The sequence below is a fragment of the Hoplias malabaricus genome, chromosome 15 (genome assembly GCF_029633855.1).
Source record: "Hoplias malabaricus isolate fHopMal1 chromosome 15, fHopMal1.hap1, whole genome shotgun sequence".
Lineage (NCBI taxonomy): Eukaryota > Metazoa > Chordata > Actinopteri > Characiformes > Erythrinidae > Hoplias > Hoplias malabaricus.
The window spans coordinates 16,197,915-16,268,629 of record NC_089814.1 but is presented as its reverse complement, the minus strand read 5'-3'; the positions used below and the strand labels follow the sequence as shown (position 1 = coordinate 16,268,629).

Genomic DNA, 70,715 nt, shown 5'->3' with positions numbered 1-70,715 from the left:
AATCGTTACTCTTTTCTCGCGAGAGTTCCCCGCCTCATGATTCAGAAGTTGCTTATTGCAGTAAACCAGAAGAGGGCATGACATAGTCGCAACTCAGGCTGTATTCTCCCTATTACAGCTCCGTGGAACATTACAATAATTTAGAAGCTGTCATTTTAAGGTAGAAATACTACATAGTGTTCCTTTAAGTGAGGTGAAAAGTTTTTCAATAAAATTGAGGATGTCAACTTTTATTTTAACCCCAGTTGCGACTGTATAATCTCCAGGCTGGAGTATCGAGTCAAAACAGTGAAAAAGAGCATCTGTCCTAATAAGCGGTGTATTTCTTTGTGATGTTGCTCTTGGTGATCCCTAGTCACATCCTAATGCTCTGACTGTGTTAGCTGCCTCTGTGACAGTTTTGGAATTTGAGGCAGACAGCTCATCTCCTTCTGCTTCTGCAGTCTGCAAATCCTCCTCCATTCCTTGTACCTCATTTTCCTCTCTGAAGAGTGAGTCATGATAAGAAACTAAGGGCTAGAGGGGACTAAGCCATATTGGTTCAAAGGGAAAAAATCCAAATGCAAATCAGTTCTTGGAAAGAAGGAGTCATGATTTAATTTGGAGCAGGAGCTATTTGCCAGTAGGGCTGGTTGGTGAGGGGTTTTTTTACACCCTCTGGAGAAAATGGTTTTAAATGTTCTGACACCTGCATGCAAGGGCACCATAACGCTTTTACAGATGTTACACAGCTCATCTCCATGGGGAGAGCTGCCTGCTTTGCTATTCCAGTCAGATTTACCAGGGAAACACACCGCAGCGCAGGCTCCACTAGGCCCCAGGCCAGATCCTCCTGTACCAGTAGTGCTACTACCCCAATGGACTAGACTGACTTCTCAGACGAAGTTAAAGGGCATATATCAAATAATTCTGACTTTCCCTAAATTCTACTAGATATAACAATCTAGCAAAATTTGTAACATAGAATTCCAGGCATTTTAGCTTGGTCAAGGTGAGGAAACAAGTGCAGTTGTGGTTTTAATGTACAGAACAAACATTAACAAAAATACTAAATAAAGTACAGACCATAAACATGGGCATAAATCCATTGCACATTTTGCACATTAACAAAACAGGAAACACGTGAGCAAGAGAGCCATTCCTGCTCCACCTACAGAAGTTCTGCTTGTCCTGTCATTCTGAAGTTATAGTTTTATAGTTTAAGCTGAATCACTCCTTTATTTAAAACAGCAACCCATCACATAAATGGCAGTTTAGAAATATCAGTAACAGTTACAACAACACCTTGATTAATTGCAAGCAATATTGAGAGACTGGAAAATGCTTCTATGAAAATAAAAAAGGAATGTTTCTTGTGCAAAAAACCCCCACAAAATTGTCATGAATTGCCCCGAGGGTGAGAAAGTAACACAGAATATGGCTCTGTTTGAAAAAATATAAGCGACAGAAAAGCATGAAAAATTCAAACCCGCTCCAGAAGGGAATTGGAGATTGAGGATAGTTGAGCATCTTGTTTATCCTGTCTCCGTACACATTGTCATTATCATTTTACGTGTCTCAGTAGTGCCCCAGTGTTTTTCATTTGTCTTCTGATGGAGAGTGCCAGGCAGACCATCCCACACAGTAGCTTTGAGGTGGCTGCCAAATGGGTTCAGCCACTTTTCTTCACATGATAGAATCTTCCAGTTCTAGTGAAGATTTTAATATAAGCCTTCTCAGCCAAGCCAAGATATACTGACACTGCTAAATGGTGTGATATAACAACAATATCTATCTTGGCTAGTGTGAATATAGAGGAGGAAGTTAGAGAAGCTAAAATCAGAGATTGCCCTAGCAGTGCCCTGATTAAATAACAAATGAGTGCCTTAGTCATAAAATATCCACCGCCATGCAAAACCATGAGCTAACGTTTAAGTTTGTCTTGCATAGGGATTTTACTGTCGTGGCTAAAACAACCCCTGTAAGGACGTTATGTTTCTGAAGGTATTTGTTCTGACATTCCATGGAAATTTTCACTCGTGCCAAAAATATAGCAGTGTATCACAGCCTCATAGCTTTCCCTGTATGTTTTTTCATTTCCTGGCCAGCTCACTATGACTCTACAAACAAAGATAGGGTGTCTGTTGAAAGGTTTTTCATTCTGAGGCAGTGAATGATCTAAAACAAATTGATCTGAATCGATTTTTTATTATTATTATTTTTTTTTTACATAAAATGGCCACATTCGTCTAATACCTATTCAAATATCCTGAACATATACAGGCCCACTTGTAGATGTTAATGATTAGGGGGCTAAGCTTTAACCTGGGGTCTGGGGTAATTGCAAATTTCTTTAAAGTCATAACGTCAGGAAAGAACATAAACATCAATTCAGTCTGCCCTAAATACTGCAGTGTTTCAACATTTTAACTGGCTTTTTCTGTAGGCTTACTTTACATTCATCAATAATCAGGTTCCTCTGCTGCATAATGCTAATTGAACTGGCGCATCAGTGGCTTATCAATGTGATTAATTAAAGAATGTAACAGCCATTCAATGAATCTTTTTCTTTATTTTTGTCGTGAAATGACACTCGCCGACAGAGCACTACACATTCTCCCCGCATACACCGTGTGAGTAGGTTTGCCAGCTTTCTTAATTAGATTGATTTTTATCAATCTAATGAACGCAGACCAGGGACCAGTACGCACTTGTATATCATTTTCAACTGTAGTAAATCAGTTACAGGGGGTCCTCGACTTACGACGTTGATCCGTTCCTACGTCACGTCGTAAACCGATTTTTGGTGTAAGTCGGAACATACGTATATACTGTACGTAAATAACATACTGTAAGCACTTATCCTATCCTAACACCTATCCTCCTCGTTCCCGAGCCGCGTAACCGTGTATTCTTCCGCCGCGAACACCAAACATGAAGTTTACGACGGAAAACCACTTAAGTCGATTTTTCTTTATAAAATAAATGGGAGATATGTCGTAACCATGAAACATTGTAACTCGGGACTGACGTAACCAGAGGACCTCCTGTATAACATTATTATTGTCAGACTTTTATTAAGCTAACTGCCATCAGGACTCAGTGTCTGTCAGTATCCTTTTTGAAGAATGGCAAACAGAATCTCTCATGTATATTGCAAATATTGTATTACCAGTTTATAGTAAATTGTAGTGAAGATGATTGTTTTATTAATTTCTAAAAAGAAATGATACTTTTTGGGACTTAATATGGCAAAAGTCCTCCCTTTACTCTCAGTCACTCTCCTTGAACAGCCCAGATGGGAATTTGAGATAACACAGAGAGAAGAGTCGTAAAACCTCACTCCAGGACGTAATTTACATATGTTTTAAATCCCCTTTTTATATGAAAGTATGTAGGAACCAAGGTAGGCACATACTGTGTGTTATTTGGTTAGGAATGATGTAAAACATGTTTTTTTCTGAATGATATTACTTTGTGTTAACATATAATCTTTTATATTGCAGAAGTTCATTCATTCATTCATTATCTGTAACCGCTTATTCAGTTCAGGGTCACGGTGGGTCCAGAGCCTACCTGGAATCATTGGGCGCAAGGCGGGAATACACCCTGGAGGGGGCGCCAGTCCTTCACAGGGCAACACACACATTCACTCACACAAACACACACACACCTACGGACACTTTTGAGTCGCTAATTCACCTACCAATGTGTGTTTTTGGACCATGGGAGGAAACCCACGCCGACACAGGGAGAACACACCAACTCCTCACAGACAGTCACCCGGAGCAGGAATGGAACCCACAGTCTCCAGGTCCCTGGAGCTGTGTGACTGCAACACTACCTGCTGCGCCACCGTGCCGCCCTATTGCAAAAGTATGATTAAAATTCTGGAATATCCATTCAACAGGGATCGTCTTCAAGTCTTTGGTCTCTCATGTGTCATAAATTTTATGTGATGTCACTACCAAGGTACAGGAAACAGCCAATCAGGAGCAAGAGATGCTCCAATCCTCAATCCCTGAGGGACCAATCAGGTATTCTACAATCAGGCTTAAAAACCAGTGGCACAAAATGACTCTAGCTCTCACTCTAACTCACACTCTCAGAACAGGAGAAGAACAGAAAAGAAAATGTAGGAAGAACATCTCGCTCTTGCTTCCATCGGGCAATGCTTCTCAGCTAGGGTAGTCAATTAAGGGAGAGCCCTGGCTCTCTCTAGAGCTCTCCAGCTCTCTTCAGGCGCCTCTCAGGCGTCACACGCTCTTATGGTCTTGGGCTCCTCAAGCAGGGTCCAGATAGAACAAACCCAGAACTCCCAACCAGAAGTTTTATTTAAATTTTATTTCTAGTAGAAAACTATAGTTAATAGAACTTAGTTTATTCCAGCAAAATTCAATGCCACGTCCAGAGCATGAAGACCTCTGACCCTCAGAGTGGTTACAAGAGCTTCAGGATCGGCGACGGAGAAGGAGGCCACTTGTTCCCTCAGGACGTGTCTCTCACCAGGAGGCAGATCAGCAATGATGAACAGTTCCCACAGAGACCTTCAGGACGCCACCAGCTCCGACGGCATGGTTGCCATGTCTCTGGCCAAGAGGGAGGAGAGTAAAACCAGCGACTGCAGTGCTACGAGGCCTGTGTCTGTAGTGCTCCAGGAAGCCCGCGCCAGAAAGCACCGCACGTCAGTGACATACTCCCAGCTATCTCCAGTCCATCTCCACTGATACGTAAGGTCACATGGTTTCATTTCTTTCATAACTCAAGAGGTTGGTGCTGAATGCTTGCTGGGATAAACTATAGGCTTTCTAGAGTTTAGGGTAATTATCATAAAGAGATTCTCTCATATATTAATCTCCCTGTTCCCTCATGTATCGCTGTAATCCATTTCATTATATGAATGTATTCAATATTCATTATTTGATGTACGGAATTATTACTTTTAGTTCAGATTCAATTTCGGAGCCAAGAACCTACAGCGGGTCAATAAGCATAATTCATTAATAATAATTAATTATAGCTAATTTTGCTATATAATATGTAAAGTCATCCAAACCTGATGACCTACATGTTCAAGCTAAAATTGGACAGGTAAAGGCAATATACATCACTTAATGGTTCCCAAACATGGAGCTTAACAAAATGAATTAAATAATTAATTATTAATCAAATAATAATTAATTATCATTGACTCTGCCATGTAGTATTTATGCTGACACAACGTAAGGCATAATTTGTTTACTACAAAATATTAATTTAAATTGTTCATTAATTATAATAAGATCTGAAGTGAAATAATTAGGGCTGCAACAACTAATCGATTAAAATCGAGTGTTAAAATAGTTGGCAACTAATTTAATAATCGATTAGTTGGGTCTAAGTTATTATACACATAGGTACAGTTGCTACACATGACGAATTCTGGAAGAAGGGTTTGAAAAATGGCGGAGGTGGTCACAGCAGAGGATAATGTTAGCACAAGCAGAGAGAAAAATGTACGACCCAAGTCATCAAAAGTATGGGAACACTTTACATTAACACCTTCAAGGAACAGCGTTAGGTGCAAAATGTGCACAGCTGATCTCGCAGCAGCACATCATCACTGCATGAGGCACCTGAAAAGGAAGCCTGTTGGAGCTGTGTGTGAAAGAGATGAAGTATAGTAAGTTAATTCTACTTTTTCTCTCACCCAATGTTACTAGAGCCTGCTAGAGTGGTTAAACAGCATTTGTTTTCTTAGTACATTGATATTACACTCGCGTTTAGCGAACAAGCCTTAGCCTCCCCCCGAGTTTTCTCTTCCACCTTAAATGTGTCAATGCTCGACCAGCAGTTCCAAAACAAGCCGTAGTTTTAGTCGAGCTAATGTTAGCGACGTTAGTTTTTCTCTCACTCAATGTCACTAGAGCCTGCTAGAGTAGTTAAACAAGATGTCTCACTTTTAGTAAATTTATATCACTCTTGTATTTAGCGAGTTTTCCGTTCCACCTTAAATGTGGCGGCAGTTACATTCAGAGCTAAAAAGAAATTCCAAACATTTTTTAAAATAATATATTTAGAGCCTTTTTCAAGGTCTTTTCTGACTGGCATTGCGTGTTAGTGTTTGAGTATCACAGCCAAGTGTATATTACATTACATACAATTTGTTAAATATTGATAAATATAAAGTTGTAAACGCTAATTTTTAATAATGGTAGGTTGTGGGTGCCTTATATAATTACAACATTAGTTCTCTAAAATTTTAAATATCTTAAAATCTTAGATCAAACCTGGGCATTGTACGGCCCCCGGGCCGCATACGGCCCTTTGATTGACTCTGACCGGCCCGTGTAACGTTAATTTTAAATTACAAAATAAACATATTTTCTTATTTTACCTGATGCATGGACTGAAGCTGAATTGCTTTTATTTTGAAGTTGTTTTTTATTTACGTACATGATGACGCAAAACGTATATTGAGGCATGGGTGTGATTTGATTGTTGTCACTAGCAAGTCACAAGACGACTTTAACCCTCAGAAATGTCTGCTCATGCTAAAAAAAGAAAGGTAGATGCCGAATGCAGGGTTTTCAACAAAAATTTGACTGCTAAGTATTTATTTACTGAAGTGAGAGGTAAAGCCGTGTGTTTAGTTTGCGGGGAGCAGATCGCCGTGTTTAAGGACTACAATTTGAGTCGGCATTACGAGACGAAACACGGGGAGAAATACAAGAACGTGACTGATGCTGAAAGGGCGCGGACATCGGAAGCTTTGCTAGCTAAACTGCAAAAGCAGCAAGACTTTTTTACCAAGCTTCTTTTTTTATTTTTATTGGCATGTTTAGCGTGTTTTTATGATGCCGTTTTAGTGATTAATTACCTTTCCCATTGTTTTGTGAAATTCGCTTGAATAAATTACATTTTTTGGAAGGCAACCTCATGTTTTCATTGCTTAATTATAACATATACTCTTACCAGCTTGTCAAAACAATGCTATTTACTGCTTTTTACAAAGAAGTACAGTTAATATTATGCAGAATTGAGATCAGCCTTTTGGCCGGCCCTCCACAATATTTTCTGTTTCTCATGTGGCCCCATGGAAAAAATAATTGCCCACCCCTGTGTTAGATGAATTTCTCTTTTATTCTCAGCACATGGCAGCATCACCCAATATCCATTTATGTAATTTCAATTTGTCTGCATTTTAGATAAGTTGTTATTAACTTAAAAAAGATGTATGTTCATATCTACACTTTCTCTCTCACCTCAGATAAATACAGCCCAGCATTGCTGACTATGTTTTGAAGATCTACACACCACAGCAAGCAGCTGTTCTCACTGATGGTGTCCTGAATATGCTAGTAACAGACAGGAAACCAAATTTGACTTGTCTTACTTTTTATCCGATTAATAATCGATTAATCGAAAAATAATCGACAGATTAACCGATTATCAAAATAATCATTAGTTGCAGCCCTAGAAATAATCTTATTGGTCTAAGAGTCTAAAAGACACATGTCCAGTCAAAATCTGATAGAATTAATTGCTTATTTAGACTCATTTGTCTTACACTTTAATAATAGTTTGTTCATGTTATTGTTGATCTATATGTAATTATCTAATGTGATTTTTATTTTAAAGAATTATGTTGATTCTAAAATTAATCTGTGATGTGTTGAGGGAGAAGGAAACGTAGTTTCTTCAGGAAACTAATGCTAACATTAGTTCTATCTGAAAGCAGAGCTGTAGTTCCCAATGTTTCAGCACTGACCTGCGCACAGCTGCAGAACAACCCCCTGTGGGAGGGACTGAGACTCCATTGGCTGCAGCACTGAATGATGGACAGATAACTCTGGTTATGATTGGCTAAATAAAAGTGACAACCAATGAAAATCTCGTTCTCTGTTTAGGAGCTGTGGAGAACCTGCCCCTCACTCCGGCATCTCCCTCATACAGAACAATATGGTTCCAAATGGAACACATCTTTTAGTGTCCAAATACGGGACAATTTTGTATTTTACAGAATTTTACAGACATGGTGGTGTGTTAGTGTGTTTTGCTGGTACGAGTGGATCATACACAGCAATGATGCTGGCGTTCTTAAATCCCTTAGTGTTACTGCTGGACTGAGAATAGGACACCAACCAAAAATATCCAGCCAATAGTGTCCTGTGTCCACTGATGAAGGACTGGAGCGTGATCACCACAAACTGTGCAGCAACAGATGAGCGACTGTCTCTGATCTTACATCTACAAGGTGGACCAACTAGGTAGGAGTGTCTGTCTGAGTGGACACTGTCTAAAAACTCTAGCAGCACTGCTGTGTTTGATCCACTTGTACCAGCTCAACACACACTAACACACCACCATCATGTCAGTGTCACTGTAGCATCAAGAATGATCAACCTCCTAAAATTATACCTACTTCGTGGCGGTCCTGTGGGAGGATCAAATCATACACTGACAGGGAGCTCTAAAGCACCACTGGTTAACTTTATCCCCCCAATCTGATTTATCATGATAATGAGTTAATTTTATTTATTTTATGTTGGTAACAGTCTATTTATTTCACTATTGCTACATAAGAAACATTTATCCAGATAACAAAGGTTTTAATTCAGTTTTGTAAAATGAGAAACACAATATATAATTAAAAAAACAAAAAAAACAATTTGGTGTAAGCAATAATTAGCTGCTGGGATGTATACGTCCAAATCTGGGGCAGAGTAGGGGCTCAGCCGAAGATGGCAAATAGGTTCAGAGAGTGTCCTTGGTCTCTAAAGGCAGCTCCATGTGCAGCTTCAGCACAAGGTGTGCACCAAAGTATGGCTCAGAATGTTGGCTTCAGAATGTTTTGGTTCAAAGCTTCGGTCCAGAGCTTCACTTTGTGTTTGGTTTCAAATGTTCAGAGCTCAGTCTTGATCCTGACACGATCAACACAGTTCACCTGAGATTTCTCTCTCAACGTTTCTCTGATTTACTTCAACGATGACCTTCTTCAGACCGACGTTTCTCCAGCCTAGGATTGAGGACCGTCGCTTCATCGAGGGACCGACTGTTTTCTTCAGTCACGGTATGAACAAACTCATTTCTGTTCATGTCGACTGAAATGTTTTGTTAAAACTGAAAAGCTAAAAACATCCTTATTACTAGAAACTTGGAAGTAGTTTAACTGTTACACGACGCAGTTTAAGGCCTTAAGTCAACTGAGAAAGAATTAAAGGGTACAACAGTGGTTTTTAAAAAGATTTTATTAATGCACAGGTTATGAATAAATATTTAAACAATAACAAATTTAAGTATCACTGCTTTGTGGCCATTGAGAGCAGTCTGTACTCAAACCTGCTATAACTGTTCCTAGACCTGCCTTCTGCCTCAGCTGGGGTCCACTTTATGGAAGTCCAGCCAGTTTTCCATCGTTATGGCCCGGAGACACACATCTATCCAGGTTTCCTCCGTCCTGTTGGTGGGTTTCACAGCAGTTTTTCACTTCATTTTAATTATATCTGTTACCTGTCTGATCACTAAAGGTTTTATTGCTTATAGTTTATGTATTGTCTATAAATTGTTTATTTTCGACCCAGCCGTAGCACAGAGTCTCTTTGTGGCACCAGCAGATATTCATTTTAACGCCCCAACGTCTGCAGGTACGGAAACGTGTAACTGAGAGTAACTGTAAGCTTAAACTGTACAAACTGTTTCACACACACCTCTAGCAGACGAACTGAAAGCTGAGTGAAGCATTCACTGGCTACTTTGAAATTTGCAGGTATGCTCTACCCTCCCTGTGCAGCTGGCTGGCTGCCCCTTCAACATCCCTCAGCTGTTAACATCTGGCAGCAGCAGCTCTTCAACCGGTGTCTCCCCCAGCAGCACTGCAGTCAGCTCTTCAGCGTGGAGACAGGGAGGAAGAGGAACAGGGGGCTCTCTGAGGATGAAGAGGTATTCTCTGTGTTTGAACCCCCTTGCAGGAGACCCCGCCTCAGCTCCTCGGAAGACTCCACCACCTCTGACGCAGCTGTGGATGAGGAGGAAGACCTGCTCCTTCCTGACGACGTTGTAGAGCTGTTGGATGAGGAACCAGGAATTTGGGAGCTGGCAGAAGAAATCATCAGTCTTCTGGATGAAGTTCCTGGTATCTGGGACGAGGGCTTCTCTGCAGCTATTTGAATTCTTTCTTCATTTTGTAAATATGTAAATATTGTGTAGATTTCTACATTTAGATTTAGTTAAGTTTCCTTTTAAGTAGGTAAGTATGATTGATGAATGTATTCCATTTTACCATCATTGTAATTTTGACACAATGTAAATGGTTATGTCAGTAATAATTATTTCCTCCTTGTTTCTACACTCACTGTCCATTCTCTCAGCTCCACTGACCACACAGGAGCACTTTGTAGTTCTACAGTTACAGACTGTAGTTCATCTGTTGCTCTGCATACTTTGTATGCCCCTTTCACATGATTCGTCAATGGTCAGGACTCCTGCAGGACAACACCAGGGCATAGAGCACTCCTGCAACACCAGAGCACTCCTGCTGGACACCATACTCCTCGCAGAAAGCAGGAGTCCTTCATCAGTGGACACAGGACACTGCCCAAAGGAAGCTGTCTGGATTTGGTTTGGGGTTTATCTTCAGTCCAGCAGTGACGATGAGGGCTTTAAAAACTCCAGCAGCCCTGCTGTGCCTGATCCACACTAACACCACCGCTATGTCAGTGTCGCTGCAGCACTGAGAATGCTCTGGTGTGGTCCTGCGGGAGCCATGACCGTTGTAGAATCAGGTGAAAGGGGCAAACAAAGTATGCAGAGCAACACATGGACTACAGTCTGTAATTGTAGAACTACAAAGTGCTCCTGTTTGGTCAGTGGAGCTGAGAGAATGGACAGTGAGTGTAGAAAACAATAGGAGGTCATAATGTTCTGATTAGACCTCTGATATGATTATTACTGAAATGAATAAATAAATAGGTTTAATATTTGTCTTCACACAGGTCTTTGTAAGTATTTCATTAGTGTAAATAATCCTCTAAATAATCCGGTGTCGACCCGAGGAGGACGGGTTCCCCCTATGAGTCTTGGTTCCTTCCAAGGTTTCTTCCTCATGAGCTGAGGGAGTTTTTCCTTGCCACTGTCGCCTTTGGCTTGCTCATAGGAGGCTTGGACCCGGACAACTTTCTGTTGGTGAAAAGCACTATAGAAATAACATTTCAGTGATTGATAATTGTAGTATTACATTTATAAGTTTCCTTTCTGAGTTTGTACATTTAGATTTAAATAAGTTTCTTTCAGGTATTTTAATATATAATTAACTCAGTTAAGTTTCCTTTAAAAGTTTTTCATTTAGATTTAGGTTAAGGTTAAGTTCTATTTAATTAAAATTACTTTAGACTTTTATTCTGTCTGGTCTCTCCTTTATTTCTTATGTGTAACACTCTGCCTAATTACCCATGAAATTAAGGCAGAGCCCTGGGTCCCAATGACAAGGGTACTGTACAGTGTATTTTTAAAATTTGTTTTATATAAATGAAGTAGACTTGGGGTGGCACGGTGGCACAGCAGGTAGTGTCGCAGTGTCTGCAGGTTGTGGGTTCGATTCCCGCTCCGGGTGACTGTCTGTGAGAAGTTGGTGTGTTCTCCCCGTGTCCGTGTGGGTTTCCTCCGGGTGCTCCGGTTTCCTCCCACAGTCCAAAAACACACGTTCGTAGGTGGATTGGCGACTCAAAAGTGTCTGTAGGTGTGAGTGTGTGTCTGTGTTGCTCTGTTAAGGACTGGCGCCCCCTCCAGGGTGTATTCCCGCTTTGCGCCCAATGATTCCAGGTGGGCTCTGGACTCACCGCGACTCTGAACTGGATAAGCGGTTACAGATAATGAATGAGTGAATGAATGAAGATTACTGGTTGCTCTTTGTAACATACACTCAATAATCTGCATCATAAACGACTGAGTTGATAGTTGTAACCTAGAAACCCAGCGTTATTTAGCCTCTTATTTCGCTCGTTGGCGTCACTCATTGTTATATCCGTCAATATATCTTAAGTACTACAGGTCCAAAGTCGACAGTCAATGTACCAAATTAAAGCTTAAATCATTTTATATATAATCTCACTCGATAGATAAGTATTTTTGCTGTTATTGGAAATTGTTACGAAAAAATGTTAGTGACAGAACAGATTTTCAGATTTTTCACGGCACCATATTTGAGTAATGTGTACATATCATACACCAATCGAACGGTCAGACTCAGGATCACGAAGATGTACACTAAAATGTAGGACTAAGGAATTAAAGCCAAAAAAACAAGATATTCCAAACTTCCTCATCGATGACAAAACCGCTGCCTCTCGAAGCCTGAAGAGCCCACAAGCGGCTCACACACAAAGTTAGCACAGCAGCGCTTAGCTTAGATAGTCCCCTTCAAAACGAGACTAAATCTGAGTCACAATTCTCCGTCAAACCGTTCGTGAGTAATCCTCATGCTTGTGTCAAGAGTACTGGCCGAAAAAAAAAACTTGAAAACAATAGTACACATTTTCAAAAAATAATTAAAATATGATCCCCGTGGACCCATGTCACTGCAGCGTAGCTTAGGCGCTCAGTTTTCCAACGACATGTCAATCAAATCTGTAGACCAATCAGGGGCAGAGTTATGGCGATGTGCACCCAAGGAGGTGGGACAAACACGCAGCAGGGTTCATGTTTTCAGCGCCTAACAGACCCAGACACCGCGAGAGAGACTCAAACGGTTCTGTTTGACAGCCACAAGCTCCACAAACAATAATCAAGTCAATAAACATGTTTCAAAGCTTAGATGTGTTTTACTAGTTACATTTCCCCCACTGAGGGCATTTAAATGCAGTAGGGGTCTGGGGGAGGTTGCCTTGCTCTACAGCCAATCAGAGTGCAGCTCTCGCCTTTTAACACATCAGTCATTTAAAGGAACACTACCCAGTGAGAAACAAGTGTAAAACATCAGAAATAAACTCAGTACATCAGAATAAAACACACCATAACTAAGGGTTTTTACTGTTTGGTGAGGGGCAAATGGCCACTTGGTGAGGGACAGGAGACGAGTTTCTCATAGAAAGTAAAGAAAAACACTAAGATGTTGACATTAGGTCCAGACAAGATATATACACTGTATTTTTGCAGTAAAAGTAATAATTTTCCTTATGGAGAGCTTGGGGTCTAAAGAGACACTTCGAGAGGCCATCTGTCCACTGTCTGCTCCAGCTGCAATAACTTCAAATCAGTAGGAGGTATCAACACATCTTCCATACCGTGGAAAAACTACACGTTTAGCTTCCTTCCGCGGATATTATCTCTTTATTTTCAGAGTGTCTCAGAAATCTGAAAGACTCACTGAAGATACAATATAACAGACTATTAATATCCTGAAGATGAAGACATTTTACCGTGGAGATTTTTTGTAAAGGCCCTGTGAACAGAGCATGTGATATGACAGAATTTGGAAACATGAACTGTGGGGATACAGTCGTGTGAAAGTTAGGACATCCCATGAAAGCCTTTGTGTTTTTAAACATATTTATATTTGACTTTCATTTGAACAGCACTGAGAGATAGAGCTTATGCAAATAAAATTGAAGAAATTACTTATAAACCTAGGTTGTACAATGTAATTGTCATTGACAGAGAGGATTTGGCAAATTTTTCATGGGCGCAACCCACACACTCAGCTCTACTGCTCCACCCACAAACGCATCATCATCATTTTCTTTTCCACTTCTCCATTTCAGGGTCGCGGTGGCAACAGGGCGAGCAAAGAAGCCCAGACGTCTCTGTCCCTTGCAACATCCACCAATTCCTCCTAGGGGATCCCAAGGCGTTCCCAGGACAGCTGGGAGACATATTATTATCTACCCCGGGGCCTCCTTCCAGTTGGACATGCCTGGTATACCTCCAGTGGGAGGCGTCCAGGAGGCATCCTGATAAAATGCCCAAACCACCTCAAATGACTTCTCTCAATGCGAAGGAGCAGTGACTCTACTCCGAGCTCCTCCCTAGTCACTGAGCTCCTCACCCGATCACGGAGAGTACGCCCAGTGACCCGTCGGAGAAAGCTCATTTCGGCCGCTTGTATCCACTATCTTGTTCTTTCAGTCATTACCCAGAGCTCATGACCATAGGTGAGAGTGGGGATGTAGACTGACCGGTAAATTGAGAGCTTTGTTTTATGGTTCAGCTCTCCTCACCACAACGGTGCGGTACAGTGACTGCATTACTGCAGACACTGCACCTATCCTACGGTCAATCTCACCGTCCCTCTTCCACTCACTTGTGAACAAGAACCCGAGATACTTGAACTCCTTCACTTGGGGCAGGTTCTCACCCCTTACCTGAAGGGAGCATGCCATCTGTTTCCGGGAGATAACCATGGCCTCAGACTTGGAGGTGCTGATCCGCATACCGACCGCTTCACAGTCAGCTGCAAACTGCTCAAGTGAACGCTGGAGGCCTCCGTGCGAAGAAGCCAGAAGAACAACATCGTCAGCAAAAAGCAGAGATGCCGCCTCCTGAGCTCCTCGACGGAAGCCCTCCTGCCCCAGGCTACGCCATGCCACCCTGTCCATGAATATCAGGAACAGGAGTGGAGATAAGGCACAGCCCTGACGGAGTCCAATGCCCACACTGAACAAGCTTGACTTACTACCAAGGATGCAAAAACAACTCACACTCTGAGAGTACAAGGACCGTACGGCTCACCAGAGCGACCCTGGCACCCCATACTCCCGGAGCACCTCCCACAGAATCTCTCGGGGAACATGGTCATATGCCTTCTCCAAATCCACAAAGCATGTGTAGAGTGGAGTAGCAAATTCCCACGCCCTCTCAATCATCTGTGCAAAGGTAAAGAGTAGGTCCATAGTTCCACAGCCAGGACGAAATCCGCATTGTTCCTCCAAAATCCTAGGTTCGACTATCGGACAGATTCTCCTTTCCAGCACCTTGGCATCGACTTTCCCCAGGAGGCTGAGAAGTGTAATGCCACGATAATTGGCACACTTTCTCCGGTCCCCTTTTTTGAAAATAGGAACCACCACCCCGGTTTGCCAATCCAAAGGCACCGTTCCCGAGGTCCATGCAATATTGTATAGGCGTGTCATCCAAGACAGCCCCACAGTATCGAATGCCTTCAGTAACTCTGGGTGAATCTCATCCACGCCTGGAGCTTTGCCACTGCAAAGCTTTTTCACCACCTCAGTGACTTCAGCCAAGGAAATGGAATCTGACCCCCCAGACACTTCTGGCCCTACCTCCTGCACAAGAGGCATATCTCTCGGGTTAAGGAGTTCCTCAAAGTGCTCCTTCCAACGCCCAACAATTCGCTCAGTCGAGTTTAGAGTTTCACCATCCTTACTGAGCACAGCTTGGACAGTGTCCCCCCTCCCTCTCCTGAGCTGACGGAGTGTTTTGCAGAACCTCTTTGAGGCCACCCGGAAGTCATTCTCCATGGCCTCTCCAAACTCCTCCCATGCTCTGGATTTTGTTTCAGAAACTGCCACAGCTGCAGCCTTTTTCGCCTGAATCGGCACCCACTTTTTCACCCATCTGCAGAATCGGAAGTTCCCCGAACTAGCCAATCTCAAAAAGCGTCCTTCTTCCGCTTGACAGCTTCCCTCACCCCCGCTTTCCACCAACGGGTTCTTGGGTTGCCGCCATAACAGGCACCGACAAGCTTTTGACCACAGCTACATGCAGCCGCTTCCACGATGGAGGTCCGGTACAGTGTCCATTCACAGTACAGACTCCATTCCCCCTACCTCCTCCGGAACATGTGAGAAGTTCTCTCGGAGGTGAGAGTTGAAATCCATCCGGACAGAGTCATCTGCCAGCTTTTCCCAGCACACCCTCACTATATGTTTGGGTTTACCAGGTCTGTCCAGCAGCTTTCCCCGCCATCGGATCCAACTCACCACCAGATGGTGATCGGTTGACAGCTCAGCCCCTCCTTACCCGAGTGTCCAAAACATACTGCCTCAGGTCAGAAGACACAACCACAAAGTCAATCATTGAGTGCTCTGGTACCAAGTGCACTTATGAGCAATCTTATGTTCGAACATGGTGTTTGTTATGGACAAACCATGGCTAGCACAGAAGTCCAACAACATCACACCACTCGGGTTTAGATCAGGCAGTCCGTTCCTCCCAATCACTCCTCTCCAGGTTTCCCAGTCATTGCCAACGTGAGCACTGAAGTCCCCCAGTAAAACAATAGAGTCAGTGCATGGAATCCCCTCTAGAACTCCCCTCACTGTCTCCAAGGAGGCCGAATACTCTGAGCTGCTGTTCGGTGCATACGCACACACAACAGTCAAAGTTTTCCTTTCTGCAAGCCGGAGCCGCATTGAGGCGACCCTCTCATTTACTGGGCTAAACTCCAGCTGTACAGGAGCCAGCCGGGGACTTGTGAGTATCCCCACACCCGCCCGGCGCCTCTCACCCTGTGCAACTCCTGAGTAGGAGAGAGACCAACCCCTATCGAGGAGTTTGGTTCCAGAGCCTACACTGTGTGTAGAGGTGAGCCCAACTATATCTAGCTGGTATCTCTCAACCTCACGCACCAGCTCTGGCTCTTTCCCCCCCAGTGAGGTTATGTTCCACGTACCAAGAACCACTGACAAGTTCCACGACGCCAGGGGCCCCTTCGCCCCCGCTCTGTGCCCGATGGGCATAGCACCGCACCCCTACTCTGGATCTTGCGGGTGGTGAGCCCACATGATCCTCCCACGTTTCCGTTTCGGGCTGAGCCTGGCCGGGTTGTGTGGGCTGCCCGGCCACCAGGCGCTCGCCATCGGACAATACCCCCAGGCCTGGCTCCAGGGGTAGGTCCCGGTAACCCTTTCCCGGGCAGGGTACACTGAATTTTAATGGATGTACTCATAGGAATGCTTTTGGATTATGTTTGTCTGGATCTTCACTCCAGACCTGTTCGCCATGGGAGACCCTACTGGGAGCTAACAGCTCCCAACGACATAGCCCTGGAGGTCATGAGACCACACAAGCCCTTCCGCCACGACAAGGCCCTGATCCACAAACACATGTCCCTTACAAATGTGGCACCATTGAAAAGGGAAATTAACAGGTTTTCAATGATATAAGATTTATTGCCAAGAAGCATTGTTACAACAAGTAAATAATCTACAAACACAAATTTCTATATAAATGTTTATAATACTAGAAATAACCAGACATTGTTAATATACACACACAGACATTCAGTGTTTAAACAAACACAACTTTATGAATTAAACTCTGCACTTTGGGATATTATATTTGTACTACACCTTCTGTAAAATCAATTTCAGATTCTTGATAATCTAACATTTAAAAAATAAAAATGCCATAGGACATTTACTTCAAAGTTCATGTTTCCACATATTCTCTCATTATCACATGCTATATTCATAGGACCATGACAAAAATTTCCACAGTAAAATATCTTCATCTTCACGACATTAATAGTCTGTTATATTGTGTCGTCTTTCAGATTTCTGAGACACTTTGAAAATAAAGAGATAATATCCGCGGAAGGAAGCTAAACGTGTATTTTTCCACGGTATGGAGGTTTTGTTTGTATTTTGTAATTTTGTTGTATTTTGTATCTAGCGGCGACAGAATGAAACTAGTGCAGCATTTTAAAGTGAAAGAGAAAATCCAAATGAATCATTTGCTTATCCTTTGTATCCCGGATGTGTATCTGAATTTTTTGTAACTCGTATTTTGGCATCTGAATTTCATCTGTCGAATTTGAGCCACTACGAAATATATTGTTTGATTTTTTTTATCTGAATTTATTAACCTTAAATAATAACAGAGAAAAAAAGAGTCTTGAAAATTCACGGGTTCTATTCAAGAGCAATTATATTCAGATGCATAATTGTGAAGCTAAATATTCAGAGGTGGAAATCTGAAGACTTAAATTCAAAAGCAACAAAATTCAGATGCATAATTTCAGTTAAAAAAAAATAAATACTTCAGTGCTGCAAATTCAAAAGGTGGTAATATTTCAAAGTCTGATGAGACAGATTTGCTTCTATAGTATTCTTTTAAGTGTAAACCTTTAACTTGACTGGGCTTTGGTGGAGCTGCTGTCTTTACAAAAATATTTTTTGTGAACAACTATTTACTGATTATATACAGGTATCTGTAAAATACAAAGTCATAACGTCTGGTAAGAACATAAAACATCAATTCAGTCTGCCATAGATACTGCCGTGTTTAATGCATGAACATTTTAACAGGCTTTTTCAGTAGTCTTACTTTATGTTCATTAATAATCAGGTTTCCTCTGCTGCATAATGCTATTTCCACTGGTGCATCAGTAGCTTTTCAGTGTGATTAATGGAATATTGTAAAGGGGCATTCAATTAAAGTTTTTTCATTATTTTTGTCTTGAAATGACTCTCGCAGTCAGTAACTAAACACACCAGTGGTCATCAACAAGTCAATAGCGATCGACAGGTCGGTCTCCAAGACTGTGATGAATCATCGCGGCTTCAGTTATGGCATTTATAGCGTCATTCTCTATCCGACCGCAGTGGTTCGCTGGCTGGTTGAGCAGGGACATATAAAGTTGCGATCACACTGTGTTTGTGTCTGCGAGTTCTGACACGTGAATTCACACTGTTGGAAAGCAGATTTACAGTGAAAACATTTAAAATTCTGGGTCTGAGCATGTGCAGAGTTGCTGTACTATAGGTAGTAAAACTTTACAAAGCAATTGCAGACACAAGCATCACCACAGCCAATATTCAGCTTTTCATTAAAAGAAGTAAGTTAACAGTTTTATTCTATGTTATGGAGGCTATGGGGACATATACACATTTGATATTTTAAACAGCCTAAGCCTGGCATTTACATTGGTAGAGCTTTCATTTGTTCTGGTTTCAAAAGGTGAACTTAACGTACGTAAAAATGTTGGAGACCACTGCACTACACCCTCTCCCCGCATACACCGTGTGTGTATTCAGTCAAGAAAGCAATACAGACCAATAGCCAACGTTACAACATCAAAAGATGTGGGGGATCAAATCATACACTGACAGGGAGCTCTAAAGCACCACTGGTTAACTTTTTTTCCTCTATCTGTTTTATCATGATAATTAGTTACTTTTAATTATTTTATGTAGGTAACAGTCTATTTCACTATTACTACAGTTGTGTTCAAAATGATTCCAGTCCAATATGACTAACCAGATAATCACTGTTTTTGGTATAAATTATATTACCACATGACAAACAATGTAACAGTTGGTGCAGTAGATTCTTAGAAAAGCAACAGACTCAACATTCGTGATATCATGCTCTTGAGTCTGTGCATTTGCATAATTAATTGAAAGGGGTGTGTTCAAAATAATAGCAGCGTGGAGTTCAATTAGTGAGGTCAATCATTCTGTGAGGAAACAGATGTGAATCAGGTGTCCCTTATTTAAGGGTGAAGCCAGCACATGCTCTACATGCATTTCTCCTTGAAAGCTTGAGAACAATGGGTCGATCGAGACATTGTTCAGAAGAACAGCGAGCTTTGATTTAAAAGTTGATTGGAGAGGGTAAAACTTACAAAGAAGTGCAGACAATAATAGGCTGTTCAGCCAAAATGATCTCCAATGCTTTAAAATGGAGAGGAAAACCAGAGAGACGTGGAAGAAAACGGAAGACTACCATTCGAATGGATCGAAGAATAGTCAGAATGGCAAAGACAATGATCAGCTGAAGGATGATCAAAGACAGTCTCAGGTTACCTGTGAGTACTGTGACAGTTAGAAGACGCCTGTGTGAAGCTAATCTATTAGAAAGAAGTCCCCGCAAAATCCCATCGTTAAAAAAACAACAAAGAAAGACATGTACTGAAGCGGATACAATTTGCCAAAGAACACATCAACTGGCCTAAAGAGAAATGGAGAAACATATTGTAGACTGATGAAATTAAAATTGTTCTTTTTGGGTCCAAGGGCCGCAGACAGTTCGTCAGACGACCCCCAAACTCTGAATTCAAGCCACAGTACCCTCTGAAGACAGTGAAGCATGGTGGTGCAAGCATCATCATATGGGCATGTTTCTCTTACTATGGTGCTGGGCCTATTTACCGCGTACCAGGGATCATGGACCAGTTTGCATATATCAGAATACTTGAGCAGGTCATGTTGCCTTACGCTGAAGAGGAAATGCCCTTGAAATGGCTGTTTCAACAAGACAACGACCCTAAACACACTAGTAAACGAGCAAAATCTTGGTTCCAGTCCAACAAAATTCAGGTTATGGAGCGGCCAGCCCAATCTCCGGACCTTAATCTGATAGAAAACTTGTGGGGTGACATCAAAGATGCAGTTTCTGAGGCAAAACCAAGAAATGCAAATGAATTGTGGGATGTAGTCAAAGCATCCTGGACTGGAATACCAATTGACATGTGCCAGAAGTTGGTTGACTCTATGCAACACAGAAAAACTCTTCATGTGTTGATTTGGAAAACAGTATGCAATGTTCTCAATTCATGGAAATAAAAACTACTATTAAGATTTTGTGCTTAAGTAATGTTTTTGAACACACTGCTATTATTTTGAACACAAATGTACATAAGAAACATTTATCCAGGTAACAAAGGTTTTAATTCAGTATTGTAAAATGACAAACACAAAATATAATAAGAAAAAACAAAACAATTTGGTGTAAGCAATAATTAGCTGCTGGGATGTATACGTCCAAATCTGGGGCAGAGTAGGGGCTCAGCCGAAGATGGCAAATAGGTTCAGAGAGTGTCCTTGGTCTCTAAAGGCAGCTCCATGTGCAGCTTCAGCACAAGGTGTGCACCAAAGTATGGCTCAGAATGTTGGGTTTAGAATGTTTTGGTTCAAAGCTTCGGTCCAGAGCTTCACTTTGTGTTTGGTTTCAAATGTTCAAAGCTCAGTCTTGATCCTGACACGATCAACACAGTTCACCTGAGATTTCTCTCTCAACGTTTCTCTGATTTACTTCAACGATGACCTTCTTCAGACCGACGTTTCTCCAGCCTAGGATTGAGGACCGTCGCTTCATCGAGGGACCGACTGTTTTCTTCAGTCACGGTATGAACAAACTCATTTCTGTTCATGTCGACTGAAATGTTTTGTTAAAACTGAAAAGATAAAAACATCCTTATTACTAGAAACTTAGAAGTAGTTTAACTGTTACACGACGCAGTTTAAGGCCTTAAGTCAACTGAGAAAGATTTAAAGGGTACAACTGTGGTTTTTAAAAAGATGTTATTATTAATGCACAGGTTATGAATAAATATTTAAAAAATAACAAATTTAAGTATCACTGCTTTGTGGCCATTGAGAGCAGTCTGTACTCAAACCTGCTATAACTGTTCCTAGACCTGCCTTCTGCCTCAGCTGGGGTCCACTTTATGGCAGTCCAGCCAGTTTTCCATCGTTATGGCCCGGAGACCCACATCTATCCAGGTTTCCTCCGTCCTGTTGGTGGGTTTCACATCAGTTTTTCACTTCATTTTAATTATATCTGTTACCTGTCTGATCACTAAAGGTTTTATTGCTTATAGTTTATGTATTGTCTATAAATTGTTTATTTTCGACCCAGCCGTAGCACAGAGTCTCTTTGTGGCACCAGCAGATATTCATTTTAACGCCCCAACGTCTGCAGGTACGGAAAGGTGTAACTGAGAGTAACTGTAAGTTTAAACTGTACAAACTGTTTCAGACACACCTCTAGCAGACGAACTGAAAGCTGAGTGAAGCATTCACTGGCTACTTTGAAATTTGCAGGTATGCTCTACACCCCCTGTGCAGCTGGCTGGCTGCCCCTTCAACATCCCTCAGCTGTTAACATCTGGCAGCAGCAGCTCTTCAGCCGGTGTCTCCCCCAGCAGCACTGCAGTCAGCTCTTCAGCGTGGAGACAGGGAGGAAGAGGAACAGGGGGCTCTCTGAGGACGAAGAGGTATTCTCTGTGTTTGAACCCCCTTGCAGGAGACCCCGCCTCAGCTCCTCGGAAGACTCCACCACCTCTGACGCAGCTGTGGATGAGGAGGAAGACCTGCTCCTTCCTGACGAGGTTGTAGAGCTGTTGGATGAGGAACCAGGAATTTGGGAGCTGGCAGAAGAAATCATCAGTCTTCTGGATGAAGTTCCTGGTATCTGGGAAGAGGGCTTCTCTGCAGCTATTTGAATTCTTTCTACATTTTGTAAATATGTAAATATTGTGTAGATTTCTACATTTAGATTTAGTTAAGTTTCCTTTTAAGTAGGTAAGTATGATTGATGAATGTATTCCATTTTACCATCATTGTAATTTTGACACAATGTAAATGGATATTTCAGTAATAATAATTATTCCCTCCTTGTTTCTACACTCACTGTCCATTCTCTCAGCTCCACTGACCACACAGGAGCACTTTGTAGTTCTACAATTACAGACTGTAGTTCACCCGTTACTCTGCATACTTTGTTTGCCCCTTTCACATGATTGTTCAATGGTCAGGACTCCTGCAAGACAACACCAGGGCATAGAGCACTCCTGAAACACCAGAGCACTCCTGCTGGACACCATACTCCTCGCAGAAAGCAGGAGTCCTTCATCAGTGGACACAAGACACTGCCCAAAGGAAGCTGTTTGCGTTTGGTTTGGGGTTTATCTTCAGTCCAGCAGTGACGATGAGGGCTTTAAAAACTCCAGCAGCCCTGCTGTGTCTGATCCACACTAACACCACCGCTATGTCAGTGTCGCTGCAGCACTGAGAATGCTCTGGTGTGGTCCTGCGGGAGCCATGACCGTTGTAGAATCAGGTGATCGGGGCAAACAAAGTATGCAGAGCAACACATGGACTACAGTCTGTAATTGTCGAACTACAAAGTGCTCCTGTGTGGTCAGTGGAGCTGAGAGAATGGACAGTGAGTGTAGAAAAAAACAGGAGGTCATAATGTTCTGATTAGACCTCTGATATGATTATTACTGAAATGAATGAATAAATAGGTTTAATGTTTGTCTTCACACAGGTCTTTGTAAGTATTTCATTAGTGTAAATAATCCTCTAAATAATCCGGTGTCGACCCGAGGAGGACGGGTTCCCCCTATGAGTCTTGGTTCCTTCCAAGGTTTCTTCCTCATGAGCTGAGGGAGTTTTTCCTTGCCACTGTCGCCTTTGGCTTGCTCATAGGAGGCTTGGACCCGGACAACTTTCTGTTGGTGAAAAGCGCTATAGAAATAACATTTCAGTGATTGATAATTGTGGTATTACATTTATAAGTTTCCTTTCTGAGTTTCTGCATTTAGATTTAAATAAGTTTCTTTTAAAGTATTTTAATATATCATTAACTCGGTTAAGTTTCCTTTTAAAGTTTTTCATTTAGATTTAGGTTAAGGTTAAGTTCTATTTAATTAAAATTACTTTAGACTTTTATTCTGTGTGGTCTCTCTTTTATTTCTTATGTGTAACACTCTGCCTAATTACCTATGAAATAAAGGCCCTGGGTCCCAATGACAAGGGTACTGTACAGTGTATTATTAAAATTTGTTTTATATAAATGAAGTAGACTTGGGGCGGCACTGTGGTGCAGCAGGTAGTGTCGCAGTCACACAGCTCCAGGGGCCTGGAGGTTGTGGGTTTGATTCCCGCTCCAGGTGACTGTGAGGAGTTGGTGTGTTCTCCCCATGTCCGTTTCCTCCAGGTGCTCTGGTTTCCTCCCACAGTCCAAAGACACACGTTGGTAGGTGGATTGGCGACTCAAAAGTGTCCTTAGGTGTGAGCGAGTGTGTGTCGGTGTTGCCCTGTGAAGGACTGGCAGGGTGTTCCTGCCTTGCGCCCAATGATTCCAGGTAGGCTCTGGACCCACCACGATAAATGAATTTTTTTTCTTCACAAAACCCAAATAAATTTCAGTTAATCCTAAAGTATATAAATCAAAAAAAAAAAAAAAAAAAAAAATATATATATATATATAGATAGATAGTAGATTAGTCAAATGAGAACACCAAAGCCTCAAAAAACACATTTTTAGCTGTATCAAATTTTACTCTGAAAGTTATATGAATTAGACGTGGATATCAGAGTATTAAATAGAAAAGTAAATATTCACTTGAATGAATACTATTGTCCCAATATCTTAAGGTATTGTATTGTGGCGTGGTGGACGAGGAAGGAGGCTTAGAAGGATTCAGCCTAATGCAGAACGTTCTCTTTCAGTGAATAACGTTAACACGTATTCCACCTGAATAAATACTTCCCTTACACAGACAGAGTGGCTGACAACACCAAACCATTACCACAACACGAAAATGGTAAGTCACATAATTAATCAAATTAACCACATATAACAACAAAAGCTAAAACGACGATGCACAAAACCCACATAAACCACTACATAAACTGAAACACTCAAACAATTATTACAATAAAACACGACTATTTACAACCCGGGTGTTCATGGGTAGTGACGATGTATGTAGCCCACCTAATCCACATAGTGGCCGATGCCACATACCCCCCTCCCCGCCAACACCAAAAGTTCAGCCGTCCCCGGCGACCAAATTACCCACATGGGCCCAAAGCAAAGTAGTGATCGACCGATATATCGACCAATATATGGCATTTTTTATAAAATCGGCATCGCCCAATATATTAGAGCAAGAGGCCAATATTTACACAATGCACACAGGCAATACTGTGGGCAGCTCCATCATTCTGGCTGTTAGAGCGCCCCTTGCGTCCATTTTGCCATCTTACAGACAGACATCATTGAGCACAAGTACAGGAGTACAAGCCTCCAACCTGTAGCTGCATGCCGTCTCAGAATAAATGGTATGAATTATAATCTCTTCTTCAGCTCTCACTATTTGGTACTGGCTGCTCTTTGTAACATAGACTCAATAATCTGCATCATAAACGACTGAGTTGATAGTTGTAACCTAGAAACCCAGCGTTATTTAGCCTCTTATTTCACTCATTGGTGTCACTCATTGTTATATCCGACAATGAGACTAAATCTGAGTCAAGCTTCTCCGTCAAACCATTCGTGAGTAATCCTCATGTTTGTGTCAAGAAAACTTGAAAACAATAGTACACGTTTTCAAAAAATAATTAAAATATGATCCCCGTGGACCCATGTCACTGCAGCGAAGCTTAGGCGCTCAGTTTTCCAACGACATGTCAATCAAATCTGTAGACCAATCAGGGGCAGAGTTATGGCGATGTGCACCCTAGGAGGTGGGACAAACACGCAGCAGGGCTCATGTTTTCAGCGCCTAACAGACCCAGACACCGCGAGAGAGACTCAAACGGTTCTGTTTGACAGCCACAAGCTCCACAAACATCAATCAAGTCAATAAACATGTTTCAAAGCTTAGAAGTCTTTTACTAGTTACATTTCCCCCACTGAGGACATTTAAATGCAGCAGGGGGTGTGGGGGAGGTTGCCTTGCTCTACAGCCAATCAGAGTGCAGCTCTCGCCTTTAAACACATCAGTCATTTAAAGGAACACTACCCAGTGAGAAACAAGTGTAAAACATCAGAAATAAACTCAGTACATCAGAATAAAACACACCATAACTAAGGGTTTTTACTGTTTGGTGAGGGGCAAATGGCCACTTGGTGAGGGACAGGAGACGAGTTTCTCATAGAAAGTAAAGAAAAACACTAAGATGTTGACATTAGTTCTAGACAAGATATATACACTGTATTTTTGCAGTAAAAGTAATCATTTTCCTTATGGAGAGCTTGGGGTCTAAAGAGACACTTCGAGAGGCCATCTGTCCACTGTCTGCTCCAGCTTTAAAAACTTCAAATCAGTAGGAGGTATCAACTCCAAATTTTACCTGATAAAAGTAGACCCCTGGAGACACAATTTTAAAAAGAAAAAAAGGTAATGGGAACTCTTCAGTTTATAGTCACTAATATTTTTTTTTTTCAAATATAAGACAAGTGCTTACATTTCTTGTGGTTTTCATAAGCTTTTGACCACTTCATATATATTTCAGGATCTCTAAATCGTTTCTTTTACAAATTTGAAGGGTTTTCTGTAAAAATAAATCATAATAATGCCTCTAGTTTATTCACTGCCTGAGGAATGGAAATATCGACTTTACATATCGGCCATCGGCCACTACTGCTGTCTAAAAATCGGCATCGGCCATCAAAAGACCCATATCGGCCGATCACTAAAACAAAGTCCCGCATGTGACTCGGAGGCCTCCGCACCCGTTGCGGTCTAGCCAACACAGTCCTGGGAGAAACTGAGGTGGATGGAGGCGCTGGAGAATCCAGATTAGTGCAGAGCCCGAGAGTCTTGGCCTGTAAGGGGCCAAGCGGTTGCGATGCACAACGAGTCGCTGACAGCCCCAGCAAACCCTGTAACCCACCTCTCCCAAACGTGAAAGCACAGAGCAGGGTCCCACCCAGGCCAACTGCAGTTTCGGACACAGTCATTTCTTTCGCTGTGGGTTGTACAACACGTTCGAACCCACAGATAGAGGCTCACCATAGCAGCGCATGTCATACGCTCGCTTCTGTTTTGTTCCCGCCCCGGTCTGGTTCGATCTGGCCAGTTCGTAAACTCCATGCATTTGTGACAATAGTTCAGAAACAAAAACAGGTCAGGGCTCCATGTCCCCACGCTCGTTCAGAGGTGCGCCGAAAACCAAGTCCACTGGTGTCTGTAACTCGCAACTGAACAAGAGCATGAACGGTGTAAATCCAGTAGTTTCCTGAACCGCAGGGTGGCATGCCAACAAAACAATTTGCAAAGGTTTGTCCCAATTATGCTGCTGTCCTTGAGTAATCATGGCCAGTTGTGTTGCCAAAGTCCGGTTAAAAACGTTTGACAAGTCCGTCACTTTGCGGGTGAAGAGGGGTCATCCTGGTCTTATGGATGCCCAACAAGCAGCAAACCTCACTCAAGACCTCAGATTCAAAGTTGCGACCTTGGTCGCTGTGCAGTTCCTCTGGTACCCCGAACCGGCAGAAAAACTCCCTCACAAGCACGCCAGCTGTTGTAACTGCGCTCTGGTCGGGCACAGCATAAGCCTCAGGCCACTTGGTAAAATAATCCATAGCGACAAGCACATAGCGGTTACCCAAGTCGGTCAATGGAAAGGGACCCAGTTTGTCCACAGCCACCCGCTCCATTGGACTGCTGGACTGCAACGGGTGAGGTGGTGCCCGCGCTTGTCTCGATGGTCCTTTCTTTGCCGCACAAACATCGCAAACGTACATGTCCCACGTCTGAGCGGCAGCTGGGAGAGTAGAAACGTTGCCACAAACGCTTTATAGTCTTTATTATTCCAAAATGTCCGGATCTGGGCGAACCGTGAACAGCCCGTAAAATCGTATATCGCAGAGCTCGCAGAACCACAGTTTGTGTAACTTTACGCCCATTAGACGGGTCTTCCCATACAAAACCTCTAAACCAAGTTCACGGCTCTGAACAAGTACACATGAATTGTTACCAATCTGAACAGTGGGCCCACCACACATGTGCGCGCACACACACTCAGCAAATGTAAACGGACAAAAACGTTGCAGGCCTGAATCGTAGCTTGTGTACAGTGAGGCTCAAAACATCAAAAGCCACTTCAGTTGCTTAATGCAACCAAACAACACTTTAGTTGGTGCGCGCTCAGTACTCATGACCTCTCTAGGGACATTTCTGGGTCTCTGGTGCTAGTAGGATGATGTGGAACCAGTCCTAGAGCAGCAAAGGGAAAAACCGAGGCCCATGGAGTGGTGAAAAGTCCGAACAGGTAAATACAGCTCTCAATTTGACATCTCTAGCTCTGTGTAGCTCACTGAGCTCTGGGGAAAAACTATGGAATCAGATTTGTGCCAAAAAGAATCGCACAAACAAATTCATCTCAAACGTAAAACTTAGAATTTTCAAACAAAATATCCAGCTCTGACCATGTGCTCCATGGTTTTAGTTCGTGAGCTATGAGTGGAGCCTTCCCATTGGCTAATGAGTTTTTGAGTGACAACTCAGTGCCCAAGGCATTCGTTGCAGCTCAGTAGTGGAGAGACAGGAAATATTTCAACATTAAAGAGTTAGTAATTTTACACAAACACGAATTCTCTTTGTACTTTACTGTTTAAAAACTATGAAATACCTGCAAACTCTGACAATAAATGTAGATATTGAGGTAATGTTCTGTCTAAATCAAAACATTAAAGATTTTACTGTGAGTATAAACCTGTTTGTCCCTCATTACCAGATACTGATCTGAGGTAAATGCACACCGATGTCTGTTTACTCAGTGTGAAACAGAATAAATGAGCGTTTATTTCTTTATTTGTAAAATATTATTAATGAGTGCTTGATTTTCTTTTCAGAAACCTATCGTGTACTAACACAGAGGGTCTTCCCTTTCCCGTAATCACTGTTAGACGGTTTAAATGCTCAAATGTTCTTTTGAAGATCACAGTTAATCTGTTTTTAACAAATGCCTTATGTGCATTTTGTTACAGGTCTCAGAGAAAAGAGAAACATCACAGACAAGAGTGTTCCTGTTCCTTTAATGACTACAAATTTAATAATGTTGTATCAAACTTCTGCAAATTCCACTGTCATTTTTGGATTTTGAGAGGAAATGTGAATAATTATTAATAATAACAATGATTATTAATACTGATATTTATAAACAAGAAGTCAAAATGTTCTAACACTATACAGTTCAAGCAAAAGAACTATCTGTTTAAATATTATGAAAGAGGAAATTATATCAGAGCTATTCAGCGTGTAAATGCGTTATATTCTTCAAAAGCGGAATCCCAAAGCCGAATACACACGCTTCCTGCACACAGAGTCGTGAAACAACGTCCAGGGCACTGAGTTGTCACTCAAAAACTCATTAGCCAATGGGAAGGCACCACTGAGAAGTCCCGCCCACGCGAGAGCTTTGTGCCAAAACTGCTCGCAAAACTCGGGGATCAGGCGCAGAACTCAGAGCTCACGAACTAAAACCATGGAGCACAAAGGTCAGAGCTGGATATTTTGTTTGAAAATTATAAGTTTTACGTTTGAGATGAATTTTTTTTGTGCGATTCTTTTTGGCACAAATCTGATTCCATAGAAAACGGGCCGTGTCCTTTTCCCGTGCTTAAAAATGTCTCACAAGTGGTCTAACTGTCCATTAGCCACATTTTGGCGGCATTTTAGGCACGAAAACTAGATTTGTTTTCGCCGTATTGCTGAATCAGCGTGGCTCTCTCTCTCTCTCCTTGCTCACCCCACAGCTCTTAGCCCCGCCCACTCCTAGACTCTTAATTGATAGGCAGCATCCAATCGCCGAGCACAGACAACAAATAAAAATATCTCGACAGAAATCAGTGAAAAGTAAGATGTGAGAACATGAGCTGTTACACCAAATAACATGAACTTTCTAGAATTTACTGTACAAATTATACATTTTAAAACAACTTTAATAACGGGGAAATTCAACCAGGTTACACGTGTGTTACATTGTGCTGCGGTGTGTAATTAAACAACAGGCTTCTCAGTCATTTCTGGATCTCTACATTAAACGTCAGGCTAAAGACAGTTACTTAATATTTTATATATTTACTATTCAGCTGAAATAATTTCTCCATTAAATTTGTATTTATTTCCATATAAGAACATATTACAGATCATTTATTATCATCATTATTTATTATCTTTTTTTTAATCAAGCGCCAGTTAAAGCTAATTAGAATGTACTTTGAAATATTACCACCTTTGAATTTGCAGCACTGAATTGTTTTGCACTGAAATTTTGAATCTGAATTTTGTTGCTTTTGAATTTAAGTCTTCAGATTTCCACCTCTGAATATTTTGCTTCACAATTATGAATCTGAATATAATTGCTCTTGAATTGAACTCGTGAATTTTCAAGAACACGTTTTCACTGTTATTATTCAAGGTTAATGAATTCAGATAAAAAAAAAATTAAAAAAATATAATTTGTAGTTGCTCAAATTCGACAGATGAAATTCAGATGCCAAAATACGAGTGAAAAACTTCAGATACACATCCGGGATACAAAGGATAAGCAATTGATTCATTTGGATTTTCTCTTTCACTTTAAAATGCTGCACTAGTTTCATTCTGTCGCCGCTAGATGGTGAAATAAAAACACATCTTCCATACCGTGGAAAAACTACACGTTTAGCTTCCTTCCGTGGATATTATCTCTTTATTTTCAGAGTGTCTCAGAAATCTGAAAGACTCACTGAAGATACAATATAACAGACTATTGATATCCTGAATATGAAGACATTTTACTGTGGATGTCATGAAGTGTGGGGATACAGTCGTGTGAAGGTAGGACACCCCATGAAAGCCTTTGTGTTTTTAAACATATTTAAACATATGTACATTTGACTTTCATTTGAACAGCACTGAGAGATAGAGCTTATGCAAATAAAATTGAAGAAATTACTTATAAACATAGGTTGAACAATGTAATTGTCATTGACAGAGGATTTGGCAAATTTTTCATGGGCGCAACCCACACACTCAGCTCTACTGCTCCTCCCACAAACGCATGTTCCTTACAAATGTGGCACCATTGAAAAGGGAAATTAACAGGTTTTCAATGATATAAGATTTATTGCCAAGAAGCATTGTTACAACAAGTAAATAATCTACAAACACAAATTTCTATATAAATGTTTACAATACTAGAAATAACCAGACATTGTTAATATACACACACCAACATTCAGTGTTTAAACAAACACAACTTTATGAATTAAACTCTGCACTTTGGGATATTATATTTGTACTACACCTTCTGTAAAATCAATTTCAGATTCTTGATACTCTAACATTTAAAAAATAAAAATGCCATAGGACACATACTCCACAGTTCATGTTTCCACATATTCTCTCATTATCACATGCTATATTCACAGGACCATGACAAAAATCTCCACAGTAAAATGTCTTCATCTTCAGGATATCAATAGTCTGTTATATTGTATCTTCAGTGAGTCTTTCAGATTTCTGAGACACTTTGAAAATAAAGAGATAATATCCGCGGAAGGAAGCTAAACGTGTAGTTTTTCCACGGTATGGAAGATGTGTTTTTATTTCACCATCTAGCGGCGACAGAATGAAACTAGTGCAGAATTTTAAAGAGTAAGAGAAAATCCAAATGAATCATTTGCTTATTCTTTGTATCCCGGATGTGTATCTGAATTTTTTGTAACTCGTATTTTGGCATCTGAATTTTATCTGTCGAATTTGAGCCACTACGAAATATATTGTTTGATTTTTTTTATCTGAATTTATTAACCTTAAATAATAACAGAGAAAAAAAGAGTCTTGAAAATTCACGGGTTCTATTCAAGAGCAATTATATTCAGATGCATAATTGTGAAGCAAAATATTCAGAGGTGGAAATCTGAAGACTTAAGCATTCAAAAGCAACAAAATTCAGATGCATAATTTCAGTGCAAAAAAAAAAAATAATAATTCAGTGCTGCAAATTCAAAAGGTGGTAATATTTCAAAGTCTGATGAGACAGATTTGCTTCTATAGTATTCTTTTAAGTGTAAAACTTTAACTTGACTGGGCTTTGGTGGAGCTGCTGTCTTTACAAAAATATTTTTTGTGAACAACTATTTACTGATTATATGCAGGTATCTGTAAAATACACAGTCATAACGTCTGGTAAGAACATAAACATCAATTCAGTCTGCCCTAAATACTGCCGTGTTTAATGCATGAACATTTTAACAGGCTTTTTCAGTAGTCTTACTTTACGTTCATTAATAATCAGGTTCCTCTGCTGCATAATGCTATTTCCACTGGTGCATCAGTAGCTTTTCAGTGTGATTAATTAAATATTGTAAAGGGGCATTCAATTAAAGTTTTTTCATTATTTTTGTCTTGAAATGACTCTCGCAGTCAGTAGCTAAACACACCAGTGGTCATCAACAAGTCAATAGCGATCGACAGGTCGGTCTCCAAGACTGTGATGAATCATTGCAGCTTCAGTTATGGCATTTATAGCGTCATTCTCTATCCGACCGCAGTGGTTCGCTGGCTAGTTGAGCAGGGACATATACAGCTGCGATCACACTGTATTTGTGTCTGACACGTGAATTCACACTGTTGGAAAACAGATTTACAGTGAAAACATTTAAAATTGTGGGTCTGAGCATGTGCAGAGTTGCTGTAGTATAGGAAGTAAAACTTTACAAAGCAATTGCAGACACAAGCACCACCACAGCCAATATTCAGCTTTTCATTAAAAGAAGTAAGTTAACAGTTTTATTCTATGTTATGGAGGCTATGGGGACATATACAGATTTGTTATTTTAAACATTTTGCATTGGTAGAGCTTTCATTTGTTCTGGTTTCAAAAGGTGAACTTAACGTACGTAAAAAGGTTGGAGACCACTGCACTACACCCTCTCCCCGCATACACCGTGTGTGTATTCAGTCAAGAAAGCAATACAGACCCATAGCCAACGGAGTCAAAAGATGTGGGGGGATCAAATCATACACTGACAGGGAGCTCTAAAGCACCACTGGTTAACTTTTTTTCCTCTATCTGTTTTATCATGATAATTAGTTACTTTTAATTATTTTATGTAGGTAACAGTCTATTTCACTATTACTACAGTTGTGTTCAAAATGATTCCAGTCCAATATGACTAACCAGATAATCACTGTTTTTGGTATAAATTATATTACCACATGACAAACAATGTAACAGTTGGTGCAGTAGATTCTTAGAAAAGCAACAGACTCAGCATTCGTGATATCATGCTCTTGAGTCTGTGCATTTGCATAATTAATTGAAAGGGGTGTGTTCAAAATAATAGCAGCGTGGAGTTCAATTAGTGAGGTCAATCATTCTGTGAGGAAACAGATGTGAATCAGGTGTCCCTTATTTAAGGGTGAAGCCAGCACATGATCTACATGCATTTCTCCTTGAAAGCTTGAGAAAAATGGGTCGATCGAGACATTGTTCAGAAGAACAGCGAGCTTTGATTTAAAAGTTGATTGGAGAGTGTAAAACTTACAAAGAAGTGCAGACAATAATAGGCTGTTCAGCCAAAATGATCTCCAATGCTTTAAAATGGAGAGGAAAACCAGAGAGACATGGAAGAAAACGGAAGACTACCATTCGAATGGATCGAAGAATAGTCAGAATGGCAAAGACAATTATCAGCTGAAGGATGATCAAAGACAGTCTCAGGTTACCTGTGAGTACTGTGACAGTTAGAAGACGCCTGTGTGAAGCTAATCTATTAGAAAGAAGTCCCCGCAAAATCCCATCGTTAAAAAAACAACAAAGAAAGACATGTACTGAAGCGGATACAATTTGCCAAAGAACACATCAACTGGCCTAAAGAGAAATGGAGAAACATATTGTAGACTGATGAAAGTAAAATTGTTCTTTTTGGGTCCAAGGGCCGCAGACAGTTCGTCAGACGACCCCCAAACTCTGAATTCAAGCCACAGTACCCTCTGAAGACAGTGAAGCATGGTGGTGCAAGCATCATCATATGGGCATGTTTCTCTTACTATGGTGCTGGGCCTATTTACCGCGTACCAGGGATCATGGACCAGTTTGCATATATCAGAATACTTGAGCAGGTCATGTTGCCTTACGCTGAAGAGGAAATGCCCTTGAAATGGCTGTTTCAACAAGACAACGACCCTAAACACACTAGTAAACGAGCAAAATCTTGGTTCCAGTCCAACAAAATTCAGGTTATGGAGCGGCCCTTAATCTGATAGAAAACTTGTGGGGTGACATCAAAGATGCAGTTTCTGAGGCAAAACCAAGAAATGCAAATGAATTGTGGGATGTAGTCAAAGCATCCTGGACTGGAATACCAATTGACACGTGCCAGAAGTTGGTTGACTCTATGCAACACAGAAAAACTCTTCATGTGTTGATTTGGAAAACAGTATGCAATGTTCTCAATTCATGGAAATAAAAACTACTATTAAGATTTTGTGCTTAAGTAATGTTTTTGAACACACTGCTATTATTTTGAACACAAATGTACATAAGAAACATTTATCCAGGTAACAAAGGTTTTAATTCAGTATTGTAAAATGACAAACACAAAATATAATAAGAAAAAACAAAACAATTTGGTGTAAGCAATAGTTAGCTGCTGGGATGTATACGTCCAAAACTGGGGCAGAGTAGGGGCTCAGCCGAAGATGGCAAATAGGTTCAGAGCATGTCCTTGGTCTCTAAAGGCAGCTCCATGTGCAGCTTCAGCACAAGGTGTGCACCAAAGTATGGCTCGGAATGTTGGCTTCAGAATGTTTTGGTTCAAAGCTTCGGTCCAGAGCTTCACTTTGTGTTTGGTTTCAAATGTTCAGAGCTCAGTCTTGATCCTGACACGATCAACACAGTTCACCTGAGATTTCTCTCTCAACGTTTCTCTGATTTACTTCAACGATGACCTTCTTCAGACCGACGTTTCTCCAGCCTAGGATTGAGGACCGTCGCTTCATCGAGGGACCGACTGTTTTCTTCAGTCACGGTATGAACAAACTCATTTCTGTTCATGTCGACTGAAATGTTTTGTTAAAACTGAAAAGATAAAAACATCCTTATTACTAGAAACTTAGAAGTAGTTTAACTGTTACACGACGCAGTTTAAGGCCTTAAGTCAACTGAGAAAGATTTAAAGGGTACAACAGTGGTTTTTAAAAAGATTTTTTTATTAATGCACAGGTTATGAATAAATATTTAAAAAATAACAAATTTAAGTATCACTGCTTTGTGGCCATTGAGAGCAGTCTGTACTCAAACCTGCTATAACTGTTCCTAGACCTGCCTTCTGCCTCAGCTGGGGTCCACTTTATGGCAGTCCAGCCAGTTTTCCATCGTTATGGCCCGGAGACACACATCTATCCAGGTTTCCTCCGTCCTGTTGGTGGGTTTCACAGCAGTTTTTCACCTCATTTTAATTATATCTGTTACCTGTCTGATCACTAAAGGTTTTATTGCTTAAAGTTTACGTATTGTCTATAAATCGGCCCAGCCGTAGCACAGAGTCTCTTTGTGGCACCAGCAGATATTCATTTTAACGCCCCAACGTCTGCAGGTACGGACAGGTGTAACTGAGAGTAACTGTAAGTTTAAACTGTACAAACTGTTTCACACACACCTCTAGCAGACGAACTGAAAGCTGAGTGAAGCATTCACTGGCTACTTTGAAATTTGCAGGTATGCTCTACACCCCCTGTGCAGCTGGCTGGCTGCCCCTTCAACATCCCTCAGCTGTTAACATCTGGCAGCAGCAGCTCTTCAGCCGGTGTCTCCCCCAGCAGCACTGCAGTCAGCTCTTCAGCGTGGAGACAGGGAGGAAGAGGAACAGGGGGCTCTCTGAGGACGAAGAGGTATTCTCTGTGTTTGAACCCCCTTGCAGGAGACCCCGCCTCAGCTCCTCGGAAGACTCCACCACCTCTGACGCAGCTGTGGATGAGGAGGAAGACCTGCTCCTTCCTGACGAGGTTGTAGAGCTGTTGGATGAGGAACCAGGAATTTGGGAGCTGGCAGAAGAAATCATCAGTCTTCTGGATGAAGTTCCTGGTATCTGGGAAGAGGGCTTCTCTGCAGCTATTTGAATTCTTTCTACATTTTGTAAATATGTAAATATTGTGTAGATTTCTACATTTAGATTTAGTTAAGTTTCCTTTTAAGTAGGTAAGTATGATTGATGAATGTATTCCATTTTACCATCATTGTAATTTTGACACAATGTAAATGGATATTTCAGTAATAATAATTATTCCCTCCTTGTTTCTACACTCACTGTCCATTCTCTCAGCTCCACTGACCACACAGGAGCACTTTGTAGTTCTACAATTACAGACTGTAGTTCACCCGTTACTCTGCATACTTTGTTTGCCCCTTTCACATGATTGTTCAATGGTCAGGACTCCTGCAAGACAACACCAGGGCATAGAGCACTCCTGAAACACCAGAGCACTCCTGCTGGACACCATACTCCTCGCAGAAAGCAGGAGTCCTTCATCAGTGGACACAAGACACTGCCCAAAGGAAGCTGTTTGCGTTTGGTTTGGGGTTTATCTTCAGTCCAGCAGTGACGATGAGGGCTTTAAAAACTCCAGCAGCCCTGCTGTGTCTGATCCACACTAACACACCACCGCTATGTCAGTGTCGCTGCAGCACTGAGAATGCTCTGGTGTGGTCCTGCGGGAGCCATGACCGTTGTAGAATCAGGTGAAAGGGGCAAACAAAGTATGCAGAGCAACACATGGACTACAGTCTGTAATTGTAGAACTACAAAGTGCTCCTGTGTGGTCAGTGGAGCTGAGAGAATGGACAGTGAGTGTAGAAAACAACAGGAGGTCATAATGTTCTGATTAGACCTCTGATATGATTATTACTGAAATGAATAAATAAATAGGTTTAATGTTTGTCTTCACACAGGTCTTTGTAAGTATTTCATTAGTGTAAATAATCCTCTAAATAATCCGGTGTCGACCCGAGGAGGACGGGTTCCCCCTATGAGTCTTGGTTCCTTCCAAGGTTTCTTCCTCATGAGCTGAGGGAGTTTTTCCTTGCCACTGTCGCCTTTGGCTTGCTCATAGGAGGCTTGGACCCGGACAACTTTCTGTTGGTGAAAAGCGCTATAGAAATAACATTTCAGTGATTGATAATTGTGGTATTACATTTATAAGTTTCCTTTCTGAGTTTCTGCATTTAGATTTAATTATGTAAGCTTCTTTTCAGGTATTTTAATATATCATTAACTCGGTTAAGTTTCCTTTTAAAGTTTTTCATTTAGATTTAGGTTAAGGTTAAGTTCTATTTAATTAAAATTACTTTAGACTTTTATTCTGTCTGGTCTCTCCTTTATTTCTTATGTGTAACACTCTGCCTAATTACCCATGAAATTAAGGCAGAGCCCTGGGTCCCAATGACAAGGGTACTGTACAGTGTATTTTTAAAATTTGTTTTATATAAATGAAGTAGACTTGGGGTGGCACAGTGGCACAGTAGGTAGTGTCGCAGTGTCTGCAGATTGTGGGTTCGATTCCCGCTCCGGGTGACTGTCTGTGAGAAGTTGGTGTGTTCTCCCCGTGTCCGTGTGGGTTTCCTCCGGGTGCTCCGGTTTCCTCCCACAGTCCAAAAACACACGTTCGTAGGTGGATTGGTGACTCAAAAGTGTCTGTAGGTGTGAGTGTGTGTCTGTGTTGCTCTGTTAAGGACTAGCGCCCCCTCCAGGGTGTATTCCCGCCTTGCGCCCAATGATTCCAGGTGGGCTCTGGACTCACCGCGACTCTGAACTGGATAAGCAGTTACAGATAATGAATGAGTGAATGAATGAAGATTACTGGTTGCTCTTTGTAACATACACTCAATAATCTGCATCATAAACGACTGAGTTGATAGTTGTAACCTAGAAACCCAGCACTATTTAGCCTCTTATTTCGCTCGTTGGCGTCACTCATTGTTATATCCGTCAATATATCTTAAGTACTACAGGTCCAAAGTCGACAGTCAATGTACCAAATTAAAGCTTAAATCATTTTATATATAATCTCACTCGATAGATAAGTATTTTTGCTGTTATTGGAAATTGTTATGAAAAAATGTTAGTGACAGAACAGATTTTCAGATTTTTCACGGCACCATATTTGAGTAATGTGTACATATCATACACCAATCTAACGGTCAGACACAGGATCACGAAGATGTACACTAAAATGTAGGACTAAGGAATTAAAGCCAAAAAAACAAGATATTCCAAACTTCCTCATCGATGACAAAACCGCTGCCTCTCGAAGCCTGAAGAGCCCATAAGCGGCTCACACACAAAGTTAGCACAGCAGCGCTTAGCTTAGATAGTCCCCTTCAAAACGAGACTAAATCTGAGTCACAATTCTCCGTCAAACCGTTCGTGAGTAATCCTCATGCTTGTGTCAAGAGTACTGGCCAAAAAAAAAAAAAAACTTGAAAACAATAGTACACATTTTCAAAAAATAATTAAAATATGATCCCCGTGGACCCATGTCACTGCAGCTTAGCTTAGGCGCTCAACAACGACATGTCAATCAAATCTGTAGACCAATCAGGGGCAGAGTTATGGCGATGTGCACCCACCAAGGAGGTGGGACAAACACGCAGCAGGGCTCATGTTTTCAACGCCTAACAGACCCAGACACCGCGAGAGAGACTCAAACGGTTCTGTTTGACAGCCACAAGCTCCACAAACAATAATCAAGTCAATAAACATGTTTCAAAGCTTAGATGTGTTTTACTAGTTACATTTCCCCCATTGAGGGCATTTAAATGCAGTAGGGGTCTGGGGGAGGTTGCCTTGCTCTACAGCCAATCAGAGTGCAGCTCTCGCCTTTTAACACATCAGTCATTTAAAGGAACACTACCCAGTGAGAAACAAGTGTAAAACATCAGAAATAAACTCAGTACATCAGAATAAAACACACCATAACTAAGGGTTTTTAGTGTTTGGTGAGGGGTAAACGGCCACTTGGTGAGGGACAGGAGACGAGTTTCTCATAGAAAGTAAGATTGGAGATTTTTTGTAAAGGCCCTGTGAACAGAGCATGTGATATGACAGAATGTGGAAACATGAACTGTGGGGATACAGTCGTGTGAAAGTTAGGACATCCCATGAAATCCTTTGTGTTTTTAAACATATTTACATTTGACTTTCATTTGAACAGCACTGAGAGATAGAGCTTATGCAAATAAAATTGAAGAAATTACTTATAAACCTAGGTTGTACAATGTAATTGTCATTGACAGAGAGGATTTGGCAAATTTTTCATGGGCGCAACCCACACACTCAGCTCTACTGCTCCTCCCACAAACGCATCATCATCATTTTCTTTTCCGCTTCTCCATTTCAGGGTCGCGGTGGCAACAGGGCGAGCAAAGAAGCCCAGACATCTCTGTCCCTTTGCAACATCCACCAATTCCTCCTAGGGGATCCCAAGGCGTTCCCAGGACAGCTGGGAGACATATTATCCCTCCAGCGTGTTCTGGGTCTACCCCGGGGCCTCCTTCGAGTTGGACATGCCTGGTATACCTCCAGTGAGAGGCGTCCAGGAGGCATCCTGATAAAATGCCCAAACCACCTCAAATGACTTCTCTCAATGCGAAGGAGCAGTGACTCTACTCCGAGCTCCTCCCTAGTCACTGAGCTCCTCACCCGAGCACAGAGAGTAAGCCCAGTGACCCGTCGGAGAAAGCTCATTTCGGCCGCTTGTATCCACTATCTTGTTCTTTCAGTCATTACCCAGAGCTCATGACCATAGGTGAGAGTGGGGACGTAGACTGACCGGTAAATTGAGAGCTTTGTTTTATGGTTCAGCTCTCTTCACCACAACGGTGCGGTACAGTGACCGCATTACTGCAGACACTGCACCTATCCTACGGTCAATCTCACCGTCCCTCATCCCATCACTCGTGAACAAGAACCCGAGATACTTGAACTCCTTCACTTGGGGCAGGTTCTCACCCCTTACCTGAAGGGAGCATGCCATCTGTTTCCGGGAGATAACCATGGCCTCAGACTTGGAGGTGCTGATCCGCATACCGACCGCTTCACACTCAGCTGCAAACTGCTCAAGTGAACGCTGGAGGCCTCCGTGCGAAGAAGCCAGAAGAACAACATCGTCAGCAAAAAGCAGAGATGCCGCCTCCTGAGCTCCTCGACGGAAGCCCTCCTGCCCCAGGCTACGCCACGCCACCCTGTCCATGAATATCAGGAACAGGAGTGGAGATAAGGCACAGCCCTGACGGAGTCCAATGCCCACACTGAACAAGCTTGACTTACTACCAAGGATGCAAAAACAACTCAAACTCTGAGAGTACAAGGACCGTACGGCTCACCAGAGCGACCCTGGCACCCCATACTCCCGGAGCACCTCCCACAGAATCTCTCGGGGAACATGGTCATATGCCTTCTCCAAATCCACAAAGCATGTGTAGAGTGGAGTAGCAAATTCCCACGCCCTCTCAATCATCTGTGCAAAGGTAAAGAGTTGGTCCATAGTTCCACAGCCAGGACGAAATCCGCATTGTTCCTCCAAAATCCTAAGTTCGACTATCGGACAGATTCTCCTTTCCAGCACCTTGGCATCGACTTTCCACGGGAGGCTGAGAAGTGTAATGCCACGATAATTGGCACACTTTCTCCGGTCCCCTTTTTTGAAAATAGGAATCACCACCCCGGTTTGCCAATCCAAAGGCACCGTTCCCGAGGTCCATGCAATATTGTATAGGCGTGTCATCCAAGACAGCCCCACAGTATCGAATGCCTTCAGTAACTCTGGGTGAATCTCATCCACTCCTGGAGCTTTGCCACTGCAAAGCTTTTTCACCACCTCAGTGACTTCAGCCAAGGAAATGGAATCTGACCCCCCAGACACTTCTGGCCCTACCTCCTGCACAGGAGGCATATCTCTCGGGTTAAGGAGTTCCTCAAAGTGCTCCTTCCAACGCCCAACAATTCGCTCAGTCGAGTTCAGAGTTTCACCATCCTTACTGAGCACAGCTTGGACAGTGTCCCCTCTCCCTCTCCTGAGCTGACGGAGTGTTTTGCAGAACCTCTTTGAGGCCATCCGGAAGTCATTCTCTATGGCCTCTCCAAACTCCTCCCATGCTCTGGATTTTGTTTCAGAAACTGCCACAGCTGCAGCCTTTTTCGCCTGCCGGTACCCATCCGCAGAATCGGAAGTTCCCCGAACTAGCCAATCTCAAAAAGCGTCCTTCTTCCGCTTGACAGCTTCCCTCACCCCCGCTTTCCACCAACGGGTTCTTGGGTTGCCGCCGTAACAGGCACCGACAAGCTTTTGACCACAGCTACATGCAGCCGCTTCCACGATGGAGGTCCGGTACAGTGTCCATTCACAGTACAGACTCCATTCCCCCTACCTCCTCCGGAACATGTGAGAAGTTCTCTCGGAGGTGAGAGTTGAAATCCATCCGGACAGAGTCATCTGCAAGCTTTTCCCAGCACACCCTCACTATACGTTTGGGTTTACCAGGTCTGTCCGGCAGCTTTCCCCGCCATCGGATCCAACTCACCACCAGATGGTGATCGGTTGACAGCTCAGCCCCTCTTTACCCGAGTGTCCAAAACATACTGCCTCAGGTCAGAAGACACAACCACAAAGTCAATCATTGAGTGCTCTGGTACCAAGTACACTTATGAGCAATCTTATGTTCGAACATGGTGTTCGTTATGGACAAACCATGGCTAGCACAGAAGTCCAACAACATCACACCACTCGGGTTTAGATCAGGCAGTCCGTTCCTCCCAATCACTCCTCTCCAGGTTTCCCAGTCATTGCCAACGTGAGCACTGAAGTCCCCCAGTAAAACAATAGAGTCAGTGCATGGAATCCCCTCTAGAACTCCCCTCACTGTCTCCAAGGAGGCCAAATACTCTGAGCTGCTGTTCGGTGCATACGCACACACAACAGTCAAAGTTTTCCTCTCTGCAAGCCGGAGCCGCATTAAGGCGACCCTCTCATTTACTGGGCTAAACTCCAGCTGTACAGGAGCCAGCCAGGGACTTGTGAGTATCCCCACACCCGCCCGGCGCCTCTCACCCTGTGCAACTCCTGAGTAGGAGAGAGACCAACCCCTATCGAGGAGTTTGGTTCCAGAGCCTACACTGTGTGTAGAGGTGAGCCCAACTATATCTAGCTGGTATCTCTCAACCTCACGCACCAGCTCTGGCTCTTTCCCCCCAGTGAGGTTATGTTCCACGTACCAACAACCACTGACAAGTTCCACGACGCCAGGGGCCCCTTCGCCCCGCTCTGTGCCCGATGGGCATAGCACCGCACCCCTACTCTGGATCTTGCGGGTGGTGAGCCCACATGATCCTCCCACGTTTCCGTTTCGGGCTGAGCCTGGCCGGGTTGTGTGGGCTGCCCGGCCACCAGGCGCTCGCCATCGGACAATACCCCCAGGCCTGGCTCCAGGGGTAGGTCCCGGTAACCCTTTCCCGGGCAGGGTACACTGAATTTTAATGGATGTACTCATAGGAATGCTTTTGGATTATGTTTGTCTGGATCTTCACTCCAGACCTGTTCGCCATGGGAGACCCTACTGGGAGCTAACAGCTCCCAACGACATAGCCCTGGAGGTCATGAGACCACACAAGCCCTTCCGCCACGACAAGGCCCTGATCCACAAACACATGTCCCTTACAAATGTGGCACCATTGAAAAGGGAAATTAACAGGTTTTCAATGATATAAGATTTATTGCCAAGAAGCATTGTCACAACAAGTAAATAATCTACAAACACAAATTTCTATATAAATGTTTATAATACTAGAAATAACCAGACATTGTTAATATACACACACCAACATTCAATGTTTAAACAAACACAACTTTATGAATTAAACTCTGCACTTTGGGATATTATATTTGTACTACACCTTCTGTAAAATCAATTTCAGATTCTTGATACTCTAACATTTAAAAAATAAAAATGCCATAGGACATTTACTTCAAAGTTCATGTTTCCACATATTCTCTCATTATCACATGCTATATTCATAGGACCATGACAAAAATTTCCACAGTAAAATATCTTCATCTTCAGGATATTAATAGTCTGTTATATTGTGTCGTCTTTCAGATTTCTGAGACATTTTGAAAATAAAGAGATAATATCCGCGGAAGGAAGCTAAACGTGTATTTTTCCACGGTATGGAGGTTTTGTTTGTATTTTGTAATTTTGTTGTATTTTGTATCTAGCGGCGACAGAATGAAACTAGTGCAGCATTTTAAAGTGAAAGAGAAAATCCAAATGAATCATTTGCTTATTCTTTGTATCCCGGATGTGTATCTGAATTTTTTGTAACTCGTATTTTGGCATCTGAATTTCATCTGTCGAATTTGAGCCACTACGAAATATATTGTTTGATTTTTTTTATCTGAATTTATTAACCTTAAATAATAACAGACAAAAAAAGAGTCTTGAAAATTCACGGGTTCTATTCAAGAGCAATTATATTCAGATGTATAATTGTGAAGCTAAATATTCAGAGGTGGAAATCTGAAGACTTAAATTCAAAAGCAACAAAATTCAGATGCATAATTTCAGTTAAAAAAAAAAAATACTTCAGTGCTGCAAATTCAAAAGGTGGTAATATTTCAAAGTCTGATGAGACAGATTTGCTTCTATAGTATTCTTTTAAGTGTAAAACTTTAACTTGACTGGGCTTTGGTGGAGCTGCTGTCTTTACAAAAATATTTTTTGTGAACAACTATTTACTGATTATATACAGGTATCTGTAAAATACAAAGTCATAACGTCTGGTAAGAACATAAAACATCAATTCAGTCTGCCATAGATACTGCCGTGTTTAATGCATGAACATTTTAACAGGCTTTTTCAGTAGTCTTACTTTACGTTCATTAATAATCAGGTTTCCTCTGCTGCATAATGCTATTTCCACTGGTGGATCAGTAGCTTTTCAGTGTGATTAATGGAATATTGTAAAGGGGCATTCAATTAAAGTTTTTTCATTATTTTTGTCTTGAAATGACTCTCGCAGTCAGTAACTAAACACACCAGTGGTCATCAACAAGTCAATAGCGATCGACAGGTCGGTCTCCAAGACTGTGATGAATCATTGCGGCTTCAGTTATGGCATTTATAGCGTCATTCTCTATCCGACCGCAGTGGTTCGCTGGCTAGTTGAGCAGGGACATATAAAGTTGCGATCACACTGTGTTTGTGTCTGCGAGTTCTGACACGTGAATTCACACTGTTGGAAAACAGATTTACAGTGAAAACATTTAAAATTGTGGGTCTGAGCATGTGCAGAGTTGCTGTACTATAGGTAGTAAAACTTTACAAAGCAATTGCAGACACAAGCATCACCACAGCCAATATTCAGCTTTTCATTAAAAGAAGTAAGTTAACAGTTTTATTCTATGTTATGGAGGCTATGGGGACATATACACATTTGATATTTTAAACAGCCTAAGCCTGGCATTTACATTGGTAGAGCTTTCATTTGTTCTGGTTTCAAAAGGTGAACTTAACGTACGTAAAAAGGTTGGAGACCACTGCACTACACCCTCTCCCCGCATACACCGTGTGTGTATTCAGTCAAGAAAGCAATACAGACCCATAGCCAACGGAGTCAAAAGATGTGGGGGGATCAAATCATACACTGACAGGGAGCTCTAAAGCACCACTGGTTAACTTTTTTTCCTCTATCTGTTTTATCATGATAATTAGTTACTTTTAATTATTTTATGTAGGTAACAGTCTATTTCACTATTACTACAGTTGTGTTCAAAATGATTCCAGTCCAATATGACTAACCAGATAATCACTGTTTTTGGTATAAATTATATTACCACATGACAAACAATGTAACAGTTGGTGCAGTAGATTCTTAGAAAAGCAACAGACTCAGCATTCGTGATATCATGCTCTTGAGTCTGTGCATTTGCATAATTAATTGAAAGGGGTGTGTTCAAAATAATAGCAGCGTGGAGTTCAATTAGTGAGGTCAATCATTCTGTGAGGAAACAGATGTGAATCTGGTGTCCCTTATTTAAGGGTGAAGCCAGCACATGATCTACATGCATTTCTCCTTGAAAGCTTGAGAACAATGGGTCGATCGAGACATTGTTCAGAAGAACAGCAAGCTTTGATTTAAAAGTTGATTGGAGAGGGTAAAACTTACAAAGAAGTGCAGACAATAATAGGCTGTTCAGCCAAAATGATCTCCAATGCTTTAAAATGGAGAGGAAAACCAGAGAGACGTGGAAGAAAACGGAAGACTACCATTCGAATGGATCGAAGAATAGTCAGAATGGCAAAGACAATGATCAGCTGAAGGATGATCAAAGACAGTCTCAGGTTACCTGTGAGTAATGTGACAGTTAGAAGACACCTGTGTGAAGCTAATCTATTAGAAAGAAGTCCCCGCAAAATCCCATCGTTAAAAAAACAACAAAAAAAAGACATGTACTGAAGCGGATACAATTTGCCAAAGAACACATCAACTGGCCTAAAGAGAAATGGAGAAACATATTGTAGACTGATGAAAGTAAAATTGTTCTTTTTGGGTCCAAGGGCCGCAGACAGTTCGTCAGATGACCCCCAAACTCTGAATTCAAGCCACAGTACCCTCTGAAGACAGTGAAGCATGGTGGTGCAAGCATCATCATATGGGCATGTTTCTCTTACTATGGTGCTGGGCCTATTTACCGCGTACCAGGGATCATGGACCAGTTTGCATATATCAGAATACTTGAGCAGGTCATGTTGCCTTACGCTGAAGAGGAAATGCCCTTGAAATGGCTGTTTCAACAAGACAACGACCCTAAACACACTAGTAAACGAGCAAAATCTTGGTTCCAGTCCAACAAAATTCAGGTTATGGAGCGGCCCTTAATCTGATAGAAAACTTGTGGGGTGACATCAAAGATGCAGTTTCTGAGGCAAAACCAAGAAATGCAAATGAATTGTGGGATGTAGTCAAAGCATCCTGGACTGGAATACCAATTGACACGTGCCAGAAGTTGGTTGACTCTATGCAACACAGAAAAACTCTTCATGTGTTGATTTGGAAAACAGTATGCAATGTTCTCAATTCATGGAAATAAAAACTACTATTAAGATTTTGTGCTTAAGTAATGTTTTTGAACACACTGCTATTATTTTGAACACAAATGTACATAAGAAACATTTATCCAGGTAACAAAGGTTTTAATTCAGTATTGTAAAATGACAAACACAAAATATAATAAGAAAAAACAAAACAATTTGGTGTAAGCAATAGTTAGCTGCTGGGATGTATACGTCCAAAACTGGGGCAGAGTAGGGGCTCAGCCGAAGATGGCAAATAGGTTCAGAGCGTGTCCTTGGTCTCTAAAGGCAGCTCCATGTGCAGCTTCAGCACAAGGTGTGCACCAAAGTATGGCTCGGAATGTTGGCTTCAGAATGTTTTGGTTCAAAGCTTCGGTCCAGAGCTTCACTTTGTGTTTGGTTTCAAATGTTCAGAGCTCAGTCTTGATCCTGACACGATCAACACAGTTCACCTGAGATTTCTCTCTCAACGTTTCTCTGATTTACTTCAACGATGACCTTCTTCAGACCGACGTTTCTCCAGCCTAGGATTGAGGACCGTCGCTTCATCGAGGGACCGACTGTTTTCTTCAGTCACGGTATGAACAAACTCATTTCTGTTCATGTCGACTGAAATGTTTTGTTAAAACTGAAAAGATAAAAACATCCTTATTACTAGAAACTTAGAAGTAGTTTAACTGTTACACGACGCAGTTTAAGGCCTTAAGTCAACTGAGAAAGATTTAAAGGGTACAACAGTGGTTTTTAAAAAGATTTTTTTATTAATGCACAGGTTATGAATAAATATTTAAAAAATAACAAATTTAAGTATCACTGCTTTGTGGCCATTGAGAGCAGTCTGTACTCAAACCTGCTATAACTGTTCCTAGACCTGCCTTCTGCCTCAGCTGGGGTCCACTTTATGGCAGTCCAGCCAGTTTTCCATCGTTATGGCCCGGAGACACACATCTATCCAGGTTTCCTCCGTCCTGTTGGTGGGTTTCACAGCAGTTTTTCACCTCATTTTAATTATATCTGTTACCTGTCTGATCACTAAAGGTTTTATTGCTTAAAGTTTACGTATTGTCTATAAATTGTTTATTTTCGGCCCAGCCGTAGCACTGTCTCTTTGTGGCACCAGCAGATATTCATTTTAACGCCCCAACGTCTGCAGGTACGGACAGGTGTAACTGAGAGTAACTGTAAGTTTAAACTGTACAAACTGTTTCACACACACCTCTAGCAGACGAACTGAAAGCTGAGTGAAGCATTCACTGGCTACTTTGAAATTTGCAGGTATGCTCTACACCCCCTGTGCAGCTGGCTGGCTGCCCCTTCAACATCCCTCAGCTGTTAACATCTGGCAGCAGCAGCTCTTCAGCCGGTGTCTCCCCCAGCAGCACTGCAGTCAGCTCTTCAGCGTGGAGACAGGGAGGAAGAGGAACAGGGGGCTCTCTGAGGACGAAGAGGTATTCTCTGTGTTTGAACCCCCTTGCAGGAGACCCCGCCTCAGCTCCTCGGAAGACTCCACCACCTCTGACGCAGCTGTGGATGAGGAGGAAGACCTGCTCCTTCCTGACGAGGTTGTAGAGCTGTTGGATGAGGAACCAGGAATTTGGGAGCTGGCAGAAGAAATCATCAGTCTTCTGGATGAAGTTCCTGGTATCTGGGAAGAGGGCTTCTCTGCAGCTATTTGAATTCTTTCTACATTTTGTAAATATGTAAATATTGTGTAGATTTCTACATTTAGATTTAGTTAAGTTTCCTTTTAAGTAGGTAAGTATGATTGATGAATGTATTCCATTTTACCATCATTGTAATTTTGACACAATGTAAATGGATATTTCAGTAATAATAATTATTCCCTCCTTGTTTCTACACTCACTGTCCATTCTCTCAGCTCCACTGACCACACAGGAGCACTTTGTAGTTCTACAATTACAGACTGTAGTTCACCCGTTACTCTGCATACTTTGTTTGCCCCTTTCACATGATTGTTCAATGGTCAGGACTCCTGCAAGACAACACCAGGGCATAGAGCACTCCTGAAACACCAGAGCACTCCTGCTGGACACCATACTCCTCGCAGAAAGCAGGAGTCCTTCATCAGTGGACACAAGACACTGCCCAAAGGAAGCTGTTTGCGTTTGGTTTGGGGTTTATCTTCAGTCCAGCAGTGACGATGAGGGCTTTAAAAACTCCAGCAGCCCTGCTGTGTCTGATCCACACTAACACACCACCGCTATGTCAGTGTCGCTGCAGCACTGAGAATGCTCTGGTGTGGTCCTGCGGGAGCCATGACCGTTGTAGAATCAGGTGAAAGGGGCAAACAAAGTATGCAGAGCAACACATGGACTACAGTCTGTAATTGTAGAACTACAAAGTGCTCCTGTGTGGTCAGTGGAGCTGAGAGAATGGACAGTGAGTGTAGAAAACAACAGGAGGTCATAATGTTCTGATTAGACCTCTGATATGATTATTACTGAAATGAATAAATAAATAGGTTTAATGTTTGTCTTCACACAGGTCTTTGTAAGTATTTCATTAGTGTAAATAATCCTCTAAATAATCCGGTGTCGACCCGAGGAGGACGGGTTCCCCCTATGAGTCTTGGTTCCTTCCAAGGTTTCTTCCTCATGAGCTGAGGGAGTTTTTCCTTGCCACTGTCGCCTTTGGCTTGCTCATAGGAGGCTTGGACCCGGACAACTTTCTGTTGGTGAAAAGCGCTATAGAAATAACATTTCAGTGATTGATAATTGTGGTATTACATTTATAAGTTTCCTTTCTGAGTTTCTGCATTTAGATTTAATTATGTAAGCTTCTTTTCAGGTATTTTAATATATCATTAACTCGGTTAAGTTTCCTTTTAAAGTTTTTCATTTAGATTTAGGTTAAGGTTAAGTTCTATTTAATTAAAATTACTTTAGACTTTTATTCTGTCTGGTCTCTCCTTTATTTCTTATGTGTAACACTCTGCCTAATTACCCATGAAATTAAGGCAGAGCCCTGGGTCCCAATGACAAGGGTACTGTACAGTGTATTTTTAAAATTTGTTTTATATAAATGAAGTAGACTTGGGGTGGCACAGTGGCACAGTAGGTAGTGTCGCAGTGTCTGCAGATTGTGGGTTCGATTCCCGCTCCGGGTGACTGTCTGTGAGAAGTTGGTGTGTTCTCCCCGTGTCCGTGTGGGTTTCCTCCGGGTGCTCCGGTTTCCTCCCACAGTCCAAAAACACACGTTCGTAGGTGGATTGGTGACTCAAAAGTGTCTGTAGGTGTGAGTGTGTGTCTGTGTTGCTCTGTTAAGGACTAGCGCCCCCTCCAGGGTGTATTCCCGCCTTGCGCCCAATGATTCCAGGTGGGCTCTGGACTCACCGCGACTCTGAACTGGATAAGCAGTTACAGATAATGAATGAGTGAATGAATGAAGATTACTGGTTGCTCTTTGTAACATACACTCAATAATCTGCATCATAAACGACTGAGTTGATAGTTGTAACCTAGAAACCCAGCACTATTTAGCCTCTTATTTCGCTCGTTGGCGTCACTCATTGTTATATCCGTCAATATATCTTAAGTACTACAGGTCCAAAGTCGACAGTCAATGTACCAAATTAAAGCTTAAATCATTTTATATATAATCTCACTCGATAGATAAGTATTTTTGCTGTTATTGGAAATTGTTATGAAAAAATGTTAGTGACAGAACAGATTTTCAGATTTTTCACGGCACCATATTTGAGTAATGTGTACATATCATACACCAATCTAACGGTCAGACTCAGGATCACGAAGATGTACACTAAAATGTAGGACTAAGGAATTAAAGCCAAAAAAACAAGATATTCCAAACTTCCTCATCGATGACAAAACCGCTGCCTCTCGAAGCCTGAAGAGCCCATAAGCGGCTCACACACAAAGTTAGCACAGCAGCGCTTAGCTTAGATAGTGCCCTTCAAAACGAGACTAAATCTGAGTCACAATTCTCCGTCAAACCGTTCGTGAGTAATCCTCATGCTTGTGTCAAGAGTACTGGCCAAAAAAAAAAAAAAACTTGAAAACAATAGTACACATTTTCAAAAAATAATTAAAATATGATCCCCGTGGACCCATGTCACTGCAGCTTAGCTTAGGCGCTCAACAACGACATGTCAATCAAATCTGTAGACCAATCAGGGGCAGAGTTATGGCGATGTGCACCCACCAAGGAGGTGGGACAAACACGCAGCAGGGCTCATGTTTTCAACGCCTAACAGACCCAGACACCGCGAGAGAGACTCAAACGGTTCTGTTTGACAGCCACAAGCTCCACAAACAATAATCAAGTCAATAAACATGTTTCAAAGCTTAGATGTGTTTTACTAGTTACATTTCCCCCATTGAGGGCATTTAAATGCAGTAGGGGTCTGGGGGAGGTTGCCTTGCTCTACAGCCAATCAGAGTGCAGCTCTCGCCTTTTAACACATCAGTCATTTAAAGGAACACTACCCAGTGAGAAACAAGTGTAAAACATCAGAAATAAACTCAGTACATCAGAATAAAACACACCATAACTAAGGGTTTTTAGTGTTTGGTGAGGGGTAAACGGCCACTTGGTGAGGGACAGGAGACGAGTTTCTCATAGAAAGTAAGATTGGAGATTTTTTGTAAAGGCCCTGTGAACAGAGCATGTGATATGACAGAATGTGGAAACATGAACTGTGGGGATACAGTCGTGTGAAAGTTAGGACATCCCATGAAATCCTTTGTGTTTTTAAACATATTTACATTTGACTTTCATTTGAACAGCACTGAGAGATAGAGCTTATGCAAATAAAATTGAAGAAATTACTTATAAACCTAGGTTGTACAATGTAATTGTCATTGACAGAGAGGATTTGGCAAATTTTTCATGGGCGCAACCCACACACTCAGCTCTACTGCTCCTCCCACAAACGCATCATCATCATTTTCTTTTCCGCTTCTCCATTTCAGGGTCGCGGTGGCAACAGGGCGAGCAAAGAAGCCCAGACATCTCTGTCCCTTTGCAACATCCACCAATTCCTCCTAGGGGATCCCAAGGCGTTCCCAGGACAGCTGGGAGACATATTATCCCTCCAGCGTGTTCTGGGTCTACCCCGGGGCCTCCTTCGAGTTGGACATGCCTGGTATACCTCCAGTGAGAGGCGTCCAGGAGGCATCCTGATAAAATGCCCAAACCACCTCAAATGACTTCTCTCAATGCGAAGGAGCAGTGACTCTACTCCGAGCTCCTCCCTAGTCACTGAGCTCCTCACCCGAGCACAGAGAGTAAGCCCAGTGACCCGTCGGAGAAAGCTCATTTCGGCCGCTTGTATCCACTATCTTGTTCTTTCAGTCATTACCCAGAGCTCATGACCATAGGTGAGAGTGGGGACGTAGACTGACCGGTAAATTGAGAGCTTTGTTTTATGGTTCAGCTCTCTTCACCACAACGGTGCGGTACAGTGACCGCATTACTGCAGACACTGCACCTATCCTACGGTCAATCTCACCGTCCCTCATCCCATCACTCGTGAACAAGAACCCGAGATACTTGAACTCCTTCACTTGGGGCAGGTTCTCACCCCTTACCTGAAGGGAGCATGCCATCTGTTTCCGGGAGATAACCATGGCCTCAGACTTGGAGGTGCTGATCCGCATACCGACCGCTTCACACTCAGCTGCAAACTGCTCAAGTGAACGCTGGAGGCCTCCGTGCGAAGAAGCCAGAAGAACAACATCGTCAGCAAAAAGCAGAGATGCCGCCTCCTGAGCTCCTCGACGGAAGCCCTCCTGCCCCAGGCTACGCCACGCCACCCTGTCCATGAATATCAGGAACAGGAGTGGAGATAAGGCACAGCCCTGACGGAGTCCAATGCCCACACTGAACAAGCTTGACTTACTACCAAGGATGCAAAAACAACTCAAACTCTGAGAGTACAAGGACCGTACGGCTCACCAGAGCGACCCTGGCACCCCATACTCCCGGAGCACCTCCCACAGAATCTCTCGGGGAACATGGTCATATGCCTTCTCCAAATCCACAAAGCATGTGTAGAGTGGAGTAGCAAATTCCCACGCCCTCTCAATCATCTGTGCAAAGGTAAAGAGTTGGTCCATAGTTCCACAGCCAGGACGAAATCCGCATTGTTCCTCCAAAATCCTAAGTTCGACTATCGGACAGATTCTCCTTTCCAGCACCTTGGCATCGACTTTCCACGGGAGGCTGAGAAGTGTAATGCCACGATAATTGGCACACTTTCTCCGGTCCCCTTTTTTGAAAATAGGAATCACCACCCCGGTTTGCCAATCCAAAGGCACCGTTCCCGAGGTCCATGCAATATTGTATAGGCGTGTCATCCAAGACAGCCCCACAGTATCGAATGCCTTCAGTAACTCTGGGTGAATCTCATCCACTCCTGGAGCTTTGCCACTGCAAAGCTTTTTCACCACCTCAGTGACTTCAGCCAAGGAAATGGAATCTGACCCCCCAGACACTTCTGGCCCTACCTCCTGCACAGGAGGCATATCTCTCGGGTTAAGGAGTTCCTCAAAGTGCTCCTTCCAACGCCCAACAATTCGCTCAGTCGAGTTCAGAGTTTCACCATCCTTACTGAGCACAGCTTGGACAGTGTCCCCTCTCCCTCTCCTGAGCTGACGGAGTGTTTTGCAGAACCTCTTTGAGGCCATCCGGAAGTCATTCTCTATGGCCTCTCCAAACTCCTCCCATGCTCTGGATTTTGTTTCAGAAACTGCCACAGCTGCAGCCTTTTTCGCCTGCCGGTACCCATCCGCAGAATCGGAAGTTCCCCGAACTAGCCAATCTCAAAAAGCGTCCTTCTTCCGCTTGACAGCTTCCCTCACCCCCGCTTTCCACCAACGGGTTCTTGGGTTGCCGCCGTAACAGGCACCGACAAGCTTTTGACCACAGCTACATGCAGCCGCTTCCACGATGGAGGTCCGGTACAGTGTCCATTCACAGTACAGACTCCATTCCCCCTACCTCCTCCGGAACATGTGAGAAGTTCTCTCGGAGGTGAGAGTTGAAATCCATCCGGACAGAGTCATCTGCAAGCTTTTCCCAGCACACCCTCACTATACGTTTGGGTTTACCAGGTCTGTCCGGCAGCTTTCCCCGCCATCGGATCCAACTCACCACCAGATGGTGATCGGTTGACAGCTCAGCCCCTCTTTACCCGAGTGTCCAAAACATACTGCCTCAGGTCAGAAGACACAACCACAAAGTCAATCATTGAGTGCTCTGGTACCAAGTACACTTATGAGCAATCTTATGTTCGAACATGGTGTTCGTTATGGACAAACCATGGCTAGCACAGAAGTCCAACAACATCACACCACTCGGGTTTAGATCAGGCAGTCCGTTCCTCCCAATCACTCCTCTCCAGGTTTCCCAGTCATTGCCAACGTGAGCACTGAAGTCCCCCAGTAAAACAATAGAGTCAGTGCATGGAATCCCCTCTAGAACTCCCCTCACTGTCTCCAAGGAGGCCAAATACTCTGAGCTGCTGTTCGGTGCATACGCACACACAACAGTCAAAGTTTTCCTCTCTGCAAGCCGGAGCCGCATTAAGGCGACCCTCTCATTTACTGGGCTAAACTCCAGCTGTACAGGAGCCAGCCAGGGACTTGTGAGTATCCCCACACCCGCCCGGCGCCTCTCACCCTGTGCAACTCCTGAGTAGGAGAGAGACCAACCCCTATCGAGGAGTTTGGTTCCAGAGCCTACACTGTGTGTAGAGGTGAGCCCAACTATATCTAGCTGGTATCTCTCAACCTCACGCACCAGCTCTGGCTCTTTCCCCCCAGTGAGGTTATGTTCCACGTACCAACAACCACTGACAAGTTCCACGACGCCAGGGGCCCCTTCGCCCCGCTCTGTGCCCGATGGGCATAGCACCGCACCCCTACTCTGGATCTTGTGGGTGGTGAGCCCACATGATCCTCCCACGTTTCCGTTTCGGGCTGAGCCTGGCCGGGTTGTGTGGGCTGCCCGGCCACCAGGCGCTCGCCATCGGACAATACCCCCAGGCCTGGCTCCAGGGGTAGGTCCCGGTAACCCTTTCCCGGGCAGGGTACACTGATTTTAATGGATGTACTCATAGGAATGCTTTTGGATTATGTTTGTCTGGATCTTCACTCCAGACCTGTTCGCCATGGGAGACCCTACTGGGAGCTAACAGCTCCCAACGACATAGCCCTGGAGGTCATGAGACCACACAAGCCCTTCCGCCACGACAAGGCCCTGATCCACAAACACATGTCCCTTACAAATGTGGCACCATTGAAAAGGGAAATTAACAGGTTTTCAATGATATAAGATTTATTGCCAAGAAGCATTGTCACAACAAGTAAATAATCTACAAACACAAATTTCTATATAAATGTTTATAATACTAGAAATAACCAGACATTGTTAATATACACACACCAACATTCAATGTTTAAACAAACACAACTTTATGAATTAAACTCTGCACTTTGGGATATTATATTTGTACTACACCTTCTGTAAAATCAATTTCAGATTCTTGATACTCTAACATTTAAAAAATAAAAATGCCATAGGACATTTACTTCAAAGTTCATGTTTCCACATATTCTCTCATTATCACATGCTATATTCATAGGACCATGACAAAAATTTCCACAGTAAAATATCTTCATCTTCAGGATATTAATAGTCTGTTATATTGTGTCGTCTTTCAGATTTCTGAGACATTTTGAAAATAAAGAGATAATATCCGCGGAAGGAAGCTAAACGTGTATTTTTCCACGGTATGGAGGTTTTGTTTGTATTTTGTAATTTTGTTGTATTTTGTATCTAGCGGCGACAGAATGAAACTAGTGCAGCATTTTAAAGTGAAAGAGAAAATCCAAATGAATCATTTGCTTATTCTTTGTATCCCGGATGTGTATCTGAATTTTTTGTAACTCGTATTTTGGCATCTGAATTTCATCTGTCGAATTTGAGCCACTACGAAATATATTGTTTGATTTTTTTTATCTGAATTTATTAACCTTAAATAATAACAGACAAAAAAAGAGTCTTGAAAATTCACGGGTTCTATTCAAGAGCAATTATATTCAGATGTATAATTGTGAAGCTAAATATTCAGAGGTGGAAATCTGAAGACTTAAATTCAAAAGCAACAAAATTCAGATGCATAATTTCAGTTAAAAAAAAAAAATACTTCAGTGCTGCAAATTCAAAAGGTGGTAATATTTCAAAGTCTGATGAGACAGATTTGCTTCTATAGTATTCTTTTAAGTGTAAAACTTTAACTTGACTGGGCTTTGGTGGAGCTGCTGTCTTTACAAAAATATTTTTTGTGAACAACTATTTACTGATTATATACAGGTATCTGTAAAATACAAAGTCATAACGTCTGGTAAGAACATAAAACATCAATTCAGTCTGCCATAGATACTGCCGTGTTTAATGCATGAACATTTTAACAGGCTTTTTCAGTAGTCTTACTTTACGTTCATTAATAATCAGGTTTCCTCTGCTGCATAATGCTATTTCCACTGGTGGATCAGTAGCTTTTCAGTGTGATTAATGGAATATTGTAAAGGGGCATTCAATTAAAGTTTTTTCATTATTTTTGTCTTGAAATGACTCTCGCAGTCAGTAACTAAACACACCAGTGGTCATCAACAAGTCAATAGCGATCGACAGGTCGGTCTCCAAGACTGTGATGAATCATTGCGGCTTCAGTTATGGCATTTATAGCGTCATTCTCTATCCGACCGCAGTGGTTCGCTGGCTAGTTGAGCAGGGACATATAAAGTTGCGATCACACTGTGTTTGTGTCTGCGAGTTCTGACACGTGAATTCACACTGTTGGAAAACAGATTTACAGTGAAAACATTTAAAATTGTGGGTCTGAGCATGTGCAGAGTTGCTGTACTATAGGTAGTAAAACTTTACAAAGCAATTGCAGACACAAGCATCACCACAGCCAATATTCAGCTTTTCATTAAAAGAAGTAAGTTAACAGTTTTATTCTATGTTATGGAGGCTATGGGGACATATACACATTTGATATTTTAAACAGCCTAAGCCTGGCATTTACATTGGTAGAGCTTTCATTTGTTCTGGTTTCAAAAGGTGAACTTAACGTACGTAAAAAGGTTGGAGACCACTGCACTACACCCTCTCCCCGCATACACCGTGTGTGTATTCAGTCAAGAAAGCAATACAGACCCATAGCCAACGGAGTCAAAAGATGTGGGGGGATCAAATCATACACTGACAGGGAGCTCTAAAGCACCACTGGTTAACTTTTTTTCCTCTATCTGTTTTATCATGATAATTAGTTACTTTTAATTATTTTATGTAGGTAACAGTCTATTTCACTATTACTACAGTTGTGTTCAAAATGATTCCAGTCCAATATGACTAACCAGATAATCACTGTTTTTGGTATAAATTATATTACCACATGACAAACAATGTAACAGTTGGTGCAGTAGATTCTTAGAAAAGCAACAGACTCAGCATTCGTGATATCATGCTCTTGAGTCTGTGCATTTGCATAATTAATTGAAAGGGGTGTGTTCAAAATAATAGCAGCGTGGAGTTCAATTAGTGAGGTCAATCATTCTGTGAGGAAACAGATGTGAATCAGGTGTCCCTTATTTAAGGGTGAAGCCAGCACATGATCTACATGCATTTCTCCTTGAAAGCTTGAGAACAATGGGTCGATCGAGACATTGTTCAGAAGAACAGCAAGCTTTGATTTAAAAGTTGATTGGAGAGGGTAAAACTTACAAAGAAGTGCAGACAATAATAGGCTGTTCAGCCAAAATGATCTCCAATGCTTTAAAATGGAGAGGAAAACCAGAGAGACGTGGAAGAAAACGGAAGACTACCATTCGAATGGATCGAAGAATAGTCAGAATGGCAAAGACAATGATCAGCTGAAGGATGATCAAAGACAGTCTCAGGTTACCTGTGAGTAATGTGACAGTTAGAAGACACCTGTGTGAAGCTAATCTATTAGAAAGAAGTCCCCGCAAAATCCCATCGTTAAAAAAACAACAAAAAAAAGACATGTACTGAAGCGGATACAATTTGCCAAAGAACACATCAACTGGCCTAAAGAGAAATGGAGAAACATATTGTAGACTGATGAAAGTAAAATTGTTCTTTTTGGGTCCAAGGGCCGCAGACAGTTCGTCAGATGACCCCCAAACTCTGAATTCAAGCCACAGTACCCTCTGAAGACAGTGAAGCATGGTGGTGCAAGCATCATCATATGGGCATGTTTCTCTTACTATGGTGCTGGGCCTATTTACCGCGTACCAGGGATCATGGACCAGTTTGCATATATCAGAATACTTGAGCAGGTCATGTTGCCTTACGCTGAAGAGGAAATGCCCTTGAAATGGCTGTTTCAACAAGACAACGACCCTAAACACACTAGTAAACGAGCAAAATCTTGGTTCCAGTCCAACAAAATTCAGGTTATGGAGCGGCCCTTAATCTGATAGAAAACTTGTGGGGTGACATCAAAGATGCAGTTTCTGAGGCAAAACCAAGAAATGCAAATGAATTGTGGGATGTAGTCAAAGCATCCTGGACTGGAATACCAATTGACACGTGCCAGAAGTTGGTTGACTCTATGCAACACAGAAAAACTCTTCATGTGTTGATTTGGAAAACAGTATGCAATGTTCTCAATTCATGGAAATAAAAACTACTATTAAGATTTTGTGCTTAAGTAATGTTTTTGAACACACTGCTATTATTTTGAACACAAATGTACATAAGAAACATTTATCCAGGTAACAAAGGTTTTAATTCAGTATTGTAAAATGACAAACACAAAATATAATAAGAAAAAACAAAACAATTTGGTGTAAGCAATAATTAGCTGCTGGGATGTATACGTCCAAAACTGGGGCAGAGTAGGGGCTCAGCCGAAGATGGCAAATAGGTTCAGAGCGTGTCCTTGGTCTCTAAAGGCAGCTCCATGTGCAGCTTCAGCACAAGGTGTGCACCAAAGTATGGCTCGGAATGTTGGCTTCAGAATGTTTTGGTTCAAAGCTTCGGTCCAGAGCTTCACTTTGTGTTTGGTTTCAAATGTTCAGAGCTCAGTCTTGATCCTGACACGATCAACACAGTTCACCTGAGATTTCTCTCTCAACGTTTCTCTGATTTACTTCAACGATGACCTTCTTCAGACCGACGTTTCTCCAGCCTAGGATTGAGGACCGTCGCTTCATCGAGGGACCGACTGTTTTCTTCAGTCACGGTATGAACAAACTCATTTCTGTTCATGTCGACTGAAATGTTTTGTTAAAACTGAAAAGATAAAAACATCCTTATTACTAGAAACTTAGAAGTAGTTTAACTGTTACACGACGCAGTTTAAGGCCTTAAGTCAACTGAGAAAGATTTAAAGGGTACAACAGTGGTTTTTAAAAAGATTTTTTTATTAATGCACAGGTTATGAATAAATATTTAAAAAATAACAAATTTAAGTATCACTGCTTTGTGGCCATTGAGAGCAGTCTGTACTCAAACCTGCTATAACTGTTCCTAGACCTGCCTTCTGCCTCAGCTGGGGTCCACTTTATGGCAGTCCAGCCAGTTTTCCATCGTTATGGCCCGGAGACCCACATCTATCCAGGTTTCCTCCGTCCTGTTGGTGGGTTTCACAGCAGTTTTTCACCTCATTTTAATTATATCTGTTACCTGTCTGATCACTAAAGGTTTTATTGCTTAAAGTTTACGTATTGTCTATAAATTGTTTATTTTCGGCCCAGCCGTAGCACAGAGTCTCTTTGTGGCACCAGCAGATATTCATTTTAACGCCCCAACGTCTGCAGGTACGGACAGGTGTAACTGAGAGTAACTGTAAGTTTAAACTGTACAAACTGTTTCACACACACCTCTAGCAGACGAACTGAAAGCTGAGTGAAGCATTCACTGGCTACTTTGAAATTTGCAGGTATGCTCTACACCCCCTGTGCAGCTGGCTGGCTGCCCCTTCAACATCCCTCAGCTGTTAACATCTGGCAGCAGCAGCTCTTCAGCCGGTGTCTCCCCCAGCAGCACTGCAGTCAGCTCTTCAGCGTGGAGACAGGGAGGAAGAGGAACAGGGGGCTCTCTGAGGACGAAGAGGTATTCTCTGTGTTTGAACCCCCTTGCAGGAGACCCCGCCTCAGCTCCTCAGAAGGCTCCACCACCTCTGACGCAGCTGTGGATGAGGAGGAAGACCTGCTCCTTCCTGACGAGGTTGTAGAGCTGTTGGATGAGGAACCAGGAATTTGGGAGCTGGCAGAAGAAATCATCAGTCTTCTGGATGAAGTTCCTGGTATCTGGGAAGAGGGCTTCTCTGCAGCTATTTGAGTTCTTTCTACATTTTGTAAATATGTAAATATTGTGTAGATTTCTACATTTAGATTTAGTTAAGTTTCCTTTTAAGTAGGTAAGTATGATTGATGAATGTATTCCATTTTACCATCATTGTAATTTTGACACAATGTAAATGGATATTTCAGTAATAATAATTATTCCCTCCTTGTTTCTACACTCACTGTCCATTCTCTCAGCTCCACTGACCACACAGGAGCACTTTGTAGTTCTACAATTACAGACTGTAGTTCACCCGTTACTCTGCATACTTTGTTTGCCCCTTTCACATGATTGTTCAATGGTCAGGACTCCTGCAAGACAACACCAGGGCATAGAGCACTCCTGAAACACCAGAGCACTCCTGCTGGACACCATACTCCTCGCAGAAAGCAGGAGTCCTTCATCAGTGGACACAAGACACTGCCCAAAGGAAGCTGTTTGCGTTTGGTTTGGGGTTTATCTTCAGTCCAGCAGTGACGATGAGGGCTTTAAAAACTCCAGCAGCCCTGCTGTGTCTGATCCACACTAACACACCACCGCTATTTCAGTGTCGCTGCAGCACTGAGAATGCTCTGGTGTGGTCCTGCGGGAGCCATGACCGTTGTAGAATCAGGTGAAAGGGGCAAACAAAGTATGCAGAGCAACACATGGACTACAGTCTGTAATTGTAGAACTACAAAGTGCTCCTGTGTGGTCAGTGGAGCTGAGAGAATGGACAGTGAGTGTAGAAAACAACAGGAGGTCATAATGTTCTGATTAGACCTCTGATATGATTATTACTGAAATGAATAAATAAATAGGTTTAATGTTTGTCTTCACACAGGTCTTTGTAAGTATTTCATTAGTGTAAATAATCCTCTAAATAATCCGGTGTCGACCCGAGGAGGACGGGTTCCCCCTATGAGTCTTGGTTCCTTCCAAGGTTTCTTCCTCATGAGCTGAGGGAGTTTTTCCTTGCCACTGTCGCCTTTGGCTTGCTCATAGGAGGCTTGGACCCGGACAACTTTCTGTTGGTGAAAAGCGCTATAGAAATAACATTTCAGTGATTGATAATTGTGGTATTACATTTATAAGTTTCCTTTCTGAGTTTCTGCATTTAGATTTAATTATGTAAGCTTCTTTTCAGGTATTTTAATATATCATTAACTCGGTTAAGTTTCCTTTTAAAGTTTTTCATTTAGATTTAGGTTAAGGTTAAGTTCTATTTAATTAAAATTACTTTAGACTTTTATTCTGTCTGGTCTCTCCTTTATTTCTTATGTGTAACACTCTGCCTAATTACCCATGAAATTAAGGCAGAGCCCTGGGTCCCAATGACAAGGGTACTGTACAGTGTATTTTTAAAATTTGTTTTATATAAATGAAGTAGACTTGGGGTGGCACAGTGGCACAGTAGGTAGTGTCGCAGTGTCTGCAGATTGTGGGTTCGATTCCCGCTCCGGGTGACTGTCTGTGAGAAGTTGGTGTGTTCTCCCCGTGTCCGTGTGGGTTTCCTCCGGGTGCTCCGGTTTCCTCCCACAGTCCAAAAACACACGTTCGTAGGTGGATTGGTGACTCAAAAGTGTCTGTAGGTGTGAGTGTGTGTCTGTGTTGCTCTGTTAAGGACTAGCGCCCCCTCCAGGGTGTATTCCCGCCTTGCGCCCAATGATTCCAGGTGGGCTCTGGACTCACCGCGACTCTGAACTGGATAAGCAGTTACAGATAATGAATGAGTGAATGAATGAAGATTACTGGTTGCTCTTTGTAACATACACTCAATAATCTGCATCATAAACGACTGAGTTGATAGTTGTAACCTAGAAACCCAGCACTATTTAGCCTCTTATTTCGCTCGTTGGCGTCACTCATTGTTATATCCGTCAATATATCTTAAGTACTACAGGTCCAAAGTCGACAGTCAATGTACCAAATTAAAGCTTAAATCATTTTATATATAATCTCACTCGATAGATAAGTATTTTTGCTGTTATTGGAAATTGTTATGAAAAAATGTTAGTGACAGAACAGATTTTCAGATTTTTCACGGCACCATATTTGAGTAATGTGTACATATCATACACCAATCTAACGGTCAGACTCAGGATCACGAAGATGTACACTAAAATGTAGGACTAAGGAATTAAAGCCAAAAAAACAAGATATTCCAAACTTCCTCATCGATGACAAAACCGCTGCCTCTCGAAGCCTGAAGAGCCCATAAGCGGCTCACACACAAAGTTAGCACAGCAGCGCTTAGCTTAGATAGTGCCCTTCAAAACGAGACTAAATCTGAGTCACAATTCTCCGTCAAACCGTTCGTGAGTAATCCTCATGCTTGTGTCAAGAGTACTGGCCAAAAAAAAAAAAAACTTGAAAACAATAGTACACATTTTCAAAAAATAATTAAAATATGATCCCCGTGGACCCATGTCACTGCAGCTTAGCTTAGGCGCTCAACAACGACATGTCAATCAAATCTGTAGACCAATCAGGGGCAGAGTTATGGCGATGTGCACCCACCAAGGAGGTGGGACAAACACGCAGCAGGGCTCATGTTTTCAACGCCTAACAGACCCAGACACCGCGAGAGAGACTCAAACGGTTCTGTTTGACAGCCACAAGCTCCACAAACAATAATCAAGTCAATAAACATGTTTCAAAGCTTAGATGTGTTTTACTAGTTACATTTCCCCCATTGAGGGCATTTAAATGCAGTAGGGGTCTGGGGGAGGTTGCCTTGCTCTACAGCCAATCAGAGTGCAGCTCTCGCCTTTTAACACATCAGTCATTTAAAGGAACACTACCCAGTGAGAAACAAGTGTAAAACATCAGAAATAAACTCAGTACATCAGAATAAAACACACCATAACTAAGGGTTTTTAGTGTTTGGTGAGGGGTAAACGGCCACTTGGTGAGGGACAGGAGACGAGTTTCTCATAGAAAGTAAGATTGGAGATTTTTTGTAAAGGCCCTGTGAACAGAGCATGTGATATGACAGAATGTGGAAACATGAACTGTGGGGATACAGTCGTGTGAAAGTTAGGACATCCCATGAAATCCTTTGTGTTTTTAAACATATTTACATTTGACTTTCATTTGAACAGCACTGAGAGATAGAGCTTATGCAAATAAAATTGAAGAAATTACTTATAAACCTAGGTTGTACAATGTAATTGTCATTGACAGAGAGGATTTGGCAAATTTATCATGGGCGCAACCCACACACTCAGCTCTACTGCTCCTCCCACAAACGCATCATCATCATTTTCTTTTCCGCTTCTCCATTTCAGGGTCGCGGTGGCAACAGGGCGAGCAAAGAAGCCCAGACATCTCTGTCCCTTTGCAACATCCACCAATTCCTCCTAGGGGATCCCAAGGCGTTCCCAGGACAGCTGGGAGACATATTATCCCTCCAGCGTGTTCTGGGTCTACCCCGGGGCCTCCTTCGAGTTGGACATGCCTGGTATACCTCCAGTGAGAGGCGTCCAGGAGGCATCCTGATAAAATGCCCAAACCACCTCAAATGACTTCTCTCAATGCGAAGGAGCAGTGACTCTACTCCGAGCTCCTCCCTAGTCACTGAGCTCCTCACCCGAGCACAGAGAGTAAGCCCAGTGACCCGTCGGAGAAAGCTCATTTCGGCCGCTTGTATCCACTATCTTGTTCTTTCAGTCATTACCCAGAGCTCATGACCATAGGTGAGAGTGGGGACGTAGACTGACCGGTAAATTGAGAGCTTTGTTTTATGGTTCAGCTCTCTTCACCACAACGGTGCGGTACAGTGACCGCATTACTGCAGACACTGCACCTATCCTACGGTCAATCTCACCGTCCCTCATCCCATCACTCGTGAACAAGAACCCGAGATACTTGAACTCCTTCACTTGGGGCAGGTTCTCACCCCTTACCTGAAGGGAGCATGCCATCTGTTTCCGGGAGATAACCATGGCCTCAGACTTGGAGGTGCTGATCCGCATACCGACCGCTTCACACTCAGCTGCAAACTGCTCAAGTGAACGCTGGAGGCCTCCGTGCGAAGAAGCCAGAAGAACAACATCGTCAGCAAAAAGCAGAGATGCCGCCTCCTGAGCTCCTCGACGGAAGCCCTCCTGCCCCAGGCTACGCCACGCCACCCTGTCCATGAATATCAGGAACAGGAGTGGAGATAAGGCACAGCCCTGACGGAGTCCAATGCCCACACTGAACAAGCTTGACTTACTACCAAGGATGCAAAAACAACTCAAACTCTGAGAGTACAAGGACCGTACGGCTCACCAGAGCGACCCTGGCACCCCATACTCCCGGAGCACCTCCCACAGAATCTCTCGGGGAACATGGTCATATGCCTTCTCCAAATCCACAAAGCATGTGTAGAGTGGAGTAGCAAATTCCCACGCCCTCTCAATCATCTGTGCAAAGGTAAAGAGTTGGTCCATAGTTCCACAGCCAGGACGAAATCCGCATTGTTCCTCCAAAATCCTAAGTTCGACTATCGGACAGATTCTCCTTTCCAGCACCTTGGCATCGACTTTCCACGGGAGGCTGAGAAGTGTAATGCCACGATAATTGGCACACTTTCTCCGGTCCCCTTTTTTGAAAATAGGAATCACCACCCCGGTTTGCCAATCCAAAGGCACCGTTCCCGAGGTCCATGCAATATTGTATAGGCGTGTCATCCAAGACAGCCCCACAGTATCGAATGCCTTCAGTAACTCTGGGTGAATCTCATCCACTCCTGGAGCTTTGCCACTGCAAAGCTTTTTCACCACCTCAGTGACTTCAGCCAAGGAAATGGAATCTGACCCCCCAGACACTTCTGGCCCTACCTCCTGCACAGGAGGCATATCTCTCGGGTTAAGGAGTTCCTCAAAGTGCTCCTTCCAACGCCCAACAATTCGCTCAGTCGAGTTCAGAGTTTCACCATCCTTACTGAGCACAGCTTGGACAGTGTCCCCTCTCCCTCTCCTGAGCTGACGGAGTGTTTTGCAGAACCTCTTTGAGGCCATCCGGAAGTCATTCTCTATGGCCTCTCCAAACTCCTCCCATGCTCTGGATTTTGTTTCAGAAACTGCCACAGCTGCAGCCTTTTTCGCCTGCCGGTACCCATCCGCAGAATCGGAAGTTCCCCGAACTAGCCAATCTCAAAAAGCGTCCTTCTTCCGCTTGACAGCTTCCCTCACCCCCGCTTTCCACCAACGGGTTCTTGGGTTGCCGCCGTAACAGGCACCGACAAGCTTTTGACCACAGCTACATGCAGCCGCTTCCACGATGGAGGTCCGGTACAGTGTCCATTCACAGTACAGACTCCATTCCCCCTACCTCCTCCGGAACATGTGAGAAGTTCTCTCGGAGGTGAGAGTTGAAATCCATCCGGACAGAGTCATCTGCAAGCTTTTCCCAGCACACCCTCACTATACGTTTGGGTTTACCAGGTCTGTCCGGCAGCTTTCCCCGCCATCGGATCCAACTCACCACCAGATGGTGATCGGTTGACAGCTCAGCCCCTCTTTACCCGAGTGTCCAAAACATACTGCCTCAGGTCAGAAGACACAACCACAAAGTCAATCATTGAGTGCTCTGGTACCAAGTACACTTATGAGCAATCTTATGTTCGAACATGGTGTTCGTTATGGACAAACCATGGCTAGCACAGAAGTCCAACAACATCACACCACTCGGGTTTAGATCAGGCAGTCCGTTCCTCCCAATCACTCCTCTCCAGGTTTCCCAGTCATTGCCAACGTGAGCACTGAAGTCCCCCAGTAAAACAATAGAGTCAGTGCATGGAATCCCCTCTAGAACTCCCCTCACTGTCTCCAAGGAGGCCAAATACTCTGAGCTGCTGTTCGGTGCATACGCACACACAACAGTCAAAGTTTTCCTCTCTGCAAGCCGGAGCCGCATTAAGGCGACCCTCTCATTTACTGGGCTAAACTCCAGCTGTACAGGAGCCAGCCAGGGACTTGTGAGTATCCCCACACCCGCCCGGCGCCTCTCACCCTGTGCAACTCCTGAGTAGGAGAGAGACCAACCCCTATCGAGGAGTTTGGTTCCAGAGCCTACACTGTGTGTAGAGGTGAGCCCAACTATATCTAGCTGGTATCTCTCAACCTCACGCACCAGCTCTGGCTCTTTCCCCCCAGTGAGGTTATGTTCCACGTACCAACAACCACTGACAAGTTCCACGACGCCAGGGGCCCCTTCGCCCCGCTCTGTGCCCGATGGGCATAGCACCGCACCCCTACTCTGGATCTTGTGGGTGGTGAGCCCACATGATCCTCCCACGTTTCCGTTTCGGGCTGAGCCTGGCCGGGTTGTGTGGGCTGCCCGGCCACCAGGCGCTCGCCATCGGACAATACCCCCAGGCCTGGCTCCAGGGGTAGGTCCCGGTAACCCTTTCCCGGGCAGGGTACACTGAATTTTAATGGATGTACTCATAGGAATGCTTTTGGATTATGTTTGTCTGGATCTTCACTCCAGACCTGTTCGCCATGGGAGACCCTACTGGGAGCTAACAGCTCCCAACGACATAGCCCTGGAGGTCATGAGACCACACAAGCCCTTCCGCCACGACAAGGCCCTGATCCACAAACACATGTCCCTTACAAATGTGGCACCATTGAAAAGGGAAATTAACAGGTTTTCAATGATATAAGATTTATTGCCAAGAAGCATTGTCACAACAAGTAAATAATCTACAAACACAAATTTCTATATAAATGTTTATAATACTAGAAATAACCAGACATTGTTAATATACACACACCAACATTCAATGTTTAAACAAACACAACTTTATGAATTAAACTCTGCACTTTGGGATATTATATTTGTACTACACCTTCTGTAAAATCAATTTCAGATTCTTGATACTCTAACATTTAAAAAATAAAAATGCCATAGGACATTTACTTCAAAGTTCATGTTTCCACATATTCTCTCATTATCACATGCTATATTCATAGGACCATGACAAAAATTTCCACAGTAAAATATCTTCATCTTCAGGATATTAATAGTCTGTTATATTGTGTCGTCTTTCAGATTTCTGAGACATTTTGAAAATAAAGAGATAATATCCGCGGAAGGAAGCTAAACGTGTATTTTTCCACGGTATGGAGGTTTTGTTTGTATTTTGTAATTTTGTTGTATTTTGTATCTAGCGGCGACAGAATGAAACTAGTGCAGCATTTTAAAGTGAAAGAGAAAATCCAAATGAATCATTTGCTTATTCTTTGTATCCCGGATGTGTATCTGAATTTTTTGTAACTCGTATTTTGGCATCTGAATTTCATCTGTCGAATTTGAGCCACTACGAAATATATTGTTTGATTTTTTTTATCTGAATTTATTAACCTTAAATAATAACAGACAAAAAAAGAGTCTTGAAAATTCACGGGTTCTATTCAAGAGCAATTATATTCAGATGTATAATTGTGAAGCTAAATATTCAGAGGTGGAAATCTGAAGACTTAAATTCAAAAGCAACAAAATTCAGATGCATAATTTCAGTTAAAAAAAAAAAATACTTCAGTGCTGCAAATTCAAAAGGTGGTAATATTTCAAAGTCTGATGAGACAGATTTGCTTCTATAGTATTCTTTTAAGTGTAAAACTTTAACTTGACTGGGCTTTGGTGGAGCTGCTGTCTTTACAAAAATATTTTTTGTGAACAACTATTTACTGATTATATACAGGTATCTGTAAAATACAAAGTCATAACGTCTGGTAAGAACATAAAACATCAATTCAGTCTGCCATAGATACTGCCGTGTTTAATGCATGAACATTTTAACAGGCTTTTTCAGTAGTCTTACTTTACGTTCATTAATAATCAGGTTTCCTCTGCTGCATAATGCTATTTCCACTGGTGGATCAGTAGCTTTTCAGTGTGATTAATGGAATATTGTAAAGGGGCATTCAATTAAAGTTTTTTCATTATTTTTGTCTTGAAATGACTCTCGCAGTCAGTAACTAAACACACCAGTGGTCATCAACAAGTCAATAGCGATCGACAGGTCGGTCTCCAAGACTGTGATGAATCATTGCGGCTTCAGTTATGGCATTTATAGCGTCATTCTCTATCCGACCGCAGTGGTTCGCTGGCTAGTTGAGCAGGGACATATAAAGTTGCGATCACACTGTGTTTGTGTCTGCGAGTTCTGACACGTGAATTCACACTGTTGGAAAACAGATTTACAGTGAAAACATTTAAAATTGTGGGTCTGAGCATGTGCAGAGTTGCTGTACTATAGGTAGTAAAACTTTACAAAGCAATTGCAGACACAAGCATCACCACAGCCAATATTCAGCTTTTCATTAAAAGAAGTAAGTTAACAGTTTTATTCTATGTTATGGAGGCTATGGGGACATATACACATTTGATATTTTAAACAGCCTAAGCCTGGCATTTACATTGGTAGAGCTTTCATTTGTTCTGGTTTCAAAAGGTGAACTTAACGTACGTAAAAAGGTTGGAGACCACTGCACTACACCCTCTCCCCGCATACACCGTGTGTGTATTCAGTCAAGAAAGCAATACAGACCCATAGCCAACGGAGTCAAAAGATGTGGGGGGATCAAATCATACACTGACAGGGAGCTCTAAAGCACCACTGGTTAACTTTTTTTCCTCTATCTGTTTTATCATGATAATTAGTTACTTTTAATTATTTTATGTAGGTAACAGTCTATTTCACTATTACTACAGTTGTGTTCAAAATGATTCCAGTCCAATATGACTAACCAGATAATCACTGTTTTTGGTATAAATTATATTACCACATGACAAACAATGTAACAGTTGGTGCAGTAGATTCTTAGAAAAGCAACAGACTCAGCATTCGTGATATCATGCTCTTGAGTCTGTGCATTTGCATAATTAATTGAAAGGGGTGTGTTCAAAATAATAGCAGCGTGGAGTTCAATTAGTGAGGTCAATCATTCTGTGAGGAAACAGATGTGAATCAGGTGTCCCTTATTTAAGGGTGAAGCCAGCACATGATCTACATGCATTTCTCCTTGAAAGCTTGAGAACAATGGGTCGATCGAGACATTGTTCAGAAGAACAGCAAGCTTTGATTTAAAAGTTGATTGGAGAGGGTAAAACTTACAAAGAAGTGCAGACAATAATAGGCTGTTCAGCCAAAATGATCTCCAATGCTTTAAAATGGAGAGGAAAACCAGAGAGACGTGGAAGAAAACGGAAGACTACCATTCGAATGGATCGAAGAATAGTCAGAATGGCAAAGACAATGATCAGCTGAAGGATGATCAAAGACAGTCTCAGGTTACCTGTGAGTAATGTGACAGTTAGAAGACACCTGTGTGAAGCTAATCTATTAGAAAGAAGTCCCCGCAAAATCCCATCGTTAAAAAAACAACAAAAAAAAGACATGTACTGAAGCGGATACAATTTGCCAAAGAACACATCAACTGGCCTAAAGAGAAATGGAGAAACATATTGTAGACTGATGAAAGTAAAATTGTTCTTTTTGGGTCCAAGGGCCGCAGACAGTTCGTCAGATGACCCCCAAACTCTGAATTCAAGCCACAGTACCCTCTGAAGACAGTGAAGCATGGTGGTGCAAGCATCATCATATGGGCATGTTTCTCTTACTATGGTGCTGGGCCTATTTACCGCGTACCAGGGATCATGGACCAGTTTGCATATATCAGAATACTTGAGCAGGTCATGTTGCCTTACGCTGAAGAGGAAATGCCCTTGAAATGGCTGTTTCAACAAGACAACGACCCTAAACACACTAGTAAACGAGCAAAATCTTGGTTCCAGTCCAACAAAATTCAGGTTATGGAGCGGCCCTTAATCTGATAGAAAACTTGTGGGGTGACATCAAAGATGCAGTTTCTGAGGCAAAACCAAGAAATGCAAATGAATTGTGGGATGTAGTCAAAGCATCCTGGACTGGAATACCAATTGACACGTGCCAGAAGTTGGTTGACTCTATGCAACACAGAAAAACTCTTCACGTGTTGATTTGAAAAACAGTATGCAATGTTCTCAATTCATGGAAATAAAAACTACTATTAAGATTTTGTGCTTAAGTAATGTTTTTAAACACACTGCTATTATTTTGAACACAAATGTACATAAGAAACATTTATCCAGGTAACAAAGGTTTTAATTCAGTATTGTAAAATGACAAACACAAAATATAATAAGAAAAAACAAAACAATTTGGTGTAAGCAACAGTTAGCTGCTGGGATGTATACGTCCAAAACTGGGGCAGAGTAGGGGCTCAGCCGAAGATGGCAAATAGGTTCAGAGAGTGTCCTTGGTCTCTAAAGGCAGCTCCATGTGCAGCTTCAGCACAAGGTGTGCACCAAAGTATGGCTCGGAATGTTGGCTTCAGAATGTTTTGGTTCAAAGCTTCGGTCCAGAGCTTCACTTTGTGTTTGGTTTCAAATGTTCAGAGCTCAGTCTTGATCCTGACACGATCAACACAGTTCACCTGAGATTTCTCTCTCAACGTTTCTCTGATTTACTTCAACGATGACCTTCTTCAGACCGACGTTTCTCCAGCCTAGGATTGAGGACCGTCGCTTCATCGAGGGACCGACTGTTTTCTTCAGTCACGGTATGAACAAACTCATTTCTGTTCATGTCGACTGAAATGTTTTGTTAAAACTGAAAAGATAAAAACATCCTTATTACTAGAAACTTAGAAGTAGTTTAACTGTTACACGACGCAGTTTAAGGCCTTAAGTGAACTGAGAAAGATTTAAAGGGTACAACAGTGGTTTTTAAAAAGATTTTTTTATTAATGCACAGGTTATGAATAAATATTTAAAAAATAACAAATTTAAGTATCACTGCTTTGTGGCCATTGAGAGCAGTCTGTACTCAAACCTGCTATAACTGTTCCTAGACCTGCCTTCTGCCTCAGCTGGGGTCCACTTTATGGCAGTCCAGCCAGTTTTCCATCGTTATGGCCCGGAGACCCACATCTATCCAGGTTTCCTCCGTCCTGTTGGTGGGTTTCACAGCAGTTTTTCACCTCATTTTAATTATATCTGTTACCTGTCTGATCACTAAAGGTTTTATTGCTTAAAGTTTACGTATTGTCTATAAATTGTTTATTTTCGGCCCAGCCGTAGCACAGAGTCTCTTTGTGGCACCAGCAGATATTCATTTTAAGTTGATTGAAGCATTCACTGGCTACTTTGAAATTTGCAGGTATGCTCTACCCCCCCTGTGCAGCTGGCTGGCTGCCCCTTCAACATCCCTCAGCTGTTAACATCTGGCAGCAGCAGCTCTTCAGCCGGTGTCTCCCCCAGCAGCACTGCAGTCAGCTCTTCAGCGTGGAGACAGGGAGGAAGAGGAACAGGGGGCTCTCTGAGGACGAAGAGGTATTCTCTGTGTTTGAACCCCCTTGCAGGAGACCCCGCCTCAGCTCCACGGAAGACACCACCACCACTGACGCAGCTGTGGAAGAGGAGGAAGACCTGCTCCTTCCTGACGACGTTGTAGAGCTGTTGGATGAGGAACCAGGAATTTGGGAGCTAGCAGAAGAAATCATCACTCTTCTGGATGAAGTTCCTGGTATCTGGGAAGAGGGCTTCTCTGCAGCTATTTGAATTCTTTCTTCATTTTGTAAATATGTAAATATTGTGTAGATTTCTACATTTAGATTTAGTTAAGTTTCCTTTTAAGTAGGTAAGTATGATTGATGAATTTATTCCATTTTACCATCATTGTAATTTTGACACAATGTAAATGGATATTTCAGTAATAATAATTATTCCCTCCTTGTTTCTACACTCACTGTCCATTCTCTCAGCTCCACTGACCACACA

At 42.4% G+C, this 70,715-nt stretch overlaps 4 protein-coding genes across 15 annotated transcripts; all 4 read left to right on the top strand.

The window, feature by feature from the left end:
• Positions 1–5,428: 5,428 nt before the first annotated feature.
• On the top strand, positions 5,429–10,323 carry LOC136668899 (uncharacterized). 4 transcript variants are annotated; one of them, XM_066646647.1, is made up of 5 exons: positions 5,429–5,641; positions 8,961–9,031; positions 9,320–9,424; positions 9,543–9,605; positions 9,728–10,323. In XM_066646647.1, the coding sequence occupies exons 3-5, from the start codon at positions 9,352–9,354 to the stop codon at positions 10,126–10,128; spliced, it is 537 nt and encodes a 178-aa protein (XP_066502744.1). In that variant the 5' UTR covers positions 5,429–5,641; positions 8,961–9,031; positions 9,320–9,351; the 3' UTR covers positions 10,129–10,323. The 4 variants fall into 4 exon arrangements, with proteins under 4 accessions (XP_066502744.1, XP_066502741.1, XP_066502742.1 ...); XM_066646644.1 differs by having other exon boundaries at positions 8,868–9,031; XM_066646645.1 differs by having other exon boundaries at positions 7,229–9,031.
• Positions 10,324–19,008: 8,685 nt separating this feature from the next.
• On the top strand, positions 19,009–22,343 carry LOC136667907 (uncharacterized). Of its 3 annotated transcripts, XM_066645067.1 has the most exons (5): positions 19,009–19,105; positions 20,971–21,041; positions 21,333–21,437; positions 21,556–21,618; positions 21,741–22,343. In XM_066645067.1, the coding sequence occupies exons 3-5, from the start codon at positions 21,365–21,367 to the stop codon at positions 22,139–22,141; spliced, it is 537 nt and encodes a 178-aa protein (XP_066501164.1). In that variant the 5' UTR covers positions 19,009–19,105; positions 20,971–21,041; positions 21,333–21,364; the 3' UTR covers positions 22,142–22,343. The 3 variants fall into 3 exon arrangements, with proteins under 3 accessions (XP_066501164.1, XP_066501162.1, XP_066501163.1); XM_066645065.1 differs by lacking the exon at positions 19,009–19,105 and having other exon boundaries at positions 20,590–21,041; XM_066645066.1 differs by lacking the exons at positions 19,009–19,105; positions 21,556–21,618 and having other exon boundaries at positions 20,590–21,041.
• A 6,531-nt stretch (positions 22,344–28,874) lies between these two features.
• LOC136667937 (uncharacterized) lies at positions 28,875–35,750 on the top strand. 4 transcript variants are annotated; one of them, XM_066645114.1, is made up of 5 exons: positions 28,875–28,935; positions 34,388–34,458; positions 34,750–34,854; positions 34,963–35,025; positions 35,148–35,750. In XM_066645114.1, exons 3-5 carry the CDS (start codon positions 34,782–34,784, stop codon positions 35,546–35,548), a joined length of 537 nt encoding a protein of 178 aa, XP_066501211.1. In that variant the 5' UTR covers positions 28,875–28,935; positions 34,388–34,458; positions 34,750–34,781; the 3' UTR covers positions 35,549–35,750. The 4 variants fall into 4 exon arrangements, with proteins under 4 accessions (XP_066501211.1, XP_066501212.1, XP_066501209.1 ...); XM_066645115.1 differs by lacking the exon at positions 28,875–28,935 and adding an exon at positions 32,442–32,538; XM_066645112.1 differs by lacking the exon at positions 28,875–28,935 and having other exon boundaries at positions 34,155–34,458.
• Positions 35,751–55,795: 20,045 nt separating this feature from the next.
• LOC136667905 (uncharacterized) lies at positions 55,796–59,097 on the top strand. Of its 4 annotated transcripts, none has more exons than XM_066645063.1 (5): positions 55,796–55,892; positions 57,743–57,813; positions 58,105–58,209; positions 58,328–58,390; positions 58,513–59,097. In XM_066645063.1, exons 3-5 carry the CDS (start codon positions 58,137–58,139, stop codon positions 58,911–58,913), a joined length of 537 nt encoding a protein of 178 aa, XP_066501160.1. In that variant the 5' UTR covers positions 55,796–55,892; positions 57,743–57,813; positions 58,105–58,136; the 3' UTR covers positions 58,914–59,097. The 4 variants fall into 4 exon arrangements, with proteins under 4 accessions (XP_066501160.1, XP_066501156.1, XP_066501157.1 ...); XM_066645059.1 differs by lacking the exon at positions 55,796–55,892 and adding an exon at positions 56,724–57,343; XM_066645060.1 differs by lacking the exons at positions 55,796–55,892; positions 58,328–58,390 and adding an exon at positions 56,724–57,343.
• The last annotated feature ends 11,618 nt before the right edge of the window (positions 59,098–70,715 follow it).

What these genes read in the sequence shown, in the direction of transcription:
- LOC136668899 (XM_066646644.1), top strand. Translation starts at nt 8,947, where the DNA reads ATGACCTTCTTCAGACCGACGTTTCTCCAGCCTAGGATTGAGGACCGT. An exon ending in GACTGTTTTCTTCAGTCACG is followed by an intron (nt 9,032 to 9,319) that starts GTATGAACAAAC and finishes AACTGTTCCTAG; the next exon opens with ACCTGCCTTCTGCCTCAGCT. An exon ending in TAACGCCCCAACGTCTGCAG is followed by an intron (nt 9,606 to 9,727) that starts GTACGGAAACGT and finishes TGAAATTTGCAG; the next exon opens with GTATGCTCTACCCTCCCTGT.
- LOC136667907 (XM_066645065.1), top strand. Translation starts at nt 20,957, where the DNA reads ATGACCTTCTTCAGACCGACGTTTCTCCAGCCTAGGATTGAGGACCGT. An exon ending in GACTGTTTTCTTCAGTCACG is followed by an intron (nt 21,042 to 21,332) that starts GTATGAACAAAC and finishes AACTGTTCCTAG; the next exon opens with ACCTGCCTTCTGCCTCAGCT. An exon ending in TAACGCCCCAACGTCTGCAG is followed by an intron (nt 21,619 to 21,740) that starts GTACGGAAAGGT and finishes TGAAATTTGCAG; the next exon opens with GTATGCTCTACACCCCCTGT.
- LOC136667937 (XM_066645112.1), top strand. Translation starts at nt 34,374, where the DNA reads ATGACCTTCTTCAGACCGACGTTTCTCCAGCCTAGGATTGAGGACCGT. An exon ending in AGGTTTCCTCCGTCCTGTTG is followed by an intron (nt 34,855 to 34,962) that starts GTGGGTTTCACA and finishes AAATCGGCCCAG; the next exon opens with CCGTAGCACAGAGTCTCTTT. An exon ending in TAACGCCCCAACGTCTGCAG is followed by an intron (nt 35,026 to 35,147) that starts GTACGGACAGGT and finishes TGAAATTTGCAG; the next exon opens with GTATGCTCTACACCCCCTGT.
- LOC136667905 (XM_066645059.1), top strand. Translation starts at nt 57,225, where the DNA reads ATGCAATGTTCTCAATTCATGGAAATAAAAACTACTATTAAGATTTTG. An exon ending in CATAAGAAACATTTATCCAG is followed by an intron (nt 57,344 to 57,742) that starts GTAACAAAGGTT and finishes GACCTTCTTCAG; the next exon opens with ACCGACGTTTCTCCAGCCTA. An exon ending in GACTGTTTTCTTCAGTCACG is followed by an intron (nt 57,814 to 58,104) that starts GTATGAACAAAC and finishes AACTGTTCCTAG; the next exon opens with ACCTGCCTTCTGCCTCAGCT.